Source organism: Giraffa tippelskirchi, chromosome 4 (assembly GCF_054371585.1).
Source record: "Giraffa tippelskirchi isolate mGirTip1 chromosome 4, T2T-mGirTip1v1.2.pri, whole genome shotgun sequence".
NCBI lineage: Eukaryota > Metazoa > Chordata > Mammalia > Artiodactyla > Giraffidae > Giraffa > Giraffa tippelskirchi.
The window spans coordinates 203,302,987-203,372,109 of record NC_137278.1 but is presented as its reverse complement, the minus strand read 5'-3'; the positions used below and the strand labels follow the sequence as shown (position 1 = coordinate 203,372,109).

The window sequence follows — 69,123 nt, the reverse complement described above, 5'->3', positions numbered from 1 at the left end:
CGGGGCTTGGGGTTAGGGGACAAGATGGGCACGACCTCCCTCCCCACCCCATAGCCACCCTAGAAGGCCAGTACTCACTTGGGGAGGGGGGTTGAAAAAGTTGGACCACCTGCCTTTCCTTCCCCCAGCCCCACCTGTTTTGAATGTAGAGACCGGTTGGTACTTTTGTTTTGCTGTGGGGTGGGGCAAAGGGCATGTTCTCGGCCCCTGTCACAGCCACCCCCCTGCTGATGCCACAGGCCACTCGAGGACCACCTCTGCTCTCAGGATGGTGGTCCCGTCGCCAGCTTCCTCTTTGGCTCCTACCCCGGGAGAGGGCGCTTTGCTGGTCTGGTGGTTTTTGCCTTTGCTTTATAACTGGCCCACCGGGTCTCCAGGGCTCAGCACAAGAACGCTTCCTTTGCACAGAATGAGCGTCGAGCTTTGTTCAGACTAAATGAATGTATTTGGGAGGGGTTGGGGGGCGTGAGTCGATTCCAAGCACATGCCTTTTCTGAGTGAGCGTGTGCGGGGAGAGCTGGAGCAGATGCAGAGCGTGGTTTTATTTTTCTACTGATGTTGGTAAGAGACTGTATAGCATCTATTTATTTAGATGATTTATCTGGTAAATGAGGCAAAAAAATTATTAAAACTACATTAAAGATGATTTTAGAAGAAAAGCTGTTGGACACCTGATCATTGCTTGCGATGGCGTCACAGCCATGCCGAGGGAAGAGCTGCAGCCCTGGGGTGAGCCCTCCAGACCTCTCAGATCCATCCCCACCCCAGATCCATCTTGGCATTACACTGGGCCGGCGCCAGGCGTCCGTGTCAGCTTGTTAATCTTGAGATCTGGAGGTGCTCTTGTATCCGTACATTCTCCCTGTCAGGTTAGTTTTCCCCTCTAAGTCTCAAACCCTCACATGCAGCCCCACACGTGGTCTCAGCACTCCTGCTCATGTGTGTCAGGGGTCCTTGCAGTTCTTCAGGAGGGTAAGTCATTTCCTCCTGGGAAGGAGCTGTCAGGACCTGGGAAGGTCAATGCTGGGACGAGGAGGGGAGATGAAGGTGAACTGAGAAAGAAAAGATTGATCTTGAGGGATATCTGCCTCAGGTGGGGCCCTCACATGGGCACCAGGTGGTCCATAGGCTAACGATGCCAGCCAGAGGGGTCAGGGGATTCTGGTGGGCAAGGTTCCTAGATCCTTTATTCCTGACGTTTTCATCCCAGGGCTTCGGGTTCTGATTCCTTCCTGTTGGCTCTCAGCATAAGAGGCCCGTGAGGCTGTTTGTTCAGTCTCCTTTGAGGCTCTACCTCTCTTACTACTAAATACTGGGCCCCACGGCCTGCAGGGTATGTCCCATGGCTGCAGGACGTCAGAGGCCCTTTAAACACTGTCATAAAATGCAAAAAAATATGATTCATTTACATACATGAGGAGCTTCCCAGGCAATGCTGGTGATAAATGCCGGAGACAAAAGAGATGTGGGTTCAGTCCCTAGGTTGGGAAGGTACCCTGGAGAAAGAAATGGCAACCCCTTCCAGTATTCTTGCCTGAAGAATCCCATGGACAGAGGAGCCTGGTGGACTACAGTTTACAGGGTTGCAAAGTCAGACATGACTGAAGCGACTGGGCACACACACCATGCACATACATCTATGAGAAATAACTATACTTTCCAAACAAAAAACATCTAGAAGAGGGACTTCTTTGGTGGTCCAGTGGTTAAGAATCTACCTTCCAGTGCTGGGGACGAGAGTCCGATACCTAATTTTGGAACTAATATCCCATATGCTGCGGGGCAACTACTGAGCCCAAGAATCACACCTAGAGAAGTCCAGGTTGTGCAACAAAGAGCCCGTGGGCCTCAACTAAGACCTGATGCAGCTAAATAAAAATTAAAAATAGAAAAAACCTAGAAAGCCCAAGTTGAGAGTGGGCTGACCTGGGTCTGCCAATTCTTGGTTCGAGCTTTCACACTGAGCCAACTCCACATTCAGGGCTACTGTCTTGTATCCAGTGCTTCATCTCTGCAGCCCGTCTCAGTGCACAGCACAGTCAGGAATTATCACAGAGGTCTGACTGTGGAGGACCTGTTTCCACGTCCCACCCTACAGACCTGTTTCTGAAACCCATGTCCATGACCCTCTCTTAGCTTCAGTTTCTGTTATGGGTGGAATTGTGTTTCCAGAACCAGCCCCACCCCCCTCACCTCCCTGAATCCATAGGTTGAAGTCCCAACCTCCAGGGCTTCAGGGTATGACTTTACTTGGAGATTGAGTCTTTACAGAGATAAACAAATGTAAATGATATCATTAGCCTGGACCCTAATCCAATTTGATGGTGGGAAATTTGGGCCGGAGACACAGAGGGGAGGTGATAAGAACAGACACAAGGAGAAGGTGGCCATCTACCAGCCGAGGAGAGAGGCCTGGAACATGTCCTTCCCTCACAGTCTCAGAAAGAACCAGCCCTGCCAGCACCTTGATCTCAGACTTCCAGCCTCCAAACTGTAACAATAAATTCCTGTTATTTAAGCCATCCAGTCTTACTTTGTTACAGCAGCTCCTGAAAACTGCTACCGTATGTATCTATGAGAACAGAGTCTGAGACTAGGCTTGGGTATAGGTCTGAGACTTCATTTTGGAGGTGGTCCCAGGGAGCAGGAGTAAGGACTAGGGAGACAAGGACGGGGAAGGAGGAAAAGCCAATAAGGCATGTCACTGAGGTTGATGCCATGGGCAAGAGGGGTTGATTCCACCTGGACTTTGTGTGAAGCATTCCAATGCCCCTCTCCAAATTGTCCCCCACCACCTGGAGGATTGGAGATGGGAATGTTTATCTGAAGCCTCCTGTCTGTCATTGGCAAGGGTGCTGGGACACTGACTCCCTTGTACCTAGGAGCTCTGTTCCTACAGAGGCCAAGAGTATCAGGGGAGTCCATGAGGCAGGAAGTGAAGATGGCCTGTCCCTCCTCCCGTGGCTAGAATCATTGGTGAGGATGAGAGGATAGGAGGCGAGCAGCCAGAAGGAAGACGATCCAGCCAGCTTTTCATTCTGAGTTTCAGGTGGCCGTGGGCACGTAAGTGGTAGATGTTGAGGCCCTGCCCCCAGGCCACAGAAGCAGGGTCCAGAACCAAGGACATCTCTGAAGCTGACTGAGCCCCTTTGTAACTGTTGCCCAAAACCCCCCATCATCACCAACAAGCTTCCTGACTCCCAATTAGGCAAAGATGCCCAACCCAGTAAACCGCCTGTAGCACCCCAACCCGTCATCTAACGCCAGCCCTCCAGCGGGAATTTTGTCTTGAGGCTATAAAAATTGGCTACTGACCAAGGTCAACTCTCCCTGGCCTGTCAGGAGTTGTCGGTCCCCCACGTTCGCAGTGCCCACTTTATCTCTGCTCTTTGTTCTTAATAAACTCACTCTTTTCTGCTGTACTCTGTGTCTAGAAATTCTTTTCCAACCCACGCTCAGATTGTCTCAACAGTAGATAAAGCCACAGGGGTGATGGAGAGGGAGCCAAGGTCAGGGTTGCTTTGGAGGAGGCGAGAAGGCAGCATGTGGGTGAGTTCCAGCTGCCTCTTAGTTCCTGACCTGGGGGAGTCTGGCCTCTGCCCTGGCAACTCCTTGAAAACTCCAGTTAGAGCGTAGGGGATTTAGCAAGCTCTGCCCTCAGCTCCGAGCCTTGACTCTGATTATGGGTCCCCAAGAAAAGTCACATAGGACTCTGGTATGAATTTGCAGCCTGACTCTCAGTTGTGTTACCTGAATACAACCTGCTGTGGTGGCATCATTACTGCGCTCATTTTCATGGGTGGGACAAACAGAGGCTGTGGTTAGCTATTCAGGTGCACCTAGCCAGGTCGTAGAGAGCTGTGTCTCACTACCAATGGGCTTCCCAGGTGGCGCTAGTGGTTAAGAACCCACCTGCCAATGAAGAAGAAGTAAGAGACTTGGGTTCGATCCCTGGGTCAGGAAGATCCCCTAGAGGAGGGCATGGAAACCCACTCCAGTATTCTTGCCTGGAGAATCCCATGGACAGGGGAGCCTGGTGGACTACCGTCCATGAGGTCACAAAGAGTAGGACACGAGTGAGTGACTTAGCACACTGCAGGGGGCATGAGTTAAATCCCTGGTTGGAGAAGTAGGATCCTGCATGCCTCAGCCAAAAAAAGAAACAGGTAAAAAGGAAAAGGAAAAGCTGAAGAACAAGAAAGAAGGCAAGTCGAGCAGGAAGACAAAACCTGGACAAGAGAGGAAGGATTTAAAGCAAGTGGGAGGAAAGGCAAGGGTCCAATGGAGCCCAGGAGCAGGAGGGGAGAAGACAGTGGAGGGAAGGAGGCCGCTGACCTTGAGAAGCCTCGTGGAGAACCACAGGGCCAGCTACCACAAAAAGGAAGAGAGAAGAGGACCCCCCAGAAGGTGAGCAGGGAGAGGGCCCTGGCCTGGGAACGGGCAACCAGCAGCTTTCCCGGCTTTCTGAAGGTCCCCAGCTGTCCTTGAAAGGGGAAGGAAATATCAGCTCCCAGCATTAGGGGCTTCAGTGTAGTCATGTACGGATGTGAGAGTTGGACCGTAAAGAAGGCTGATGGTTGAAGAATCGATGCTTTGGAACTGTGGTGCTGGAGAAGACTCTTGAGAGTCCCTTGGACAGCAAGGAGGTCAAACCAGTCAATCCTAAAGGAAATCAAGCATGAATATTCATTGGAAGGACTGATGCTGAAGCTGAAGCTCCAATCTTACTTCCCTCCCCCCGTACTTTGGCCACCTAATGCAAAGAGCTGACTCATTGGAAAAGACCCCGATGCTGGGAAAGATTGAAGGCAAAAGGAGAAGAGGGTGACAGAGGATGAGATGGGTGGCATCACTGATTCAGTGGACGTGAACTTGGGCAAACTCCGGGAGATAGTGAGGGACAGGGAGGCCTGCCATGCTGCAGTCTGTGGGGTCAAAAAGAGTTGGACACAACTTAGCTACTGAATAATAACAGCCATAAAGCCTCCCCAACCCCACCTTCTGTAGCTTCTGGAGCTTCTACCACTTTTTTTTTAAGTTAATTAATGGTTTTATTTATTGTCTGTGCTGGATCTTATGTTGCTGTGCGGGCTTCTCTCCAGTTTCGGTGCCTGAGTTTCTCATTGCGGTGGCTTCTCTTGTTGCGGAGCATGGGCTGTATCTAGGGTGCAAGGCCTTCAGTAGTTGCGGTTTCTAGGCTCTGCAGCACAGGCTCGAGTTGTGGCCCACGGGTTTAGTTACTCTTCGATACGTGGGATCTTCCTAAATCAAGGCTCGAACCTGTGTCTCCTGCATTGGCAGGCGGATTCTTTACCACTGAGCCACCAGGGAAGCCCTGCACCCACTTCTTGCTGAAGACAGGCCAGGCTGGGCTGAGTCTCTCAGGACCCTGCCCTCCACAACCTCACACTACACTGAAGCTGACACTCCTAGTCTCTGTATCAGCGTCCCAAGGCCACCAGAACAAAGGACCACAGGCGGGGGTGAGGTAGGGACTGAAGAGCAGGAACTTGTGTCCTCACACTTCTAGAGGCTAGGAGTTTAAGGTCGCGGAGTTGGAGGAGCTGTTTCTCCTGAGGCTTTTCTCTTTGGCTGGTAGACAGCCGTCTTCTCGCTGTGTTTTCATGCGGCCTTCCTTCTGCATGGGTCTGTCCCTTCTTAAAAGGACTCATACCAAATTAGAGTTTACCCCTATGACCTCACTTAACCTCCCCCTTAAAGGCTCTCACTCCAAATGAAGTCACATTCTGAGGTCCTGGGGTTAGATCTCCAACATGATTTTTTTTTTTTTGTATTTTATTTTTTTTAAAAAACTTTTTATTTTCTATTGGAGTATAGCTGATTAACAGTGTTGTGATAGTTTCAGGTGAACAACGAAGGAACTCAGCCATACATATCAGTTCAGTCTCTCAGCTGTGTCCGACTCTTTGTGACCCCATGGACTGCAGCACGCCAGGCCTCCCTGTCCATCACCAACTCCCGGAGCTTACTTAAACTCATGTCCATCGAGTCGGTGATGCTATCCAACCGTCTCATCCTCTGTCGTCCTCTTCTCCTGCCCTCAATCTTTCCCAGCATCAGGGTCTTTTCCAATGGGTCAGTTCTTTGTATCAGGTGGCCAAAGTATTGGAGTTTCAGCTTCAGCATCAGTCCTTCCAATGAATACTCAGGACTGATTTCCTTTAGGATAGACTGCTTGGATCTCCTTTCAGTCCAAGGGACTCTCAAGAGTCTTCTCCAACACCACACTTCAGAAGCATCAATTCTTTGGTGCTCAGCTTTCCTTATAGTCTCTCACACCCATACATGACTACTAGAAAAACCATAGCTTTGACTAGATGGACCTTTGTTGGCAAAGTAATGTCTCTGCTTTTTAATATGCTATCTAGGTTGGTCATAGCTTTTCTTCCAAGGAGCAAGCGTCTTTTAATTTCATGGCTGCAGTCACCATCTGCAGTGATTTTGGAACCCCCCAAAATAAAGTCTCTCAATGTTTCCAGTTTGCCCATCTATTTGCCATGAAGTGATGGGACCAGATGCCATGATCTTAGTTTTCTGAATGTTGAATTTTAAGCCAACTTTTTCACTCTCCTCTTTCACTTTCATCAAGAGGCTCTTTAGTTCTTCACTTTCTGCCATAAGGATGGTGTCATCTACATATCTGAGGTTATTGATATTTCTCCTGGCGATCTTGATTCCAGCTTGTGCTTCTTCCAGCCCAGCGTTTCTCATGATGTTCTCTGCATATAAGTTAAATAAGCAGGGTGACAATATACAATCTTGACATACTCCTTTTCCTATTTGGAACCAGTCTGTTGTTCCATGTCCAGTTCTAACTGTTGCTTCTTGACCTGCATGCAGAGTTCTCAGGAGGCAGGTAAGGTGGTCTAGTATTCCCATCTCTTTAAGAATTTCCCACGGTTTGTTGTGATGCACACAGTCAAAGGCTTTGGCATAGTCAATAAAGCAGAAGTAGATGTGTTTCTGGAACTCTCTTGCTTTTTCGATGATCCAAAGATGTTGGCAATTTGATCTCTGGTCCATACATATACATGTATCCATTCTCTCCCAAACTCCCCTCCCATCCAGGCTGCCACATAACATTGAGCAGAGTTCCATGTGGTATACAACAGGTCCTTGTTGGTTATCCATTTAAAATATGACAGTTCCAATGTGACTATTAAGGGGGGACATAAATCAGTTCATAACAGTTGCCTATGGACACCCAATTCATCTTCCTGCTAATAGAACCTTCATCATTTTGGATGAGAGGAAATGGCAATTATCCAAGAAAAGGTTCATTTCCCCAGTTCCCCTCTCCAGCTGCCCACCTCAAGGGGTGCTGCATGACCTAAGACAGGTAAGTGAGCGCTCTGGTGTGTCCCTGAATTTGGGCTCCTCTGATGTTTCCTTGGGGCTTCCCTGGTGACTCAACTGGTAAATAATCCACTTGCAATTCGGGAGACCAGGGTTCGATCCCTGGGTTGGGAAGATCCCTTGGAGAAGGGAAAGGCCACCCACTCCAGTATTCTGGCCTGGAGAATCCCATGGACTGTACAGTCCATGGGGTGGCAAAGAGTCGGACATGACTGAGCAACCTTCACACGTGTCTACGAAAATTCAGTTAACCCTCAAGTTGAGAAGGAAAGGAGGGAATTTTAATTGAGCCAAACTGAGGATTTTAACCCGGGGAGCAGAGTCTCAGAAAGCTCTTAGAATTGTTCTGCCTGTTAATTAGAAGTCAAGGGCAGAGTTGTATACATTTTTAAGACAAAGGATCCTACGTCAAAGTGACACACTGCTGTTTCACATAAAGGTCACCGAGGATACATAGTCCAGGTAAGCCCGGACAAAGTGAGCAGTGAGTCACCATGACCCCCTGCAGAGCCCGGAAAGAGTGCTGTTCTTTACGACGTTACATTGCCAGTGTCTGAAGAAAGGGAAAAAGTTGATCTTTATGGTTGAGCAGGCACTCCTTTCTTTGAGAAACTCTGGTTAATGTGTAGTGCAGATGCATATTGCAAGTTAGGGAGAGAGCGCGGAGGCCCAAACAAACACACACACAGAGAAAATTTTATGTTTAACTTTTCTTGTCCCGCCTTATAAATTTTATTTCATCAGGTTCAGGTCTTGCATCTACAGCAGGAACATCACAAAAGTAACACTGTGTTGTCACAGTACCCCATCCGGTGCCATTCCTCATGTTGTCCAGTTTATTTGATTACGAAGGCGCCTGCCAGGCTTCTCCCCTGTGAAGTGACTTCTTTTGCTTTGAAATTAATAACCATTTCTGGAAAAAGTTCATGCATGCCTTGGAGATATTACAGATTTGGTTCAGACTACCACAATAAAATGAATACTGAAATGAAGCAAGTTGCAAGAATATTTTTGTTTCCTAGCACATATAAAGGTTTTGTTTGCACTATCCTGTAGGCTACTAAGTGGGTGATAATATTATGTGTTTTAAGAATGTACATACCTTGGAAATTCCCTGGTGGTCAAGTGACTAAGACTGCACTTTCACTTGCAGGGGGCTCGGAGCTAAGATCCTGCAAGCTGCGTGGTGCTGCCAAAAAAAATTTTTTTAAGTACATACTTTAGCTTAAAAATACAAAACAAAAAAAAGCAAATTAAAATGGTAATGTCAAAGATCACTGATCAGAAACCAGTACAACATGGTAAAGCGATTATCCTCCAGTTAAAAATAGATTTTAAAAATAATAAGAAAAAAGATCACAGATCACCATAACAAACAAAATAATAATGAAAACCTTTGAAATATTGAAAGTATTGCTAACATGTGACACAGAGATACGAAGTGAGCAAATATTGTAAGAAAGACACTGCTAGTAGACTTAAACATACAGGTTTCCACAAACCTTCAGTTTGTAAAAAATGCAGTGCCTGTGAAACACAAAAAAGTGGAGCGCAATTAAACGAAGTCTGCCTATAGTTTGAAATTATGTAAAATCCAATTTCTCATCACACATTCAGTGTAGTTATTAATATTTATTTATATTAGTATGGACTCATGGTTCCCTATTTTATTCAGTGACTGTCATCCATTATTATCACGACTTGCTCGAAAGCTCAAAATGTATCAGTTTGGGCCAGTTTTAACCTAGTTGGCTACTATAGCTTTAGGGTATGTTTGACATTTAACATGTTCAAAGTTTTTAAATATCTGACAAGGCAATTCCCCTTTCCACAACATTGTTGTTCTTTTTCAGAATTATTTCAGAAATTTTTGCAGATTTTTCTCTTTCCATATTGAGTTTAGAATTGGATTTGTCAAATTATGTAAGAATTTCAAGTGAAATCTTTGTTAATACTCTTTCAAACTTGTGAAAGAGAAGGAAAAGTAAAATATTTTCTCTGGGAACATTAAATGTTTCTTCACTTCATGTAGCTCTATTTTATGTCCTTTATTATATTTTTGCAATTCTGTTCATAAAGTGTACATATTTCTTCTTGGGCTCCCCTGGTGGTTCAGCAGTAAAGAATCTAGTTGCAATGCAGAAGACGAGGGTTCCATCCCTGGGTTGGGAAGATCCCCTGGAGTAGGAAATGGCAACCCACTCAAGTCTTCTTGCCTGGGAAATCTCATGGACAGAGGAGCCTGGTGGGTTACAGTCCATGGAGTCACAAGAGTCAGACCCGACTTAGCAACTCAACCACCACATATTTCATCTTCGGGCTCATCCTAGGCGTTTCATAAATTTTATTACAGTTGTGAATAGTATCCCTCATACCAGACACACACAAATATTTTTAAATTAGTTATCACTAATTTGTGCCCACACCTTGATTCCAGACTTCTGCTCTCCAGAAGTGTAAGAGGATATATTTCTGTCACTCAAAGTCACCCCATTGGTGGTACTTTATTATGGCAGCCTTGGAAACCAGTCTGATGTAAGTATCTACAAATAGTGGTCTGATTAGCTAGTGATTGGGCTTCCCAGGTGGTGCAGTGGTAACGAATCCCATGAAGACACTAGGGAAGACTCCTTCCCATGTCTTCTCCAGGTGGGGCCTTTCCCTCGTGGTGTGCTGATCCCCCTTGGCATTCCTGGGCTTGTAGATCATTACCCCAGCCTCCACCTCTGTCCCCACATGAAATTCTCCATGCAAGTCTGTGTCTTTTCTCTTCTTAAAGGATTACCAGTCATGTTAGATGAAGGGTCCACCCTGCTTTGGTGTCATCTGACCATTCATAATTATCTCTGCAATGACTCTATTTCCAAATAAAGACAACATTCTGAGATCCTGGGAAGAATTAATTTGGGGGGATACTACTCAACTTGGTGCGTACATATTTCACATTTATTATTAAAAGCTCTCTCTCTCTCTTTTCTCTAAATTTTGGCTGTACTGGGTTTTTGTTGAGGCACCCAGGCTTCTCTTGTTGCAGTGCAAGGCCTTCTCTAGTTGTGGCGCACGGGTTGCACTGAATGCAGACTCACTGACTTCTCAAGTTGCTGTGCTGGCTTAGTTGCCCCAAGGCATGTAGGATCTTAGTTCCCTGACCAAGGATTGAACCCTGCATTGGAAGGCAGACTCTTGTTTGGGCTATTCAGAGTCTTTTGTATTTCCACACAAATTTTAAAATTATTCATTGTATTTCTGTAAAAAAAAAAAAAAATGCCCATAGTATTTTGATAGTGATTGCATTGAATCTGTAGGTTGCCTTGAGTAGTGTGGTCATCTTAACAACATTACCAGGAACACTGTGTATCTTTCCATCTGTGTCATCTTCAGTTTCTTTCATCAGTGTCTTCAGTTAAGTGCAGCTCAGTCGCTCAGTCGTGTCCGACTCTTTGTGACCCCATGGGCTGCAGCACGCCAGGCCTCCTTGTCCATCACCAACTCCCGGAGTTTACCCAAACTCATGTCCATTGAGTCGGTGATGCCATCCAGCCATCTCATCCTCTGTCGTCCCCTTCTCCTCCTGCCCTCAATCCTTCCCAGCATCAGGGTCTTTTCCAATGAGGCAGCTCTCTGCATCCAAAGGATTGGAGCTTCAGGTTCAGTCAGTGTCTTACAGTTTTCCAAGTACATGTCTTTTGCCTCCTTAGGTAGATTCATGCCGAAGTATTGTATTCCTTTTGCTGTGATGGCAAATGGGGTTGTTTCCTTAATTCTGTTTCTTTTTTTTTTTTAAATTATTTATTTGGCTGCATTGGGTCTTAGTTGCAGCACGTGGGATCTTTAGGTGCAGCCTGTGGGAACCAGTTCCCTGACCAGGGACCAAGACCCGGCCCCCTGCATTAGAAAATTCTGAAAGAGATGGGAATACCAGACCATCTGACCTGCCTCTTGAGAAACCTGTATGCAGGTCAGGAAGCAACAGTTAGAACTGGACATGGAACAGCAGACTGGTTTCAAATAGGAAAAGGAGTACATCAAGGCTGTATATTGTCACCCTGCTTATTTAACTTATATGCAGAGTACATCATGAGAAACACTGGGCTCAAAGAAGCACAAGCTGTAATCAAGATTACCAAGAGAAATATCAATAACCTCAGATATGCAGATGACACCATCCTTATGGCAGAAAGTGAAGAAGAACTAAAGAGCCTCTTGATGAAAGTGAAAGAGGAGAGTGAAAAAGTTGGATTAAAGCTCAACATTCAGAAAACTAAGATCATGACATCCAGTCCCATCACTTCATGGCAAATAGATGGGGAAACAGTGAGAGACTTTATTTTGGAGGGCTCCAAAATCACTGCAGATGGTGATTGCAGCCATGAAATTAAAAGACGCTTACTCCTTGGAAGGAAAGTTATGACCAACCTAGACACCATATTAAAAAGTAGAGACATTACTTTGTCAACAAAGGTCTGTCTAGTCAAGGCTATGGTTTTTCCAGTAGTCATGTATGGATGTGAGAGTTGGACTACAAAGAAAACTGAGGGCCAAAGAATTGATGCTTTTGAACCGTGGTTTTGGAGAAGACTCTTGAGAGTCCCTTGCACTGCAAGGAGATCCAACCAGTCCATCCTAAAGGAGATCAGTCCTGGATGTTCATTGGAAGGACTGATGTTGAAGCTGAAACTCCAATACTTTGGCCACCTGATGCGAAGAGCTGACTCATGTGAAAAGACCCTGATGCTGGGAGAGATTGAGGGCAGGAGGAGAAGGGGATGACAGAGGATGAGATGGTTGGATGGCATCATCGACTCAATGGACATGAGTTTGGGTAAACTCCGGGAGTTGGTGATGGACAGGGAGGCCTGGTATGCTGCGGTTCATGGGGCTGCAAAGAGTTGGACACGACTGAATGGCTGAACTGAACTGAACTGAACTGAGATGAGTGCAATTGTGTGGTAGTTTGAGCATTCTTTGGCATTGCCTTTCTTAGGGATTGGAATGAAAGCTGACCTTTTCCAGTCCTGTGGCCACTGCTGAGTTTTCCAAATTTGCTAGCCTCTTGAGTGCAGCACTTTCACAGCATCATCTTTTTTTTTTTTTTTTAATAAATTTATTTATTTTAGTTGGGGGCTAATTACTTTACAATATTGTAATAGTTTTTGCCATACATTGACATGAATCAGCCATGGGTTTACATGTGTTCCCCTTCCTGGACCCCCCACCCACCTCCCTCCCCATCCCATCCTTCTGGATCATCCCATTGCCCCGGCCCTTAGCCCTTGTCACATGCATTGAACATGGAATGGTGTTCTGTTTCACATATGATAATATACATGTTTCAATGCTATTCTCCCAGAACGTCCCACCCTCACCTTCTCCCTCAGAGTCCATAAAATTGTTCCATGCATCTGTGTCTCTTATTCTGTCTCGCATATAGGGTTATCGTTACCATCTTTCAAATTCCATATATATGCATTAGTATACTGTATTGTTGTTTTTCTTTCTGGCTTACTTCACTCTGTATAATGGGCTCCAGTTTCATCCATCTCAGTAGAACCGATTCAAATGTATTTTTTTTAATGGCTGAGTAATATTCCATTGTGTATATGTACCACAGCTTCCTTATCCATTCGTCTGCTGATGGACATCTAGGTTGCTTCCATGTCCTGGCTATTGTAAACAGTACAGCATCATCTTTTATGATTTAAAATAGCTCATCTGGAATTCCCTCATCTCCACTAGCTTTGTTTGTAGTGATGCTTCCTAAGGTCCACTTGACTTCGCATTCCAGGATGTCTGGCTCTAGGTGAGTGATTACACCATCATGATTATCTGGGTCATGAAGATCTTTTTTGTACAGTTCTTCTGTGTATTCTTGCCACCTCTTCTTAATATCTTCTGCTTCTGTTAGATCAGTACCATTTCTGTCCTTTATTGAGCCCATGTTTGCATGAAATGTTCCCTTGATATCTCTAATTTTCTTGAAGAGATCTCTAGTCTTTCTCATTCTATTGTTTTCCTCTATTTCTTTGCACTGATCACTGAGGAAGGCTTTCTTATCTCTCCTTGCTATTCTTTGGAACTCTGCTTTCAAATGGGTATATCTTTCCTTTTCTCCTTTGCTTTTGGCTTCTCTTCTTTTCACAGCTATTTGTAAGGCCTCCTCAGACAGCCATTTTGCCTTTTTGCATTTCTTTTTCTTGGAGATGATCTTGATCCCTGTCTCCTATACAATGTCATGAACCTCCATCCATATTCATCAGGCACTCTGTCTATCAGATCTAGCCCCTTAAATCTATTTCTCACTTCCACTGTATAATCATAAGGGATTTGATTTAGGTCACACTTGAATGGTCTAGTGGTTTTCCCTACTTTCTTCAATTTAAGTCTGAATTTGGCAATAAGGAGTTCATGATCTGAGCCACAGTCAGCTCCTGGTCTTGTTTTTGCTGACTGTATAGAGCTTCTCCATCTTTGGTTGCAAAGAATATAATCAATCTGATTTCAGTGTTGACCATCTGGTGATGTCCATGTGTAGAGTCTTCTCTTGTGTGGTTGGAAGAGGGTGTTTGCTACGACCAGTGCGTTCTCTTGGCAAAACTCTATTAGCCTTTGCCCTGCTTCATTCTGTACTCCAAGGCCAAATTTGCCTGTTACTCCAGGTGTTTCTTGACTTCCTACTGTTGCATTTCAGTCCCCTGTAAAGAAAAGGACGTCTTTTTGGGGTATTAATTCTAGAAGGTCTTATAGGTCTTCCTAGAACCTTTCAACTTCAGCTTCTTCAGCATTACTGGTCGGGGCATAGACTTGGATTACTGTGATATTGAATGGTTTGCCTTGGAAATGAACAGAGATCATTCTGTTGTTTTTGAGATTGCATCCAAGTACTGCATTTCGGACTCTTTTATGACTATGATGGCTACTCCATTTCTTCTAAGGGATTCTTGCCGACAGTAGTAGATATAATGGTCATCTTAGTTAAATTCACCCATTCCAGTCCATTTTAATTTGCTGATTCCTAAAATGTCAACCTTCACTCTTGCCGTCTCCTGTTTGACCACATTCAATTTGCCTTGATTCATGGACCTAACATTCCAGGTTCCTATACAATATTGCTCTTTACAGCATCAGACCTTGCTTCCATCACCAGTCACATTCACAACCTGGTGTCGTTTTTGCTTTGGCTCCATCTCTTTACTCTCTCTGGAGTTATTTCTCCCCTGACCTCCAGTAGCATATTGGGCACCTACCGACCTGGGGAGTTCATCTTTCAGTGTCCTATCTTTTTGCCTTTCCATACTGTTCATGGGGTTTCAAGGCAAGAATACTGAAGTGGTTTGCCATTCCTTTCTCCAGTGGACCACATTTTGTCAGACCTCTCCACCATGACCCGTCCATCTTGGGTGGCCCTCCATGGCATGGCTCATAGTTTCATTGAGTTAGACAAGGCTGTGGTCCATGTGATTAGATTGGTTAGTTTTCTGTGATTGTGGTTTTCAGTCTGTCTGCCCTCTGATGGAGAAGGATAAGAGGCTTATGGAAGCTTCTGGATGGGAGAGATTGACTAACGGGGAAACATCTGGAAGTTCATGATTCACGTACTGTTGAACAGACTTAGGCCAACCATGATTCATCCCCTGGGGTATAAGCATTGCCACTCCAACTCAACCAGGGCTTACAATCATTTTTCCTTTATGTAGTTGGCTGCTATGTTATTTGGTATGTACAAGGTTATAATTGTTAAATTTTATTCTTTAATTGTTCTTTTGTTACCGTATTTAATCCCTCTAACCAGCTGAGCATTATACTCCACCTAGTGTAATAGCGCCACTCTTGCTTTCCTTTAAAACTTAATTTGGGACTTTCCTAGAGGTCCAGAGGTTAAGAATCCACCTGCCAGTGCAGGGGACACGGGTTCAATCCCTGGTCCAGGAAGATCCCACTTACCTCGGAGCAACTAAGCCTGTGAGCTGCAATTACTGAAGCCTGTGCAACTATGCCTATGCTCTGCAACAGAAGAAATCACTGCAAAGAGAAACCTGTGTACCACAATGAAGAGTAGCATCCACTTGCTGCAACTACTAAAGAAAGCCCACCCGCAGCAATGAAGACCCAATGCAGCCAAAAATTAATTAATTAAAAATTTAAAAATTGGGGACTTCCTCAATCCAGCGGCTAAGACTCCACATTCCCAATGCAGGGGTCCGGGTTTGATCCTTGGTTGGGGAACTAGATCCCACATGCTGCAACCAAGAGTTCACATGCCGCAAATAAAAAGATTCCGCGTGTCACAACTAAGGACCAAAAACCAAACAAATTAATTTTTTTTAAAAAGTAAAGCCTGTACAACAGGGTTGGAGAACAGAGCTCTACACCAATTAATTTCTAATAAAGATTCAGTCGGTTCAGTCACTCAGTCGTGTCCAGCTCTTTTCGACCCCATGGACTGCAGCACGCCAGGCTTCCCTGTCCATCACCAACCCCTGGAGCTTACTCAAACTCATGTCCATCGCGTCGGTGATGCCATCCAACCATCTCATCATCTGTCGTCCCTTTCTCCTCCCGCCTTCAATCTTTCCCAGCATCAGGGTCTTTTCCAATGGGTCAGTTCTTTGCATCAGATGGCCAAAGTATTGGAGTTTCAGCATCAGTCCTTCCAATGAATATTCAGGACTGATTTCCTTTAGGATTGACTGATTGTATCTCCTTGCAGTGCAAGGGACTCTCAAGAGTCTTCCCCAGCACCACAGTTCAAAAACATCAGTTCTTCAGCACTCAGCTTTCTTTTTTAGCTGTTATTTAAAAAAATTTTAATTGTATAAAAAATTAAGTTGCCTGATATCTTTTTGTTCATCCCTTTATCTCTTTGTTCATCCCTTTATTTCCAAGCTCTATTACTTAAAGAGTATTTTTTTTTGTAATCAGCGTGGAAATATTTATTCTGTTCACATTTTGTGTTGTGTTAGTCACTCAGTCGTGTCCGATTCCTTGGGACCCCATGAACTGTAGCCCACCAGTCTCCTCTGTCCATGGAATTTTCCAGGCAAGAATACTGGAAGCAGGTTGCCATTCCCTTCTTCAGGGGACCTTCCCAACCCAGGAATCGAACCCAGGCCTCCCGCATTACGGGCAACTTCTTGACCGTCTGAGCCACCAGGGAAGCCCCTCTGTTCACATTCAGTGTAACACATTAGATTTTACTCTTTTCATCTTATGCTGTGTTCATTATTTATTGTAACTGTTTCCTGTCCCCTTTCCTCCATCCTGATGGGACTGTTGGCAGTGGGGGCAGTCAAAGCAGGGGTTCTTTGTTAGTATCCAGCTGCTGTGGGTGAAGCATTCCATCACCAGCAGTCCTGGTCACTAGACCAGCTAGCAGCAGTTTGGAGGCTTCCTGGCTGTGAAGCCTCCAAATCTAGTTCCTTGTCTTTCCTAGAGATTCCGTGAACCATCCAACATCTTTCTATTAAATTTTCTTTTTCTGTTTCAATTAGCCAGGAATGCCTGTTGCTTCAACCAAGAACACTGGAAAACACAGTTTCAAGTGTGTTCTTTCCCCAACAAAGTCTGTGGTCAACTTCACACGATAAAGTTTTACTTTACTTATTTACTTATTAAAAATATTGTATTTATTATTTTACTTGGCTGTGCCAGGTCATAGTTGTAACATGTGGGGTCTTTTGGTTTCAGCTTGCAGGATCTTTGGTTGTGACATGTAGGATCTCATCGTCCCCTGACCAGGGCTCAAACCCCGGCCCCTTGCATTGGGAGCAAGGAGTCTTAGCCACTGGACCACCAGTGAAGTCCTTATCTTATTTATTTAGACAAATGTTGGATACAGAGAACTAATAGAGAATAACTGAATTGCAAAATGATCCCACTATTCCAGACTCTGCTAGGAATTCTAAAGCAAATTTTTCCTTAGTGCTGTAGCACTTAAGTTCTTTGTACTAATCTTTTTATGAAGGAAAGTCTAATCCTAACCCAACCCTTTTAGAAAGTAACCCAAATTTTACAGACTTTCAAATTGTCTTTATTTGTTTTTCAATTAAAAAAGTATTTTCCCGCTTAGAAAACAGAAGAAAGGTCTCTGGACTTGGGCGAGGGGCAGGCATGCCCGTGGAGCTTGTTACTCGATCCTGAGAATCAGCATTGAGATGCCCCAGGAACTGTCATCTTGAGTCACTTCTTAATGACAAAGGGGATGAGAGTCTGATGCTCAAGCCTCTGAAGATCTTTTCTAAGTTGGGGCCTATTGAGAGAGGAATGAGAAAGCTTTTATGGGCAGGAAACTGTGAGGGAGGTAGGGGAGGAGGGGTGATACGGAAAATGCAGGGACTGGAAATGCAAAGGAAAAGAACTGAGTCAAGGTGGGCCATGGAGGCCTGGAGAGAATCAGAGGGCTAACAAGAATTTATTAAGGGACTTCCCTGGTGGTCCAGTGGTAAAGAGTCTGCCTTCCCATGTAGGGGACTCAAGTTCGAACCCTGGTAGAGGAACTAAGATCCCACATGTTGCAGGGCATCTAAGAGACTGCGTGCCACAAAGAAGAGTCAGTCACTCTGTCATGTCCGACTCTTTGTGGCCCCGTGGACTGTAGTCCATAGTAGCCTGCCAGGTTCCTCTGTCCATGGACTTCTCCAGGCAAGAACATGGGAGTGGCTAGCCATTCCCTTCTCCAGGGGATCTTCCTGAACCAGGGATCAAATCCAGATCTCCTGCACTGTAGGCAGATTCTTTACCATCTGAGCCACCAGGGAAGCCACAAAGAAGACCTGACGCAAACAAACAAAACAGAATCTATCAAGAGAGACACGGAAGGAACTGCAAATGCCTGGGAGAGGGGGCCAAAAGGAGGTGTCATGAGAAAAGAGAAAGGAGTAGGGGGTGGGAGACAGCAAGGAGAGGACAGATGACAGAAGTGGGGAGGCTGAAGCTGGGAAGGGAGTGGGGGAGAGGCCAGGGACCTGCCTCGGGGCCAGCTTCTCACCATCAGGATCCTCTCGAGCCTTCGTGTTATGCTCTCACTGTATTGCTCCAGCTTCTCCCAGGGCTGGAAGGGCCTCGATTGGTTGTCCACAAACTGTTCCCAGCAGTCTTCAAACTCTTGAGATGCGAGAGAGAAACGGAGTCAGGCTCTGAGGGTGGGGGAGCAGCAAGCAACCCAGGTTCCCTCCTTCCTTCCCCCTTCTTTCTCTTCCTCTCCCCAGAATTTCCCATTCCAGGTGGTATCACACCTTGCGTCCCAGCTGGGTCTCCATCCTTCCTGCCCAGCCTCCCCTCTTCCACCTCTCCCACTCAGTGGCTTTTGCTCTTGGAACTGGCAGACCCTCCGGGCCACCGACAGCTCTGTCTCTCTTCCTACCTGTGTGGGTCATGACAGTCACTGAGATCCCAGCTGCCTGCAGCCACTGCAGCCCCCTCTGATACACCTTGATCCAGTGGAAGTACAGGCGGGAGGCAAAGATCTGCAGGCTCAGGTGGGCATTACTGGTGATGAAACTGACCAGCTTACTGGCACAGTTCGGGCAAGGGCTCCATGTGATATAGCAGATGATTCTGTATCTCTGGTTCTGGCACAGATGCAGTGAGTTGATCTTGTTAATAAAGCGAATTTCTGCATGCTGCTGCTTCTGGAGAGGGTTCCAGACAGAGAGCAGGAAGGGCTGGTTAGAAGGCAGAGGCCAGAGGTCACACATGGAGGGTGAAGTTAAGGATTAGGGGCTCTATCCTGTGAACTTTCCAGTATGTGAGCTTGCCTATAGTGCAAGGAAAGAACCTCCTTTCGTTCATTATGTATTCCTTCACTCACTCACTCATCCATTAATTCCACACATCTGTATCTTGATCGGAATCTGATCAGGGTCCTTGTGACCAGAGGAGATGGATTGTAGACCAGATACCCCCAGGGCTTCATAGTTATTTAGTCACTAAGTCATGTCTAACTCTTTGCAACCCCATGGACTGTAGCCCACCAGTCGCCTCTCTCCATGGGATTTCCCAGGCAAGGATACTGGAGTGGGTTGCCATTCTCTTCTCCAGGGGATCTCACTGACCCAGGGATTGAACCCGTGTCTCCCGTATTGGCAGGCAGATTCTTTACCACTGAGCCACCAGGTAGAGTGTGACCTGGTGTTTGGACACAATCAGGAGGTTGTCTGGAGATGTTTGAACCTGAGGGTACCAAGGAGCAGGTCAGGAAGGGAAAGAGGAAGAACAGACAGGTAGAAAGATGAGCAGAAAGGCGAAAATGTGATGGACATCTTGCGGGTGAGGTTAGGTGCTCAGTCCTTGGAAGAGCGCTTGGCTTCCCAGAGTGATGACTGAGCTGAGACCTGGCGGATGAGAAAAATGAACTTCTCAAGGAGGAGCAGGAAGACTGCGCCGGAGGGAAGGGCTTCTGTGGCGGCCTGGGGATGGGGAAGAAGGTGGAGAGTTCCCAGGAAGCTGGGTTAACTCAGACTCTACTAAGCCTTGGGATTTCCCCTGCATGGATGGGGTTAGCCCCTGCCTGCCCTGCACCCAGAGGACCCATCTGGCACCTTGTTTCGGAAGCAGCCTCTGTCAAGCAGCAAGTCGTCAAGCTGCTTCAGCTGGTAGCACAGGTAGGTCTTCCTCCGGTAGTAAGGTGCCGGGACCCGGGGCTGGTTGCCAAACTGCTGCTTGAACAGAGTTTCTCCCAGCAGATTCATCGTGTTTCTGTGCAACAAGGAAGGAGAAAATCCAAGATGCAGAGAGTGTTCTTTCTCTGGTGTCACCCTAGACTCTGTTACATTCTGAACCCAATTCCTTGGGCTCTCCTGGACCCTTAAGGGGAGGTACGGGAGGGTCTCTTCCTTCTTGTTTGACCAGGGGGACGGGGGAGGGAGACGGAAGACTGTGAGTTCTCCCACCTCAGAGACCACCTCCCACCTCTGGCCTGAAAGAGACCCCACCAACTCCAGCCCACGCTAGAGGACATTGCAGGCAGGATGCCTGGGCCGAGGTGGGGCGGGGGCGCCCCGAGAACTGAACACAGCATGTCCTTCCTCTGCTCTCACATCTTTGTCCCGAGCCCCAGACCCCTCTGTGTAGGTCCCACAAGCACCTCAATCCTGTGTCTAATGTCAGAACCCCTTCTCTCTGGGGAGTGGGGGGGATGGAAGCTGGTGTTTTTCCTTTAACTCTCTGTGCTCCTGGCTGAGGTGTGTGTATCACACTTTTGTCTGTAGAAAGAGCACAGAGGCACATGACCAGGAAAAACTGCTGTCACCAAGGGTGGGTTGCAACAGACACTTTTGGTGGAAGCACTCACTTAGCTTTTTCTTCCCCCTGCCCATTATGCTTGTATTCTGCAAAGTATTTCGTTTTGTATCTTGCTTTCTTTCTTGTAATACATTGCAAAGTGGCCCAGCCCATGTGGGAATGCAGAACCACCAGGTTCTAGTATGTGAGCTTGCCTATAGCACAAGGAAAGAAGCTCCTTCTTTCCTTCATTAAGTATTCCTTCACTCCTTCACTCATCCATTAATTCCACACTCCTCAAGCATCTGTATCTTGATCAGAATCCAATTAGGGCCCCTGAGTCCAGAGGAGATGGGTTGTAGACCAGATAACCCCAGGGCTTCGTAGTTGTTTAGTCACTAAGTCATGTCTGACTCTTTGTGACCCCGTGGACTGTAGCCTGCCAGGCTCCTCTGTCCATGGGATTTCAATAAATCCCATTTCTTTTCCATAAATGCTGCTGGCTCTGCACAGATTGAAGCAGGTGGATACAACCAGGAGCCTTCCTGCCAGACCCCAGGGAGGTGCACGAAGGCACGCTCTGGCTGGAGCCCCACTGCACATGGACACTCAAGGCCAAGCAGATGCCAGTCTGAACAAAACTGGGAGGCTTGACGGCCCTAGACCACCGTCCTTCTGGACCCTCCACCCAAGGTAATGTCACTTGGCCTATCATCGCGTCAGACAAAAGTGACCTCAGGGCATCAGAACTGACATCTGGACACAGGAACCAAACCAAGGATGCCCTCATGGCCTGGACCCTGGGTTACAACACTGTTCCTACAAGGCCGGAAAAGCTTCGCCATATTTCCAGCTGACTCACTGAAATATCACCAGTTCCACCAATGAAAACCATTTCTGGTATCTGTTATGCTAATTAGCAAAGCCACAGATTTCACCAGTGGAAACCTATCTCATCAATGGAACCCTAACATCCCTCATGTTAATCAGTAAAACTTTAGATGGATTTGGAGAACAACTGCTAAAGAGACCATCTCTGGACTGTGACCTTTCGTTACCGGCCATTGACCTCCCCTGAAGTTCATACTCCCGGTGAGGGGAACTGGCAGCCAGATCAGAAGGGAAATCCCATTTGCAGCACATCTAAGACAACCGCCGCCCTGTCTGCCCTGAAGTCCCCATGTTCTGGGAAACTCCCCAGTCCTGGGGACACCCAGACAACTCAAGGCTGAGACCCTTCACATTTCAAGCAAGAGGACTTATCTTCATAGCACATGTGTTGCACCTTGACCTTGAATAGCTAAAACTGTAGGTGTGACAGAAACAGCCTTTAAGAAGTATTCAAAGACCAATTGAATTTTTCACACTTGGTAGTGTCTTCACGGGAAATGAGTTATCTTCTTATCTTGGAGAGTTTTCCCTCCACAGAGCAGAAATGAGAGTATTCTTTTGCAAAATTGTGCCTTTAAAATAAAATTTTACAAAAATGCTTTTGTAGCTGACTCCAGACATTGTTTCAATCATCCTTGAACCTAAAGTCCAGGATTGAGGGTGCACAGAAAGGGATTGAGGGATTCTTTCTGTGTGCCTTCAATCCTAGGGTGCCTCAGTCTGTGGCAGAGGCGGGGCTGGGAGGCCTGAGGCAAGAGGAGGAACAGAAGTGTAGCCCTGCAGGGAAGGAGCCAGAGAGAGAACCCAGGGCTGGGAGTGGACGGTGGCAGGGCCTGAGAATGAGAGAACTGGCATCAGTACCTGGTCCCTGCAGCCTGGCTCCAGCTCCCTTGGCAGACTCGTCTCGGCTTGCCCTGGCACTGGGTTCTCTGGCTTCACCTCCCTCTCAGCAGGCTGCCCTTGGCCTTGGGAGAGTCCCTTATGGGAGAATGTTCCCCCACAGCTTTCTGAGTGGCAGATGCCCTTCTGGCCTGGGGAGGCCGAGGCGGGAGGTCCTAGGGTGGTTTTCTTTTCCTCCATCCTCCTCCATCCTCCCGGGCTCTTGACTTACCTGGTCCTGGGAGTCCAAATGCAATCTCCTTGCCCAGGAAGGCCTGACCCAGCCCAGCGCTCTGTCATAGACACTCTGCCTCTCCCAGGACCCTTGCTTTTAGGACAGCCTCTGATCTGAAAGCAACCTCCCAGCCGTCTCAGCCAAGGCCCCGCACCCTTCCTGTTTTGGCACAGGGGTGGGAGGGCCCCGGGGTGCTTTGCTTCCTCCGACTCAGACCCATCTTCTCTGGGGCCCTCCCTCTTGGCAGAGCTTAGCCTCTGACAGAGGGGGAGGACCGACATTACTGCAAAGGGGAAAGAGAAAGTAAAGATGCCAGCGAGGGGGATGGGCCAGACCCTGGCTGTAGAGAGCAGGACAGAGGCTGCTCCCACTGGGGGAGGGCCAGGCTGGTGCTCTCTCCACCCCACCATGGCTTGGCACTTAGTTGTCATTCAGTACCCTGGCAAGACTCTGGGCAGGATGGAAAAGGAGAGCTGGGGGTCAGCACTCCAGATCTTCATCTCCAGCCCTGTGTTGGGCAGATCTGTGTACCATCAGTCACCCCAGCACCCCAACAGCATCGAGCAGGGAGGTTCGTTATCCGGAAACATTTTAGATGAGGTCCTAGCACAGAGAGGCTAAGACACTCTCTTGAGGTCACGCAGCAAATAAACGGAAGAACTGAAAAGCTGTCCAGGCAGCCTGGCCCGGTTCCCTCCCCCTGCTTCCCCATTGTTCCACGAAAAGGAGTGGGCGGAGGGTGGGTACAAAAGAAGAGGTAAGCTGCCTGTTTACCTTGTCATGTCAAGACCTTCAGATGAAAAAGTAGCTCTGGGGAAAGGGGAAACCTAGGGAGGAGGTCTTAGAGCAGTAACGGCCACCTCCAGTCCAGACTGCACACAGATGCGACTCCTAAGTCAGCTTTTCCCAGCTTGTTATCTCACTGCTCTCGGACTCTGCACACACCCCCTTCTGCCCCACAGGCCCTGGTGTGGCCTTGGGGGTAACAAGAGTTTGGGCAGGAAGTTAGAGGATCTATAAGAATGGTGTCCCCTTTACCTCCCTTTGTCCTAATGCCCAGGTTCACAGCCAATGGAAAATTCTAGAATGATCTGGGTCCTTCTGGGAAGACGGATCAGATCTGCACACTGAAGTGTTGGTCAGACTCAGAGAGCTAAGTCACCCCTGGCCTGAGAAGCAGGAAGGATGGACAAGAAGGCTGAAACCCTTTGCTGGCCTTTCCTAGTGACAGCAATCCTCCAGCCCTGGCCCTCGAGATCCCCGTGAGCTGCCTGAGATGGGCCAAGATGCAGGCGTGCTGGGAGAGGGACATTTTGAGCAGGCCACTGTGGCCCTTTTATGCTGGAGACAATCAGGAAGTGTGTCATCCACAGGTGTGTCTGTCTGGGCCTCCCTCCTTGAAGGAAACACCGACAGGGAGAGCATCGAGGCAGATGAGCTGAAGCAGCCAGGGACCCCTGGGACTCTGCTCAGGACCCCCAGGCAGCAGTGCAAACAGGAGGGGAGAGCAAACAGACAAGCGTCTGCTGCCACTGACAATTCACAGCCAGATGCCAAGAGGAGTGGGACCCTTGACCTTCTCCACGAGGACTTTATGACAGATTCCAAACTGACGGCTTCCCCCTTGCTGTTCCTTCTGTGCCTCTGGCGGCCCAGAATCCCAGCTTATCAGGAGCTTATTCCCTCTACCCCTCGCCACAGTTCCCGCCACCCTTTCTGGAATCTCCACCGAGTTCCTGCTCCTCAGTGCGTTTACGTGGCCGCTGGCTCCGCAATCACAGGGCCAGACACTCGCGTTCTGATCTACCTTGAGCAGCTGAGCTGTGATCTCTGACCTGACTCCTGGCGGCCCTTCCGCTTTCTGTTATGCTTTTAGGAAAATCTCTGATCATCTCAATTTGATCATCTCAATCCTCACGTGCCCAATCCTAAAGGCTTATTTAAATGTAAACTTAACCATTAACTTCCCCCCCTCCCCCGCTCACTCTCCATCACCATCCTCAGAGCTTCATCGATGGCAGCACCGTGGGAATGGGGCCAGGAATGAGCAGAGTGAGGTTTGGCTGTGATGATGTCAGAGGGAAGGTGGGGTGAGGGTGGGGTTGTGGGGGCACCAAGGTCTAGAATGGAAGCAGACGAGTCAGGGTCTAGGGGTGGGGGCATAACCTGGAGAGAGACACACAGGACCAGGATCCTGCCATCACTGTGCCCGCTCAGCTCAAAGATGCCCTTGGTCATTGTAGGGGCTGAACTGTGAGCCCTAGATCCATATTCTGAAGTCCCCACCTCCACTTCTTCAGAACATGACCCTAACTGAGATAGGACCTTGAAGGCAGTGATTGAATTAAGAACAAGCTCTTAAGGTGGGGGTCCCCAACCTCCGGGTCATGGACTGGTATCTGTCTGTGGTCTGTTAGCAACCGGGCTGCACAGCAGGAGGTAAGTGGTGGGCAAGCAAGCAAAGCTTTATCTGTATTTACAGCCGCTTCCCATCGCTCACATTACTGCCTGAGCTCCACCTCCTATCAGGTCAGGGGTGGCATTAGATCTCATAGAAGCACAAATAGGACTTCCCAGGTGGCATTAGTGGTAAAGAACCCGCCTGCCAATGCAGGAGCCAGAAGAGACTCGGGTTCAATCCCTGGCTTGGGAAGATCTCCTGCAGGAGGGATTGGCAATCCACTCCAGTATTTTTGCCTGGAGAATCCCATGGACAGAGGAGCCCGGTGGGCTACAGTCCATGGGGTGGCAAAGAGTTGGAAATAACTGAAGCAACTTAGCTCTCACATACAGGAGTGCAAACCCTACTGTGAACTGTGAAATCAAGGGACCTAGGTTGCATGTTCTTTATGAGAATCATCCCCAGATCATCCTCTTCTCAACCCTGCGGTCCATGGAAAACATCGTCTTCCATGAAACTGGTTCCTGGTGCCAAAAAGGTTGGGGACCACTGTCTTAGGGTGACTCTTAATCCAATCTGACTGATGTCTTTATGCGTGCTAAGTTACTTCAGTCATGTCCAACTGTTGACAACCATATGGTCTGTAGCCCGCCAGGCTTCTCTGGCTGTAGGATTCTTTAGGCAAGAATACTGGAATGGGTTGCTATGCCCTTCTCCAGGGGATCTTCCTGACCCAGGGATTGAACCTGCATCTCTAACGTCTCCTGCATTTGCAGGTGTGTTCTTTACCACTAGCGCAACATGGGAAGCCCCGACGTCCTTATAAGAAGAGGAGGCTGGACACACAGAGGGACACCAGGGGCTCCCCATGGGTCACACACAGAGGAAAGACCATCTGAGGACACAACGAGAAGGCAGCCGCCTGCAGCCAAGGAGAGAGGCCGCAGGAAAACCCAGCCTGCCATCACCTTGGTCTTGGACTTCTAGCCTCCATGACAGCAAGAAAAATAAATGCCTCTTGTTAAGTCACCCAGTCTGCGGAGTTTTGTTGCTGACACCTTAGTGAAGGCACTGGCAACCCACTCCAGTACTCTTGCCTGGAAAATCCCATGGACGGAAGAGCCTGATAGGCTGCAGTCCATGGGGTCGCTAAGAGTTGGACACGACTGAGAGACTTCACTTTCACTTTTCACTGTCATGCATTGGAGAAGGAAATGGCAACCCACTCCAGTGTTCTTGCCTGGAGAATCCCAGGGACGGGGGAGCCTGGTGGGCTGCCGTCTATGGGGTTGCACAGAGTCGGACACGACTAAAGTGACTTAGCAGCAGCAGCAGCAGCGAACGAATACAGTCACTCCCATCAGGAATCCTTGTTCTCTGATTAGTCAAGTCAGTCTTCGGGGTTGTTCTTTCAAATCTCATTTTCACACGTATACATGTTCATGCCCACTTATGTTCAGTTCAGTAACAAGGTTGGGTCAGCGCGCGCGATGGGAGGAGGCGGGGGCCCCCTTGCTGAGAGAGAGGGAGACGCTGGGGGAAGAAAGGAGAGAGGAACCGAGGAGAAGCAGGACGGTTCAAGGGCAGGGGCCCGGCAGGGCCAGGGGAAAAGAGGAGGCTGAGAAGGGAGGTGACGGTGGGCGGAGGTGAGGGGGAGGCCGCGGGTCGGGGTAGGGGGAGGCTAAGGAAGCCCTCACCCGAGAATGTCCTCAAGCTCTGCAACCAGCAGATAATAATTTCTGTCCAGTTTCTTCCAAGGCTTGAAGTACCTCTTCTGACTGTTTACGAACTTTTTCCAACAGTATTTGAATTCTGAGATAAAGGGGAAAGCAGAGCTGTCAGAGCTGGGCCTGTCCTCTGCTGAGCCTCTCCCTGTGCCCTGGGCCCTCCTCCCCGCTCCCCAGGCTCCCCTCCCACTCCCCCCTTCCTCAGGGGGTATTCTAGGTGCCCCCCCACACTCCCCCCGCCCAGCCCCCAAACCCCCTCTGCTCTCACCTTGGAAGGACATAATGTCCACACGGGCTCCCTGGTGGCTCAGCCCAAGCAGCCCCTGCCTGTACGCCATGTTCTGGAAGTGGTAGAGGCGGGCGGCAAAGATGCTCAGCGTCACATTCGGGTTCCTCTCCAGGAAGTCAGCCACCTGCTCCGCGCACTCCACGCAGGGGCTCCACGACATGAACCAGGTGATGTGGTAACGCTCGTCAGGGCGCAGCTTCTCATTGCAGAACCAAGACAGGAAGCGGAGTTCAGTGTGGAGGCGAGTCCAAGGATAGGTCTGGGAGAGATGGAGGAGGAAAGATGGGGGCGTTCTTGGCGGCAGAGCGGGCCATGTGGCCGGGGCGGGTGGCTGGGGGAGGAGGGGTCAGGGGCTGGTGTCCCAGAGGCAGGTGGCTTACTAGTTATCCCTTCTTTCCATCCATCCCCTCCCTTCTTTTCTGCCTTAGTTGTCCTTTCCCACGGTCATCCACTCATCCATTCATTCCAGCATCCATACTCTTAAGCATTCATTCTACAAGTATCCTGAGTGCTGGCTTTGGGCCAGGCCCTCTGGGGTCCAGGCTGGTTCCCTGGGTGCTGTCTGCTGGGAGGCTCACAGAGCTGCCCTGCACCTCGGGGAAGCCACCAGTCACACACCTCTACAGAGCACCTGACGTGTGGCTCGAGTGAAGGGAGATGTGCGGCAGGTGTGAAAATATACAATTCAGGGACTTCCCTGGTGGTCCAGTGGCTAAGACTCCATGCTCTCAATGCAGGGGTCCAGGGTTTGATCTCTGGTCAGGGAACTAGACCCCACAGGCCGCAACTAAAACAGATCCCGTATGCTGCAACTAAAAAGAACGTGCCACAACTAAGGCCTGGAGCAGCCAAATAAATAAATATTAAAAATAAAAAACACAGTTCATTTCAGTGACTTAGTATGAACCAAAAAAGAATGCAAACTATCTCATAAAGTTTTATATTACTTATGCATTAGAAAATACATATAAGTATATAGCTTAGATATACAGTTAATTCTCTATCTGAGGGCTGCTCATCTGTGGATTCAACCAACCACCTATCGAAATTATTCAGAGAAAGGAAATTCCAGAAAGTTTCAAAAGGCAAAACTTGAATTTGCCCGGCTGGCAACAATTTACATAACATCTTGTTCATTCGCTAAGTTGTATCTGACTCTTTATGACCCCATGGACTACAGCACTCCAGGCTTCCCTGTCCTTCACCATCTCCCAGAGTTTGTTCAGACTCATGTCCATTGTGTTGATGATGCCATCCAACCATCTCATCCTCTGTTGTCCCCTTCTCCTCCTGCCCTCAACCCTTCTCAGCATCAGGGTCTTTTCCAGTGAGTTGGCTCTCTGCATCAGATGGCCAAAGTATTGGAGCTTCAGCATCAGCCTCAGTCCTTCCAAAGATTGTTCAGGCTTGATTTCCTTTGGGATTGACTGGTTGGATCTCCTTGCTGTCCAAGGGACTCTCAAGAGTCTTCTCCAGCACAATTCGAAAGCATCAATTCTTTGGTGCTCAGCCTTCTTTATAGTCCAGCTCTCACATCCATACATGACTACTGGAAAAATAGCTTTGACTATACGGACCTTTGTTAGCAAAGTGTTGTCTGCTTTTTAATACACTGTCTAGGTTTGTCATATGCTTTCTTCCAAGCAGCAAGTATCTTTTAATTTCCTGGCTGCACTCACCATCCACACTGGTTTGGAAGCCCAGGAAAATAAAACCTGTCACTGTTTCCACTTTCTCCCCATCTATTTGCCATCAAGTGATGGGACTGGATGCCATGATCTTAGTTTTTTGAAAGTTGAGTTTTAAGCTAGCTTTTTCACTCTCCTCTTTCACCTACATCTACATTGTGTTTTATGTAGCGTTTACATTGTATCAGCTATCACAAGTAAGCTAGAGATGATCTAAAGTATATGGGAGAGTGTGGATAGGTTATATGCAAATGCTATGCCATCTTACATAAGGAATTCAGCATCTGCAGATTTTGGTGTTAGCGGGGGTCATGGAACCAACCTACTCCTCCATATAGAGGGATGACTGCATTGCCCAATACCTTATCAATATTACTTTCATCAGTTTCTCTTAACTTTTTGAATACTGGGTAGTAGAAAAAGTCAGATGACACAAGTGACTCAGATTGTATTTTGATGGGGTAATATTGCTACAGCGCACACTCCCACCCCACCCAGCCCATGACAGCTGCCTTCCCCAAGTAGGTTCTGAGAAGGCTGCAGGCAGGTGGGGGATATTTTGCAGGAGTGGTGAGAGGATGACACAGGAGCTGCAGGGCAGTGGACTTATTAGGCACTGCTGATGCTGCAGTGGTCATCCAGGAGATCTGGCCATGCGCTCAGAGCCAGTTGGGGGGGCAGGCAGGATGAAGGTTGTGGGTCTCCCCTGTGGGATCCCAAGCCCTAGGCACAGAAGAGGAAGGTGTGTAACAGGCGAGGACCCAACCAGCAGAGCAGTTACTAGGGTCTGATCAGCACTGGAACATAACAGACCAGACTTCCTAAACATGTCATTGTTGTTAAGTCACTAAGTCGTGTCCGACTCTTTTGTGACTCCATGGACTGTAGCCTACCAGGCTCCTCTGTCCACGGGATTTCCCAGGCAAGAATACTGGAGTGGGTTGCCATTCCCTTCTCCGGGGGATCTTCCTGACTCAGGGATGGAACCCATGTCTCTTGCATCTCCTCCACTGGTAGGCGGATTCTTTACCACCGAGCCACCAGGGAAGCCCATGTGCTTTCCTCCAAAGCTAAAGGCCAAGCTTGATGACAACTCAGAGACCCACTACCAGCAGACTCTCTAAACAAAGCCTGGTGGGATGTCAACTGCCATATTGTATGAGGTTCCAGGAGGGTCAAGTAGAGACTTCACAGGCCAAGGACTTAGGAAAATGTATGGGAAGACACAGAATTCCCTGAGAGCCCCCAAATGGTGTAGGACTGATTACAATCTTTCCCACATTATCAACTGGCTTATGTGAACCTTTGTAATACCTGTGACAGAGGGACACCATTTGGGGGCTAAATTTCTTCCCATTTTTGAAACAGGAACTAGATTTGAACTATGACCCTGGGCAAGGACATCGGACACTATCACGGCTACGTGTGTGTTCTTGTGCACTCAGTTGTGTCTGACTCTTTGCGATCCCAAGGACTGTAGCCCACCAGGCTCCTCTGTCCATGGAATTTTCCAGGCAAGAATACTGGAGTGGGTGCCCATTTCCTTCTCCAGGTGATCTTCCCGACCCAGGGAAAGAACCTGTGTGTCCTGCGTCTTCTGCATTGCAGGCAGATTCTTTACTGCTTGAGCCATCCAGGAAGCCCCATCACCGCTATATCTGCATCCTTTTATTCATCTAGACCCCACCAAGCTGCTTGTGGGATCTTAGTTTTCCATGCCCCCCTGAACTGGGAGCACTGAGTCTTAACCACTGGACCGCCAGGGAAGTCCCTATAACTGCATTTTTGATAAAAACTGGACGCATTGCAAAAGGAATTTTCCTAGTATCTGACATAACACAGTCTGAAAACCAATGAATGGCAGTTGTAATTATATCTCCCAGTCATAACTTTGGGAAAACGACTTGTGCAAGCATCCTAAAACCTTGTCAGTTGTTTTGGACCTTAAAACTTTGCCGATCCCCTCCCAGCTCCCGGGATTTTTTCCCCCTTGGTGGGACACAATGCCGGTGGCACCTGAATCTGTGCTGCCCGCACTGCAATTCTAAGGCACCAAATAAATGTGATGAGAGTTTCCTGGGGCCTGTACCTGGTTATGAAAGACCCCCCAGTAGAAGGAGGCACGTGAGCGGTGTCTCCTTATTTCCACCTGGTAGCAGATGTAGGAGCATTTCCGCCCGTTGGCATAGAGTAGGTTGTGAAACTGAAAGTAGAAGGTTTCAGGATTTAACTTCACCACGTGGTCCCTGGAGCAAAGAGAGAAAAGAGAAAATGCAGAGAGCGCCCCCCCCACCACCCGGCATTCCTCCCGCTGGTGTCTCCACCGCTCTTGGTGCTCTGCTTCCCAGCAACCCTCCTGGGCCTTGGGAATTTTCTGCTGCCTTTGCAGGCAGGAAGGAAGATTGGGGAAGAGGAGACAGTGCTGGGTCAGCAGGGCGGGTGACATCTCCCCCTGGGGCCCAGGCTCTGCTCCTTCCTATGGCACCCCAATCCCCACTCTGGTTTTCCTGTCTACTATTAGTAAAACATAAAAGAGTAATAAAAACCTCTCCACTACAAAATAATAGCCTTTGACATTTCAGTTCCATTCATTCCTGACTTTTCACTTGTGCGTTTGTTTGTTTGTATTAATTTTTATTGGAGTAAAGCTATTTTATAACTTTGTGTTACTTTCTACAGTCCAGCAAAGTGAATCAGCTATACACATACGTGTATCCCCTCTTTTTTGGATTTCCTCCCCATTTAGGTCATCACAGAGCACTGAGTAGAGTTCCCTGAGCTATATAGTAGGTTCTCATGAGTTATCTATTTTATACATAGTATCAATAGTTGTTTTAGTTTTTTAATGTGAAGTTAACACCTAAATTCCCCGGCTCAGGCTACTGTTTCAAGTGCTTTCTGTATTTGAATTCATTGACACCTCCCCCAAATCCCCCGGGAGCCAAGCCCATTTTATAGAGGAGGAAGCAGGGACACATAGTGGGCAAGTGGCCCACCCAAGTCACACAGCAGTAAGTGATAGAGCCGGGGCACCCCCGACCAGACCAGGCCATTTCCAGCTGTGCCATTCTGTGACCTTGCAGCCGTGTGAAGTCTTGGATGTGGCTTTCTTTCCTACTCACTTTTAAAATAGGAGAATTTCCCCTGATGTTTCCTCGATTCTAGGCTTGTGGTACAGTTATAAATGTGAAGCGTGGTCACCTAGGGTGTGGCCAGGTTGTAAACCATTTAATGGTTTTATTTAAAGCAAAGGTTGTAAATAAAACCATTTATTTTTCTGCTCAGAGCTGAGGTATCCTTGGAAGAGGGGATTTCTCTACTTGCCTCAGAGAAGTATTCTCACACTGTGCTTACAGTGGTCTAAATAGTAGAGAAAATGGGTCGGAGTGCTGTAAACAAAATCCATCAGCTGCTTCAGCCATCCTTTGGCCAAATTCTAAGTGTTCATAGAGGGTGCAGCCCAGCACAGGCAGGGAGGGGACTGGCCCGACAGCCTTTCAGACTGACAGCTGGGCCAGAGGACCCTCAGAAAGGCATGGAGGTGTGGGAGGGGCCAGTTTAGAAGCAAGAGTGGGCGCCCCCCTCCCTGGAACAGGGCAAAGACTCCAGGTGGGAGAGGGTCCTTTCAGAAAAGATGCCAGAGGGGGGAAAGAACGGGGGCTGGGGCTGCAGAGACTTCAGGGAGAAGGGGGCTGAGGGATGAGACACAGCCCTAGAGACCTCGGGAGAGGGGACCCAGTGGACAGAGCGGGCAGGCAGCGGTACCTGGTCCAGGACATCTGGCTGTAGCCTCGGTAGGCTGGTTGCAGCCCTGGCCTTTGTCTTGAGTGCGGGGGCTCCAGTTCCTCTCTCAGGACTCTCGGGTAGAAAAACCCCTTATCTGTGAGTGACCTCCCAGACCGGCTCTGCGGAAGCCCGCCCTCCTTCCTGCTTTGGCACCGGGGGTGGGAGGAGGGCCCCGGGTGGGAGGGCCCCGGGGTGCTTTTCTTCCTCAGGCTCAGACCCACCTTCCCCTGGGCCCTCCCTCTTGGCTGAGCTCAGCCTCTGCCAGGGCCAGGGCCCTCCGTGGGGTAGGACCTGATGTTCCTGCAAAGGGAAAGAGAAAGTAAAGATGCCCGAGAGGGGGATGGGCCAGACCCCGGCTGAAGAGAGCAGACCGCGGCCCGTTCCCACTGGGGGAGGGCAGGCTGGAGCCCTCTCCACCCTACCCCCTCACCCAGCCCAAATCTGCGCCCAGCTCTACACCCGCCTGTTGAATGAATGGACGCCATGAGGGAGTGTGGCCCTTATGAGATAGGAGACAGGTGGGCTCCAGGTTGGAAATTTACAATAAGCCACCCTTCTGCTTGCATTTCCTGAGATAAGAGATAGGTGGCCTCCAGTTAAGGAATTTACAGGGTCAATAGACAGTCTGTCTCTTACCTCAAGGGATTAATCATGGCAAGGACAGTGAAAGGAAAAAACCCTGTCTGACAGAGGAAACCAGACACATGCGCAGAAAGTCTCCTTAGAAAAGAAAGTAGAAAGTAGAAAGTAGTCTCCAAGAAAGAAAGTAGAAAAGTATTAGTCGCTCAGTTGTGCCTGACTCTTAGCGACCCCATGGACTGTAGCCTGCCAGGCTCCTCTGTCCATGGAATTCTGCAGACAGGAATACTGGAGTGGGTTGCCATTTCCTTCGCCGGGAGATCTTCCTGACCCAGGGCCACCGGGGAAGCCTTGGAATCAAAAGTCAGAGGATAATTCCAGGCCATAATGAGTCTTGCTCCTCCCAGAAGCCTTCACTTCAAGATCCAACTTGGCTAGGGTGGGTGTGCACACCCTAGGGGAGGGTCCCGAGATAAATTAACCAGGGAGGACAAAGGAAGGTGATTGGCTTGAGGGAAGACATACCCAGAAAACAGCCCTTTTATGAAGGATTTATCATAAGGGATTTAAACTTCCCAAAGGTACGACTTTCTCTCTCTCTGAGCTCTCCCCTGTGCCTTTCTGAATGTACTTTTTCTTCTCAATAAACTTTTTACTTTACTCTTTACCTGCCTCCTTGCCTGAATTCATTCTTGACTAGGCAGGCAAGACTAGGAACCTTAGCCTTACCTGCTGACTCCTGTGGTCCAGGGGTTAGGACTCCTGGTCTGGGAAACGAAGATCTTGCTTCCAGTTGCTGGTTGCTGCCATTTGCTCCTGACGGCATCCAAAATCACTCCCACCTTCAAGTTCCAGCCTGCCTGGGGTTCAGGCTGTAACAGAGAAAACAAATCTGACTCCATGTTGAATCTGTTCCGTTAGCTCTAACCGTTGTGCTCTGTGGCCTGTGCCCGGTCGCACTGGCTCTGCAGCCTTATAAAACAGTGTTGCTTGGAATTTCCCATGGATTCAGGTTCTGGGTCCCACTCTAAAGCAGGGATGGTAGACACTGGCCCCAGGCTAACCACATGATTTTTTGTAAATAACAGTTTATGGGCACTTTTAAAAAGGGGAAAATTAAGGAGTTCCCTGGTGGTCTCGTGGTTAGGATTTGACACTTTCACCACCGTGGTAGGGTTCAATCTGTGATCAGGAATCTAAGATCTTCACATGCCTTGCAGCACAGCCAAAACTAAAAAAAGGGAAAATCAATCAATAAAGATTACTTCAAACACACACACACACGCATGCACGCACACACGCACATATCAGAATGCTGCCTAGAGCCAGGAATAGATGTGACAGACGGTTCTCCAGCCAGCCTCTGACCTTTAAAGGCACTTTCCCATTCACATAGAGATTAAAAGTTGCAGAACAGAAAGAAACAGTTGTCTTATTGGAGCTTTACAGGAACATGGTGACCAGATTTACCTGGACAGCTGGAAGAACAAAGGACTTCCACAGCAACCAGCAACACCCCCTCCCCTTTTAGGATTAAAGAAGCCTGAATTCTAACTCGGATAAGGTGGTTCTTTGGGACACTAGTCCACCATGTTCTTGGTCTGCTGGCTTTCCTAATACAGTCACTATTCCTTGCCCTGACACCTCTTCTCTCAATTTATCGGCATGTATCGTGGAGAGCAGTATGAGTTTGGACTCCAAAACAGGGTTTCAATAAACTAATTTGCACACAGATGTTCACTGTGCACAAGTGACACAGACTTTTAGCCCAGACCAGCCTGTGATCCACAGGATTGCTTTGGTTGCCTCCTGGACAATAATGCTGTAATAATACGCTAGTTGCTGCTTTACACCCAGAGCTGAAACTGTGGTGCACCTGCCTTCCCAGCAGGTGTCTCATGCCAGCAGACACCTCCAGGAGAAACAAAAAAATGTTACCATTCTGAGAGAGGCAATTCCTAGGCAGATTGATAAGAAATCCAAGGTCCCCAGGGAGGAGAAAGGGGTCTGGAGCTCTTGAAGTGGAGATAGAGGGTCTGGAATTCTCAAGGAGGAGAAAAGGACAAACATTTTTTTTCCTCTACATTCCTTAGTCTTAGTCAATTACACAACTCAGTTTAAACTCTGTACTAGGGATTATACAACAACAATGGAGGACAGTTTCTCCTTCCTGAAAACCTTCTGACTAATCCTGATATTTTAGAATGTAGACTATGGGAGTGGGTCTGGAGGATCTTTCTATTGTTAAATTCTAATCTTGTTATCCTAAATGTAAATTGTGGGAGTAGGTCTGGTAAAATTTTCACAAACTTGAGACATTCTTTTGATTCATCGTAACAACTAATTAGAAGGTATATACCTCTATTGCTAACATTAGCAAGGAGGTACTCTTTCTGCCACCTTCTGATGTCTATGTCAGAAGCTTTCTCTATCCCTTTCATACTTTGATAAAACTCTATTGCACAAAAGCTCTGAGCCTCGTCTCTGGCCCCAGATTGAATTCTTCTCTTCCAGAGGCCAAGAATCCCGGTGTCTTTTTGTGGGTCGGCAACAACCTTTCAATTCCCCGTATTTTCACCAATACTGGTGTTATGAGACCTCTCATTTCCCTAACCTGATGGAATGTGAAAAGCTATCTCACTGAGGTTTTATTTTATATTTTCCAGATTTCTAGGGAGGCCAAGCATCTTTTCATAATTTTCTGCCCCTTTCTAGAATTGTTGGCTGCATTCTTTGTCTGTTTTCTAGTAGGAAGTTTGTCTTTCCTTATTGCATTATAAGAATTTTTTCATATTCTGCATAGTAATCCTTTGTCAGTTATACACATTGCAGATACTCTCTTCCAATCTGTGACTAGGCTCTTAGTTCACGAAGTCTTTCCATAGGTAGATGTTTTAATTTTTAATGTTTTCAAATGTATCAGTTTTTCCATGCATGTGTATGATATAAGGCAGATACCTAATAATTAGAAAAAACTTTTCATTTCCTGGCCATGCTGCATGGCGTGCAGGATCTTAATTCCCTAACCAGGGATCAAACCTGTGCCCCACGCAATGGAAGCTCAGAGTTTTAACCACTGGACTGCCAGAGAAGTCCCAAGAAAATTCTTCTAAGATAGGGAAATAAATATTACACATCCTGTATTCTTTATTTGGGGCTGTGCTGGTTCTTCACTGATGCACGGGCTTTTTTCTAGTGGTAGGGGGTAGGGGCTACTTTCCCACTGCATTGCAAGGGCTTCTCATTGTGGTGGTTTCTCTGGTTGCAGAGCACAGGCTCTAAGGCACGCAGGCTTCAGCAGTTGCAGCATGTGGGCTCAGTATTGCAACTCCCAGACTTGAGAGCACAGGCTCAATCAAGAGTTGTGGCATGTGGGCTTAGTTGCTCTGAGGCATGTGGTATCTTTCCGGATCAGAGATCGAATCTGTGTCCCCTCCATTGTCAGGCAGATTCTTAACCACTGAGCCACCAGGGAAGTCCATAAGTCCTATATTCTTTAAGTCTTCCTTGGCGTGAATATTTGTTAACAATTTAATTATGACTTTTCACATCTATGTTTCTAAATAAATATGGTTATGGCTTTTCTTTCTCACATTCTTCTTCCTCAGTTTTAAAATCAAGATTATTGTAACTGCTCAAAATTAATTGGGGGAGGTTTAACTTTTTTTTCTTACTTCTTAAGAAAATTTAGTTCTGATATTTACAGGGTTGATTGAACTCAGCATAAAACTTTCTGGGCTGGTAACATGATATGATTGCTTTTGTGACCTTTTTAACTAATAATTGCATTTCTTTAAATGGTTTAGGGTTAACTCATGTGTTCTTTTTCTTTTGGCATAATTTCTATCTTTTTTTTCTAGAAAGTTGTTCATTCTGCCTCATTTTTCAGATCTATTGATGTGTATTCATAGTATTCTCTTCTGACTTTTTATACTTCTATAAAAGGTACAGAGACTTTTTATGGTGTCTATAACTATGACTCCATTTTACTCATAATGTAGTTTATTTTTGCTTTCTCTCTTTTTTGAAGAGATTTTTCAGCTTTGTCTGCTTCAGTGTACTAGGTTTTGATGTTAACCCTTTTGCTATTCCTTTTCTTGAACTGATCACTTAAGCTTCAAAAATCAATTTTTTTCTTTTTTAATACATGCATATTATGAGATAAATTTTATCTTAAGTACTGTTCAATTATATTCCACAAATTTGCTCTTTATTGTTTTAAATGATCGATGAGTTCTAAATATGTCTTTAACACATGAATTATTTAGCAAGGTGCTGGTTTAGGTGAAAGCAGAGATCCAATTCAGATCCTGATGCCCTAGCTTGAACCCACTGGAAATCAATATCCAACTGTCCATTAGTACCAGGGACACTCAGGGCTCAGCCTTCATCACATCCCTCAAGAAGCAAATACATCTCACACAAAATAGAACGAGCATTCAAATTTTACTAATGTTCTTGGATAGTTGATGGAGGGGGGTAACATTTCAGGGATGCATTCACTAGTCAAGTTTCAACCAAGAGTCAGAACATCTGTGATATATATATTTCATATAAGGGCTTCTCTTTTTTTCCAGCTTTATTGAGGTATAATTGACAAATACAATTGTATGTATTTAGAATATACAGCATGATGATTTGATACACATATTTGTTGTGAAATGATGACCACATTCAAGTTAACACATCCAGAGTCACCTTTTGTATGGTGAGAACTCTTAAGATCTACTTCTAGCAAATTACAAGTTTCCAATACAGGATTATTAACTATAGTCACCATTCTGTATATTAGATCCTCAGAACTTACTCATAACTGAAAATTTGTACCCGATGACCAGCATCTCCCCATTTCCTCCACCTCCCCTGGCAACCACCATTATACTGTCTGTCTCTATGAGTCTGACTTTTAAAAAGTTTCACATATAGATGATAACATACTTTGTTTTGTCTTTCTCTGGCTTATTTCATGTAGTATAATGTCATCCAGTTTCACCCACATTGTCACAAATGGCAGGATTTTCTTCTTTTTATGACTGAATAATATCTCACGATATGTGTGTGTGTGTTTGCAGTATCTCCTTATCCACTCACCCATTGATGGGGACTTTGGTTGTTTCCTTGTCTTGGCAATGGTGCAGTAAACATGGAATGCCTCACAAAGCTATCTCTCTGACACACTGATTTCATTTCCTTCCAATGTATACCCAGAGGTGGGACTCCTGGATCACATGGCACATATAAGGGTTTCCTACAGAACTCCCACTTTCTGGAATTGTGGGGGCTGGTTAAATAGTCTTTGTAAGATGCTGTCTTCATGTCTGATGCTGAAGTCTGCAAGAAAGCAGCTGGCAAGGGAAGATGGATGTTAGGTGTGGGTGAATGAGAACAAGCTGGGACCCTCGGTATGAGCCGTGGAGCACATGAGGGTGAACAGAAACCCCTACAATCATTCTTGCCTCTGACTTTAGTGGTCTGGGTGACCTGCTGGGGCCCTTCTTCAGCAAGATAAAGATGCCACCAGGGGGATGTGGGAAAGTCCTGGCAGCTGCAGGCACAGTTACTGCTTCACACCAGGGTGCTGAGTCTGGTCAGCTCATCAACACGTGAGCACCTAGAAGAGGTGCTACTTCACGTCCTCCCTCGAAATCAGCCAGGATAGTCCTCTCAGGGCCTGGTCCAAAACTACTGGGAATGGAACTCTGGGAAATGTGATTTGGCCTGGCCAAGCCCACACATTGCAAAGCTACCACAAGGGGGCAGGATTGGGATTGCATGGAACCTATAGGGTTGACACTAGTGAACAATAGTGAACCCTCTCATCCACAAACATGGTACCTCTCTCTATGTATTTAGGTCTCCTTTACCTTCTCTGGGGCTTCCCTGGTGGCTCAGACAGTAAAGAACCCACCTACAATGCAGGAGACCTGGGTTTGACCCCTGGGTTGGGAAGATCCCCTGGAGAAGGGAAAGGCTACCCACTCCAGTATTCTGGCCTGGAGAATTCCATGGACTGTATAGTCCACGGGGTCGCAAAGAGTCAGACACAACTGAGCAACTTTCACTGACCCTCTCTTGGGGCTTCCCAGGTGGTTCTAGTGGTAAAGAATCTGCTTGCCAATGTAGGAGACACAAGAGACTCGGTTCGATCCCTGGGTCAGGAGGATATCCCGGAGTAGGAAATGGCAACCTGCTCCAGTATTCTTGCCTGGAAAATTCCACAGACAGAGGAGCCTGTCAGGCTACAGTCCAAGGGGCTGCAAAGAGTCAAACACACACACATATCTTCTCTTAGACATCGGTGTATGGGTCTTACACAACATTTTCATGACAATGTTTAATGCTCTGTTTTCAGAGACAGATTTCTAGTAATAGATAACAGCAAACACATGTATACTGCTTACACTGGGTCAGGCACTCTTCATAATACATGTAGCTATAAATATAAACAAAGGCATTTAAGCCTCACAACCACCTGTGAGGAAGTTCTATTACTGTCTCCATTTTACAAGATAGGACTGAAGCACAGAGGGGACCCTTCTCCAGCGGATCTTAGGACCCAGAAATCTCCTGCATTGCAGGCGGGTTCTTTACCAGCTGAGCTACCAGGGAAGCAAGTAACTTGCCAAGAGTTATAATCCAGCAGGTGGTGGAGATGGGATTGGAACCCAGGCAGCTGACTCCAGCTACTCCCAATATTACCCTATTCTGCTTGGTAGTAGCTACCAGCGTTCACACAAGAGTCCAACAGCCCCGAAATCAACACTGACACTCTGTGAATATAAGATTCCATCTTATGTCCAGAGTCATTGAACTGGTGCTTTGAACTACTTCTATGACACAGCAAGATCTCTCATAACTGCTGTGGGGCGAGGGGACACTCATCTCTGTCTTACATTATTCTGTGTTTATGAAGATTAGCAAATATTTTTGAGCAAGTCCATGGAACTTCATCTGTAATAAGAAAGCTAGTAGCAGGCTGGTCAAGTCAAATTTTACAGGAAGAAAGCGAGTGAGAGGGATAGGATTTCCCTTCAAGAGAGTAAACAAACACACCATTTTCATCTTGTCCTTAGTGTAACCAAGCAGGGTGCCCCAGCCCCCACCCAGTGTCTTCCACCCACCTCTTTCTTGTCTGTAGAAAACCTTTAGCCTCCTAGGTCTTCCCTGAGTTCCAAAGAATAAATTTAACTGGAGAAATGAGAAAATTCAGAAACAAAGGACAACAGTCAAGCAAGACAAAATAATATAATAGTTTAGCCATTAAACAAAATCAAGGGCATTTAGAGTCTCCCCAAGGGCTATGGATAATATTCTGAGCCATGTCCTCTGAGCTGTTTTGCAGATACTGAAACCCCCAGTAAGTGGAAGAAGTTAACTGTATGTTGCCCATGAGCACGTAGACCCCAGATCAACTGGAACCAGAAGGTTGATGATGTTGATTCCCAGTTACTTCACCACCCACCATTCAGAAGAATGTCCATGAGCTGATCACACACTTCATGACCCCCTCCCTCACCCTGTCTCTAAAAAATTTTTCTTTGAAGGTCATCGGAGAGTTGGAGTGTTTTGAGCACTGGCTGTCTGGACTCCTTGCTTGGCATCTGCAATAAACGCTGCTCTTTCCTTCATCACAAACTGGTGTCAGTAGATTGGCTTCACTGAGTGTGGGTTCGTGGACCCAAGTTTGCTTCAGTAACATCAGGAAAGTACAAATTAGAACCAATATGAGAGCTTATCCCCACATAGGATTGGAAAGGATTGATGGGATTGGTTGTAGAGACACGTGAGCAATGTTCTGGGGGGAAAGAACACAGTTCTGATGAATCTGGGCTCGGGCATTCTCTGTTCCCCTCGGGCTCCTCATGGCCTCCTAAGCTCTTCCACAGTCACTGTGCCCCTAGCCAATGTCCGTCAACCGCGAAGATGATGAAGAACCTGGTGGAATTCTCTCCAGCGATGAGAACTGATGGTAAGCAGAATGGATGAACCTCAAACATAATTGAGTGACAGAAGCCAGACTCCAAAGGTTCTGGGGGGAGTGTGTTTATACCAAGCCCAGAAAGAAGACGAACTAGATAGTGAAGGACAGGGAAGCCTGGTGTGCTGCTGTCCATGGGGGTCGCCAAGAGTCGGACGTGACTCAGCGACTGCATAACGCCAACAGATGGCGCTGTGAGCGGCGCGGAGCTTGCAGGCCGGGGTCTGCAGCCTTGGCGCCATCTCTGCACCCAAAGCGCCCAGCCGGCCGGCCGTGGCCCTGGGGGCGACGGGCGGCCGTCATGAGGCCCTTCTCTGCTGTTGGATGTGTAAATTCACAGACAAGCATGAATAGGTAACAACTGAAAACGGTGTTGAAACAGGAGGAATCAGCAATTTTGCACAGGAAGCTTTGAGAGACGTTTTTGTGTGTTTTTTTTTTAAACTGTAGTCTGCTTGAAGTTGGGACCAAATTGGAATTGGACAAGCAAGAGGAATTCGGTGCTTTGGCAAGTGTGAAAGCTGCTAGTGAACTCTGTTCTCCTCTTGCAGGAGAAGTAACTGAAATGAATGAAACTCTAGCAGAAAATCCAGGACTTGTCGACAGATCTTGGTATGAAGATGGTTGGCTGATCAAGATGACGCTCAATAACCCTTCAGAGCTAGATGAAATAATGAGTGAAGAAGCATATGGGAAATACATAAAATCTATTGAGGAGTGAAAGTGGAACTCTTAAACTAGTTTGGAACAAAAACAAACAGACAGCAAGAAAAGATGATGTAACTTGTGTTAGAAATCAGGAGAATGGTTATCCTCGTGGAGACAAGGAGAGGGAGTAAGATGGGACAGAGGGGGGCCCCCGAGGCAGCTGGACTTTTCTTTTATTATCTACCTGGGGCATTCATTTGGGGAAACTGTCTGTCACACCATAATTAGAAATTTCCTTATAATCCCACATTTCAGAAATAATGCATAGTATTATAGCACAATCCATCACATACTGATTGGTTCAAGACTGAGAAAGGAGTACGACAGGGCTGTCTGCTGTCACCTTCTTTGTTTCATCTACAGAGCACGTCATGAGAAATGCTGGGCTGGATGAGTTACAAGCCAGAATCAAGATAGGCAGGAGAAACATCAACAGCCTCAAATATGTGGATGACACCACTCTAATGGCAGAAAGCGAAGAGGAACTAAAGAGCCTCTTGTTGAGGGTGAAGGAGGAGAGTCAAAGAGCCAGCGTAAGATTAAACATTAAAAAAGCTAAGATCATGGCATCTGGCCACATTACTTCATGGCAAATAGAAAGGGAAAAGATGGAAATAGTAAGAAATTTTTTTTCTTGGGCTCCAAAAATCACTGCAGACAGTGACTGCAGCCATGAAATCAGAAGACGATTTGCTTCTTGGAAGGAAAGCTATGACAAACCTAGATAGTGTGCTGAAAAGCAGAGACATTACTCTGCTGACAAAGGTCCGTGTAGTCAAGGCTATGGTCTTCCCAGTGGTTATGTACGGTTGTGAGAGATGGACCATAAAGAAAGCAGAACGCCAAAGAATTGGTGCCTTTGGACTGTGGTGCTGGAGAAGACTCCTAAAAGTCCCTTGGACAGCAAGGAGATCAAACCAGTCGATCTTAAGGGAGATCAACCCTGATTATTCACTGGAAGGACTGATGCTGAAACTGAAGCTCCAGTATTTTGGTCATCTGATGTGAACAGATGACACATTGGAAAGGTCCCTGATGCTGGGAAATATTGAGGGCAGAAGGAGAAGAGGACATCAGAGGATGAGATGGCTGGGTGACATCACTGATGCAATGAACATAAGCCTGGGCAAACTCCAGGAGATGGGAGGGACAGGGAGGCCTGGCATAGGCCTGCAGTCCATAGTGTCGAAAAGAGTCAGACATCACTGGGCAATTGAATAACAGCAACATTATAACATGGTAGATGCATGCAGAACACCACTATAGATGTGTTTGCATGCACATCTGTCCTTAGTTCATGGAGAAAGTTCTGGACAGGCACACTTAGACGTACCAGAGCATGTGTCTGGAGATGTTGGGTAGGGTAGGCACAGGGAATGGAGGAAGAGGAGATTTTCTTTCTAATTCTCTCAATCATAAGTTGTTTGAAGGAGTTCCCTTGTGGTCCAGTGGCTGAGACTCTGTGCTCCCAATGCAAGGGGTCTGGGGTTCAATCCCTGATAAGGGAACTAGATCCCACATGCTGCAACTAAGACCAAGCACAGCCAAGTAAATAAATAAATAAAAATAAATATAAAAAATAAGTACTTGAGTGTTTTACCAGAAACCTATAATTTGGTTTATCTGTATAAAGTATTTTTTTTAATACACAAGAATTGTTGTTGTTGTTCAGTCGTTAAGTCGTTTCCAACTCTTTGCAACCCTATGGGTTGGGATGATCCCCTGGAGGAGGGCATGGCAACCTATTCCAGTATTCTTGCCTGGAGAATCCCATGGACAGAGGAACCTGGCAGGCTACAGTCCATGGTGTCACAAACAGCCGGACATGACTGAGCAACTATACGACAAAAACATGAGACCACATTTCATCCTTTGCTATATGTCATTGGGGTCATGGTCACCCCAGAGACCCAGGGCTGCCTCTCTGTGTGATGGTCTCTCCCACTGACTCTCTGGCCTCCTGTTCACTGGGTTTCTCCCCCTGCCCACCCTACAGGCACCTCTGTCCCTACAAGTCCCCTGGACCTCTCCTTTTTTAGAGGGCAGTGGTCAGCCAACATGGGGCTCTAACTGGGTGAATGCGGAGCCCAGGTGTGCAAGGTCTAGTCTTTATTCAGAGTGATAGAATCACAGTAACACTGGGACTTTGTTCCAGGATCGTGGCTGGGACCTGGTTTGAGGCTGAGCTCCTCTCAGCCTGTGGGTTGACTCCTATTCTTCACCTGACCAGGGACAACCCCAGATGCAAAGGAGCCAGGGCCCTCTTATGCTTTCCTGCTGGGAGAGGAGCTCCAAGAAGATTTTCATAGGAAAGTGTGTCTAAATGTACCAAAAGCTCGGTGTCCAGCTCTAAGGAAATTTCCTAGCCCCAATTGTCCAAAATGCCAGAGATTTTTAAACTCAGTGTTGCTGCTTTATTGACAATACTGAAAATTTGGAAACTACCTAAATGCACTCCACTGGGGGGTTGATTGTATCAAATAAATCAGGAAATACTCAGACATAGAACAACATACGGCCTTTTGAGTAATGATGCATTCATTTCTGTATTTTATTGTTATGCGTGTATGATGAATCTTGATGACTTGAGGAAGTGTTTATGATGTGCTATGAAGGAAAAGCAGGACTGCAACTTGAAGGCGCTGTATGGTGTCCAGTGCAACGCGGTTCATGACCTGGAGGCCTGCCCTGTTCTCGGGGCTGTGTCTGTCCTCATCCATTTAATCCTTTTTCTACCCTGCACTTAACTGCGGAGGCACAAAAAGGATTAGTCACTCAGCTGAGGTTACACAGGTCGGAGGAAGAGTTGCCAGGAATTGAAACCCAGAAATCTATACCCACAGATCATGGCTACAGTCTGTCTTCTTTGTTGTGAACATATTGGGCAGAAAAATAAAATCAAGCAGAAGAAACATGAGGCTCTTCCTAGACTTACTTCTGAGCTAGAAGTCAAGCTTGATTATTTTTCCTGAATCTTAAGAGTTGAAGGGAGGTGGGGGTGGAGGAGAGCCCTGATGTGCTGTTTCCTGTCTGTTTCTTAAGCTGGGGAGTGAAGCGAATACTTGGTGTTCACAGTATCCTATTTAAGTCTTACAAAGAAAAGAGCATCTGTATTGAATATGTAATTAAACTTATTTAAAATATTGAGACTTCCCTGGTTAAGACTCTGCCGTCCAATGCAGGGGGTGCGGGTTCGATCCCTGGTCTGGGAGCTAAGATCCCACATGCCTCAGGGCCAAAGAAACAAAACATAAAATGGAAGCAAAATTGTAACAAATTCAATAAAGACTTTAAAATAATGATCCACATCAAAAAAAAAAAAAAAATCTCTAACAACAACCAACCGAAAAAAAAAAATTTAGTGGTGCACTTATACTTTGTAACAGGAGTGATTTTGGTTGTAGATCTGGGAACATTTTCTCTGTGATATTAACACACAAGTTGACTTCCTTTCTGAAATGTAATAGTTTCCTGATAGGAAACTGCAAAACCACTTCTTCCTCTACCAGGAAGCTTTTTTTTTTTTTTTTTTTAATTGTATCTAGATTAGGAGTTTGCTTATAAAATTGTGTAAACCTTTACATTAAAATAAAAATCTTGGCTATTAATTTCAGACCTTCTTCAATCATCCCAGGCAAAGGATTCAAGGACCACGTGGATGAGAGGTGCTGACTGGTTCAGACTAGCTCTGCTTTGCGACCTCTGACCTCGAGAGCCTCAGTTTCCTCACCTGTGCAGTGAAGCTAAGGGAGGGATCCTCACTGCTGGGCTGGGCGGGGGTTTGAGTGAGCCACTCACTCTCGTTCAGATATGAGGACAAGAATGTGGTGGACATTCAACACTCAGTAAATGTTACTTATTTTCACGTATTTTTGCTTCAGTTTAAGTCCTTAGTTTACAGCACAAGAGTGTTGTGAGGACCAGGGGTCACTTCCCAGGATGTATGGTTGCTCACAGTCAAGGGCCAACAGCACCAAAGACAAAAACCAAGGGCAGAATATGGAGGGGACAAGAGAGTCAAGGGTGACCGCAGGGTCCAGCCCAAGGGACTGCAGGCGTCTAGCTGAACTGGGTCATCATATAGCAGGAGAAAGAAAACCCGAGGACCCAGGTGACACCTCTCAGGTATGGCTACTTTGACACCGTTCTTCCTTTTTTTCCCTTTAATTTGAAATTTAGTTTTAATAATATAAATGAGATTATATCTAATGATATTGATGAAAATGACAGTTAAAAATCACACAACAGTCTGGTGTATACATAGACCCGGTAACATCTGAATATATGTGTGAGTCACACCTGTTTCCTGCACATGGAGCCCTGTTGACCAAGGTAGGGGCACAACTGCTGGGGGTCTGGGACCCCCATCTAGAGCTCCAGACTCACAAATATTCGGGCACATTTGAAAAATTGAAAATCAAATTAAAAAATAGCAGAGAGCCATCTAATTTGACCAAATAAGACATTCAAGGGACATTATTCAGAGATGAGAAATGAAAGTGTACTCTTGAGTAAATTTTATATGTGTATTATACTACAATTTTAAAAAGTATATTCTTTTTTTAAATATAGTTCTCTGTGCTATAGAGTAAGATCTTGTTTGTCTATTTTAGATGCAGTAGTTTGTATCTGCTAATCCCAAACTCTTTATTTATTCCTCCCTCCCCCTTTCCCCCTTTGGTAATCATAAGTTTCTTTTCTGTGTCAGTGAGTCTGTTTCTATTTTGAAAATTAGTTCATTTGTATCTTATTTTATATTTCATATGTAAGTGATCTCTCATGCTATTTGTCTTTCTCTGTCTGACTTACTTCACTTAGTATGATAATCTATAGGTCCATCCATGTTGCTGCAAGTGGTATTATATCATTTCTTTTTATGACTGAGTAGTATTCCATTGTGTGTGTGTGTATTATCCTTTTAGCTGTCCATTTAGGTCGTTTCCATGCCTTGGCTCTTGGAAATGGTACATTTAGGCTGTTTCCACTCTTTGGCTGTTGTAAGTAGTGCTGCTATGAACACTGGGGTGTGGGTATCTAATCTGAGTTAGAGTTTTCTCCAGATATATGCCCAGGAGTGGGGTTGCTGGATCACATGGCGGATCGTATAGCTTTTTAAGGAATCTCCACAGTAGCTGCACCAATTTACATTCCCACCAACAGCGTAGGAGGGCTCCCTTTTCTCCACACTCTCTCCAGTATTTATTGTTTCTATTTTTTTTAATGATGGCCATTCTGACTGGTGTGAAGTGATACCCTATTGTAGTTTTGGTTTGCATTTCTCTGATAATTAGCAATGTTGAGCATCTTTTCATGTTCCTTTTGGCCATCTGTGTGTCTTCTTTGGAGAAATGTCTATTTAGGTCTTCTGCCCATTTTTTACTGGGTTGTTTGGGGTTTTTGTTGTTGTTATAGAGTTGTATGAGCTGTTTGTATGTTTCAAAAATTAAGCCTTTGTTGGTCCCCTCATTTGCAAATATTTTCTCACAGTCTGTAGGTTGTCTTTTTATTTTGTTTATTATCTTCTATTCTGTGCAAGAGTTTATAAGTTTGATGAGGTCTCATTTGCTTACTTTTGCAAAAGCAAAAACTTCTATTGTCTTGGGAGACTAACCTAAGAAAACATTGATACGATTTATGTTAGAGAATGTCTTGCTTATGTTCTTTTCTAGAATTTCTGTTTCATATCTTATAGTTAAGCTTTTACGCCATTTTAAATTTCCTGTGTGTGGAGTGTGAGTGTTCTAACTTCAGTGATGTACATGCCACTGTCCAGCTTTCCCAACACCACTTGCTGAAGAGACTTTTTCTCCATTGTTTATTCTTGCCTCTTTTGTCAAAGATTAATTGACCATAGGTGTGTGGGTTTATTTCTGGCTCTCTATTCTGTTCCATAGATCTATATGTCTGTTTTTGTGCCAGTACCATGCTGTTTTGATTCCTGTAGCTTTGTAGTCTTATCTGAAGTCTAGGAGAGTTATGCCTCCAGTTTTGTTCTTTTTCTTCTGGATTCCTTTGGCAATTCTGGGTCTTTTGTGATTCCATATACATCTTAGGATTATTTATTCTAGTTCTGTGAAGAATTTCATCAGTAATTTGAAAGGGATCACAAAAGTATATTCGTCAAATGATATACAGTGTGCCTAGTGTCAGTCAAACAGCTGACTGTCCAGACAGTGTAGGGAGAGCATGCTGGACATCTAATAATACAGAAGAAAAATGTTTTAGCTACAAATGAATGAGAGCTAAGTACCCTCTAAGAACTGGCAGTTCTCAGTTGGCCATCAGGTACAGTACATATTTCCCATCAGTATCCATGCAAATGCTTGGCATTAATGAGGTTGGTGTGGGATTCACATCCAGCTTGGAATTCACTTTCCTTTGCACCAACAACCCAAGATGAACTTTACAGACACACTAATTCTTCTTTTTTTTTTTTAATAACAATGTCTATTTTTTCAAAGATTTATTTGTTTATTTTATTTATTTATTTATGGCTGCACTGGGTCTTGATTATTGTGCATGGACCTTCTCCAGTTGCAGCGAGCAGGGGCTACTCTCTGTTTGTGGTGCACAGGCTTCTCATTATGGTGGCTTCTCTTGCTGCGGAGCAAGGGCTCTAGGGCGTTCAGGCTTCAGTAGTTGTGGCACACAGGCTTAGTTGTCCTGCAGCATATGGGATCTTTGGGGTCGAACGTATGTCCCCTGCATTGGCAGGTGGCTTCTTTACCACTGAGCCACCAGGGAAGCCCCAAGACATGCAAATTCTTAAGCTGAGCCTCTTGCAGACCAGGAGAAAGGCCAGGAGCTAGATTATTTCAGCCATGGTTCCTTGGGGCTTTCTGATCGCCTGTTTCACCCAGAGCATGGGGAGGGACATCTCCCTGTCACGGGGTGATGTCCAAGTTCAAGCTCCTTCCCAGTGGTCTCATGGTTGGACCCCTGCTGTGCTTTTGGGCCCATGAGGCCCATGAGATTTTTGGCTGTATCACCCTCCATCACATGCTTTCTAAATCTAACTTCTTTCTTTTACTATTTTTACCTAAGTAGTAGATTTTCAAGTCCAAAAAGAGGCAAAAGTAATATTGTGTTTTCCTATGGACTTCTATTAAATTTACTTATTACTTTAGTCTTATTCATTTCTTATTAAATTCATTACAAAGCATTTTCTACAGGTTTTGTCCCTGCTGCGAATGAAATTAGAAGATATTCATGTAAGGACACACACCATGACAAAATCAAAATGACAAGGAAACACCAAACCAAAAGCAAAGTTGTGTCATCATTCTTGTCGACTCCAGGCCTGCCAGACACCATGGCTTTTAACCACCTCTCTAACTTCCACCATCATTTCCTTACGATTACATGTTGTGCTTGTGCTTCTGGGTCTTGATTCATCATCTTTCGACGTCACTTCTGATTGGGGAGAATATACACGGCTCCATCTTCCCATCACTCTTCATTGCCTTGGAAGTGATATCACTGTTCTCAGACCCTCAACTCATCCCCACCTTCAGCTTTAACTCCCTTTTTCATTCTGCCAACCATGACTATCACTCTTGGCTCCCATGTTTATAAAAGGAGGACTCAGCCTCCCCCATGTTTCTCCCCGCTGGACCACTTGCCCTGAAGCTCCAGATTTTTATTTTACATTTCAGAGCAAATATTCTGCTGTTTAAACACCCACCACTTTCTGCAGTATACAGTGGAATATCACTCAGCCATAAAAAGGAATGAAATTGTATTATTTACAGTGATGTGGAAGGACCTAGAGTCTGTTATACAGAGTGAAGTAAGTCAGAAAGAGAAAAACAAATATTGTATGTTAACTCATACAGAATCTAGAAAAAGGGTAGAAGTGAACCTGTTTGCGGGACAGGAATAGAGACGCAGATGTAGAGAATGGACACGTGGACACAGTGGGGAAGGGGGGGTGGGGGAAGCTGGGAGAGTAACACTGACATATATGACATCTGTGTGTATAATAGATAGCTGGTGGAAAACAGCTGTGTAGCATAGGGAGCTCAGTGCTGTGCTCTCTGATAACCTAGATGGGTGGGATGGGGGTGGGTGGGTGAGAGGGAGGCTCAAGAGGAAAGGGATATATGTATACATATGTCTGATTCACTTTGTTACACAGCAGAAACTAGCACAACTTTATAAAGCAATTATACTCCAGTAGTAACATTTAAAAAAAAAATGGTATGCAAATATCTGTCGCTGAACAAGCAGTTATCCTTCCCCATAGTGTTGCAATGTTGCTAGTGAAATGACGCTTGTGCATTTCAAAGGAAAGTCTCTTAGTGTCACGTTCAAAGGATTTCCCCCTTTTGGTATTCCACAACCAGGCAGGAAGCATGCCCTTGTTAGCTGGCATCTTGTTTGGAGCCTGTCAGCAACCATCGTGGGGGAAGGGTGGGATGCCCGAGGGAGCTCATGGGAGGGAAGATTGGAGCCAAAGGACCCCCAGCGAGGGTGCAGGACCCACTCAGCTCAAGCGGGGCTGCGACCAGAATGGGAGTTCCTGTAAACGTCTCCTGCATGAAAAGAGCAGCCAGGGCTTCCCTGGGGGCTCAGTGGTAAAGAATCCACCCACCGATGAAGGAGACTCAAGTCCGATCTCTAGTCCAGGAAGATCCCACATGCCGCAGAGCCACTAAGACCGGGCACCACAACTACTGAGCCCATGAGCTGCAACTACTAAAACCCAAGCACCCTAGAGCCTGTGCTCCTCAATAAGAAAAGCCACCGTAATGAGAAGTCCACACGCCACAACTAGAGAGTAGCCCCACTTGCTGCAACTAGAGGAAAAGCCCTCGCAGCAATGGAGACCCAGCACAGCCAAAAATAAACAGAGCAGCCAGATTTAGCAAACAAAAATATAGGACCCCAGTTAAATGTGAATACATTTTTGGTTAAGTAAATTCCAAATTATTTATTGTTCATCTGAAATTCAAAGTAAACCAGGTGTGCAGTCAGCCACTGGCAGTCCTCTGATACAGTGCTGTGTCTGGACCCTCGGACACAGCACAGAGCCTCACACCTTCACGGGGCTCCAGGGTGATGAAGAGACCACCCCTCCAGCTCCCTAGGTGACAAATGGTCCTGTCCCCTCACTCCGGGCCTCCTCCAGGCCTCAGCCCTGCCCCTCCTCCGCCCTCTCCCCAGGTCTCCCCAGGGATCGGGTCCTGTCTCCCTCCGTCCCCTGTGCTCTGCAGTCTCCCATGTGTGCTCTTGGGTCTGACCAGGTCAACTCCAGACTCCGGCCCTGGAAAGCCCGCCTTTGCTTGCAGCCCTCTTCAGCCTCTCTGTGTGTATCCTGATATAACTCACAATCCTTAGGAAGGTCTCTCAGGGTTGGCTGGGGATTGGCAGGGACCCAGGTGTGCATGTGGCCTCTACCTACCTGTGAGACCTTGGGAAGAGGGAAAGAGGACTTTGCTTCAGAGCAAAGTGGTGCTAAGCAGTAATTCCCTGAGATTTGGTAAAGCCAGGATGAGCTTGGGTGTGAAAAGGGCTCAGTCAAAGCTGGGAGACATGGTGAGTTTGCAACCAAAGGTGGGCATTGAAGACAAGTGAAAGGGGTCCCCTCTTGGTCCGTCTTCCCTCCCGAGGGCATGAGTCCATCGTCTCTGGGGACTTACAGACTCCCTGACACACCTGCAGCGGGAGGGGGAGGGGACACAGAAATGAAGGCATCAGTGGAAAGCATGGTTGGGGCCCATGGGAAGAGGCCAGGCCCAGGGTCAGGCATGCAGGAGGAGCCCCCAGGGGTCAGAGAAGGAGCCTCCAGGAGGAAGGAGGTGAGGCCCCATCAGCAACGCTGAGAGGAGGGGAACAGGCCTGGCCTGGGTCTGGGCCGTAATGACTCTGCTGCCAAAGCCCCAGATGCTGCTCATTGCCCGTGTTTTCCCTGACACCTGGCTGTACGTGATGTGAGCCAGAGTGAGCTGGAGGGCTAATGGTTTATTATAGATTGAGTGATTTATTAAGTGGATGATTTCTCCCCCTTTTTAAATAGTAACATCATCATCTGTTGAAGAATAACTATGTCAACATCGTCCTAAGTACTTGACGTTTAACTGCCCAACGGCCCTCAATCAGTCACTATTATTCTCCATATATTACAGGTGAGGAGCTCAAGAGCCAATCTTGTTCCCTCTGCGGCCCAAACCGGGTCAAGTGAAACACCAACAGAGTTTTTCCCACCAGCCCCCTCTCAATGGTAAGACACTGCTAGTGTCCATTAAAAGAACATATGGGCTCTGAAGTTCTGGGGTTTGTCCTATCGTCTTTCTTCCCCTCTGGAATGAGGTGTGATGTCTGGAGTTAGGCAGCCATTCAAGACCCTGAGGAGACAAGTACTGAGAGCTGAGCTGAAGGAACAGCAATAGTGGGCCATGTCTTGATAGCATCACTGAGCAACCAAGCCGGGCCTGGACCAACCTACTCGGCCCACATGGTTTATTTTATGAAACGAGCCCTACTTTCAGCTTTTCCAGACAGTTCTGTCCCTGTCCACCCTCCTTCATCCCAGCATCCTTTCCTTAGGCCCCTTGTCTTCCCATTGTTGGGTCTCATCCCTGCTCCTCTTCTCTCCTCTCCTCACCTCTCCCCTCCACTTTCCCTCCCAGGTTACCTTCTTCTACCTGTCCTTCCTTCCCTCAGATGCACCAGCCCTCCCTGATTTAGTCCCTTCCTCCCTTCTCAACCATCATCATCATCTGTCCCTCATTTTCTATTGCTTCAGGTCTCACACCCAATGTTTCTGCTCCCAGCTTCTTAGAGCCACATGTTTGTGTGAGGTTGTGACACATTTGGGGCCCGTGACACATGAGCAGAAGTCTGAGAGGAGAGACCTGGGGAGACTTTGCTGTCTGGACGCCTTGTGCAAGGGCTGGCTCAGCTCAATTCAGTCTCCACAGAGTCAGTGGCAGGAGAGAAATCTAGTGCCTGAGACTGGTCCTGCTTGGGTCCACATACTGTGCAGGAGACAGTTCATCATCTATGCACAACAGCCCCTCCCTCTGGCTTCCTCTCCAGGGCAGTAGAAGTAGCAGTGGTGGGGACTGGAGTAATTCCACAGTTATCTAGCTGCAGATTTGAAAATTCTCTTTCAATATTGAGACTCATTCTTTCTCTTCTCTTATCGCATGGTCTGTCATTTCAAAAACAGTAGTGCTAGCAGTGTGATAGGTTGTCGATGGCTGCAGATTTTTGAATCTTAGGTTTCCCTCCTACAAGGGTTAGCTGATTTTCACTCATACCAGCAGGAATTAGTATGACTTATACCTCCACCCCACCACGAATCAGATCCACTACAAAAGGAAAAGGCATCTACATCTTTGTAACTTTTAATAAACTATTTATAGTTCATGATACATTTACTAAGGGAGAAAACCAAATGAGAGATTCTTAATATTTCATTTTATTGCTTTGCATTTAAAATCAATTAAAATATTCATTTATCTAAAAATCGGAAACTATTCTGATAGCACTGAATAGAATCTTACTGATGTAGATTTGAAACACAACATAGGTTTGAATGAAAAGTAAATCTACCCAGATTTTTATTTTTAAAAAAACTATTTCTTTTGAGCCATTTGCTTTTTGCTGGTCTATCTGGATCAGTCTGGAGACGGTAGCAAATGGCATGTTTACATTTCTTGAAAGAAGGTGTTTTGTTCTGCTGTTCAATAGAGGTCTCCTGCCTTCTTTAGAAAGGCTGATGTCCATCCTTCAGTTTTGCTGAGTCTAGGACGAAGCAGGGAATGAGACTCTTGGAAGATGAAACAAAACCAAAGAGGAGGTCTGGGGAGTGTCACAAAGATGGGGAAGGAAGGAGGGACACAAGCATGTGAGGAAGTAGAGGGACCCCTCGGGAAAGGAAAGAAGGGATGGAGCCGGTGTCCCAGGAGGGAACAGATCACCCCAGGGGAGGCTCTAAAAAGAGGGGAAAGGCCCAGGCAGGGACTCCCCTGGTGGTTTAAGAAACTGCCTCCCAAGGCAGGGGACACAGGTCCCACCCCTGGTCTGGGACTGAAGATCCCATGGGCATGAGGGCAGTTAAGCCCACGCCACAACCAGAGAAGTGCGCAGCCCGCCCTGGAGCCCTTGCTCTGCAATGAGAAGCCTGTGCACAGAAACTAGAGAGAAGCCCCTGCACGGAAACTAGAGAGAAGCCCCTGCATGCTGCAAGGAAGACCTCCTGTGGCCCAAACATAGATAAAGGCCCAGGGAGAGAAGAGGAGAGGAGGGGGGAGGTCCAGGGAAGCAGCCGGGAGGAACCCTCACCTGGAGGATGGCCTGCAGTTGCTTATGGAGCTTCTGACTCTTTACCTCCAGCCCCCCCCAGGGCTGAAAGGGATTTCCCTGGTGATCCACGAAGGTTTCCCAGCAGCGTTTAAAGTCTGAAATGAGACCGGGGAGAGAAAGGTGAGCTCCAGTCTGGGGGTGGACTTTCCCCATCATCATTTTGCTGCCTCCTCTCTCTTTCCTTTCAGGGACTTAGCTTACCCCTCAAATTCTTTCTTCTTTAAAATGTATTTTATTTTATTTTTAATTGAAGGGTAATTGCCTTTACAATGTTGTGATGGTTTCTGCCGTACAGCAACATGAATCAGCCGTAGGTATACACACGCACCCTCCCTCTTGCTTTCCTCCCATCTCCCTCCCCAATCCCACCCTCCTCAGCAGTCACAGAGTCCTGGCTTTGGGTCCCTTGCGTCACACAGCAAATTCCCGGGGGCTACCTACTTTCCATACGGTAATGTACATGTTTCAGTGCTACTCTCCCAAATCATCCCACCCTCTCCTTCCTCCTCTGTGTCCAAAATTCTGTGCTTTACGTCTGCGTCTCCTTTGCTGCCGTGCGAACAGGTTCATCAGTACCATCTTTCTAGATTCCGTATATGTGCGTTAATATATGATATCTGTCTTTCTCTTTCTGCCTTACTTCACTCTGTATAATAGGTTCTAGAACTGAGTCAGCACGTTCCTTTTTTCAGCTGAGGAAAGTATGGAACGCTCCACGAGTCTGTGTGCCTTCCTTGCCCAGGGGCCATGCTCATCTTCTCTGTATCATTCCAGTGTGAGTATATGTGCTGCTGAAGCAAGCCCTCAGACTCTTTCTTGCTACTGGAATCTGAGCCGGCCGTTCTCCTTCTTTCTGGAAGCCCCCTAGTCCATGCATATCCACCCACCCACCCTCCCCTCCTGAACCACCTCTGCCCCTCCGAACTCTCTCTTCCCATAGGCTCTTTCCAGAGTCTAGCCTCCCTTCTCAGGCAGCACACAAAGGCCTCTGCACCAGGGATTCCCACCCTGCCCACCTCTTTCTAGCAACTTCCCACAGGCCTCTCCCTGCCACTGCCCCAACCCCAGGAGACCCCTGCTGACCCTCAAATCTCATGATGGTGATTAGGGCCCCAGCCGCTTGCAGTGCACGCAGGCCTCTCTGATGGCACCGCAAATGGTTGAGGTAGTTGGGGGAGCCGCTCTGACAGTGCTGCAAACAGTCGCGGGTATAGATGCGGGAGGCCAAGATGTGCAATCTTATGTGGTGGTTCTTCTCCAGGAATGTAGTCAGGTTCCCGGCACAAGTGTAACAGGGGCTCCAGGAGATGAAACAGGTGAGCTTGTACTTCTGATTCTGGTCCAGATTCCAAGAACGGATCTGTTCCAGGAAGTAGAACTCCGCATGGTGGGGTCCCTGCAATTGATTAAAACCCTACAGAGAAGAGGAAGACAAGCGTCCTGTCCTTTGCTGTGTACGGGCTAGTGCGGAGGGAAAGACCAGAGAAGGAAGGCGGGTGAGGCGCTGGCCCCCAGCACGAAGTTAGAGTGGGGGCAAGCCTCAGCACCCAGTGAAATGCTATTTCAATGCAGGATTTACACGATCCAAAGGAATGCCAAACCCCTTGAGAGACACAGTATCCCTATGGCTCTGCACAGCTCTGAAACTGATCAGTCTTCAGGCAGACGTTGCCGTTTCCTGCGTCACAGAATTGCGTTAATTCTGATTTTTAAACTATTGAGTTTAAGTATGACTCATCTTGATTTCTGAGTTTGCTGGAGTCCCTCTTATCTTGTGCCCGTGATAGGGCCTTCAGGTGCCTCACCTAGTCCAGCTGTGCCGGGAAGGAGGAGGCCAAGGGAGCTCCGACACTGGCCTCCTGCCATGGAAGTGGGCATTTCCTCCCTGAAGCGATTCACTCTGCTCTCCAGCTCCTCTGCACCCCTACCCCACTAACCCACGTGTGTGCCAAAACTTTTACAAGCTTCTACTCTGGGTATCACCCTGTGCTGAGCCCAATGCATCCCTGGACCAAATACAGCTGGAAGCGGCAGGGTTGTGGGGATCAGTACCTTTGCCAGAATCTCTCAAGCAGTGGGCGGATGTCTTGCCTGGCTGCCCAAGCTCATGGTGATTGAGAGAGGATCGGGCTCTCTGGAAAGAGCCTGCCCTGGGCAGAGTCCAGGGAGGAACCCGGCCCCTTGTCCACATGCATCACCCTCCGTCCCAACCCCTCCCCAGAGGCGGAGAAGGAGAGGAATAACCAAATCATGAAACTCCGGGGTGACACTGGACTGGAGGCGCCAGGCCCTGGGTGGCTGTGACTGGCTTCTGACATGTGGCTCAAAGCTGTCAATCACACAGAAAGGGTCCCCGCCTGATTCCTGGCAGAGCAGCGGCAGCGGCTGCAGGGACCTTGTGACAGAGCTCGTGGGGCACCCCGTGTGCAGCTGACAACCTTCTACGCTGAATGTCCCACCACGGGGAGGCCCGCCTGCTGCGGGTGGGCTGGGTCGGTTACCTCATTGTGCACAAAGCCCTTGTACTTGTCCAGAGGGATCGCAGCGTCACCATCCAGCTTCTCCACCTGGTAGCACAGGTAGGTCTTGGAAGGCCATTTTTGATTGTTGAAGTTCTCATTGAAGGTCTGTTCATCCATCAGGTGTCTGGGGATAAAAGTGGGAAAGGCCAGAAGCACGGGGCTCCTTCTGGGACCGCCCAGGGTTCCCCTCTCTGCCACATCCCTTCCTCCTGCACCCCACATCTCTGCTGGAGACACCAGACCTCCCTCTCTGACCCCTGCTGGGGGCTCCCAGGGAAGTCAGGTTCTCCCCGCAGGAGCAATGAAGGGTGCTCAGGGCCTCAATGAGGACCCATCCGTCTGCCTGGAGTCCGACTGGTCACGGCCTCTCTCTGCCACTCTGCCCCTGTCCTGGGTCCCCTGTCGTGTGGTATCCGGCCCCACTCTGCTAGGCCCCATGAATCAACTTCTTTACCGTCTCTGGCTCTAAGTCCTCTGATTCTATGCTCAGTCACAGCCTGTGGCCTCCTCCTTGAAGTTGTTCAAGCACCAGGAGCCTTATATACCATCAGAGCGCCTGGAAGCTGTTGTGTCAGCAGAGTTGAGCCTCACCCCTTCCTGAACTTGGGCCACTCATGCCACCCATGAACTTCCCCACCCAAATGTCACACCCTCGTGGACAGCTTTCGTTTCCATTTCTCTGTTCTGACAAAGGCCCTACCTGGATGCCACCAGGACTGACCATGGACCAGCACGGTCTGGGAAGGTGTCTGGAAGATCATCCGGGAAGCAGCAGCCAATCAGGCAGGCAGTGAGGAGACATTTCTGAGTAGGAGATGGCATCTGTACGAGGACTTGGGTTGCAGAGACCAGGCTGGGTCCCCAAGAATCTCCCCACCACCATGCCCCAGTTCTTGCCTTCCAAGGATGGAAGATGTCGTGATTCAAACCAAGCCCTGCTCTCGCATCCCCATTGTCTCCTCCCATCACTCAACCCACTAAGTGCCCCTGGTTCCTGCACCTTCACCCCCATAGGGTGGGTTTCTGGTGCCTGAAACCCAATGCTGGGGGCAGAGGGTGACCTGAGGAGTCTGGGGCTCCTGTTGCTAAGTCCCTATGCCCTGGAGGACCCTCAGAGGACTGAGCCCCCAAATCTGCCCCACCCCTTCCTAGGTGGCTCCAGCAGCCAGAGCGCCAGAATCTCTCTGAGCTCAGCCCAGCATCAATTGCCCCTCAAGGCTGGGCGGGAGCATCTTGTGGGGAGACCAAGGCAGGGGTCCATCGCAGGGAGGACATCTGGCTCCCACATCCCCAGGGGAGGTCTCCCAGCCAGTGTAGCTCCTCATCCAGTAGCTCTGAGGTCTCTTCTTCTAGAATGTTCTCCAACACCGCCTCCTTCCTCACCTTGCATACCCCAGCCTGGCCAGGCACCCCTGGACCTTCTGTTCCCTGCTGAGGCCTGGCTGCCGCTCTCCAATGCAGACAAGCTAACCTAGCTTGTTTCCACATCTGGGGGGTGGGGGGAGAGGGGTCCGTGTGCCAGTGACTGACCAGCACACAGCACAGGCAGCCAAGAGAATCCATGTTTGGTGAAGGTTGGAGGGATATCAGAGGTGGCAGTGTTTGACCTTCTCACCAACGTTTTAAGTCTTGAGTCACAGAGAGACGGGATAAGAGGATGAGGAGCTATCAACTCAGATCTGGGTGAGCCTCACCCCTCCCTTCTCCCCCAGCACCCTCCCACATGCTCTCCCTGGGGCTCAAGGCCCTCGGGGCAGCAGGAGCCCCAGGACCAGCGCACCCCCTCGCCATCTCGCTGAGGCCAGGGAAATGCTGGTTTGGTAAAGGCCTTAGTAGAACCTAGTGACAAACATCCAGGCCCAAAAGTAGCACCCGACACCAGTGATGTGATGATGAGATGAAAGTGTGCAGCTCACCTCCCTGAGGTGAGAAGAGGGAAGAAAAGACGTCCTATCCTTTCTGGGGCATGACAGCCCCTCCTCTATGTCTGCCTCTGTCACAGAGAGTGGAAATGTGGGAACATTCCTCCGCGCTGCTGGAGATCTCCACCCAAGTGTTGGGGAGGTCCCAGAAGGGAAGGCAGGACCTCGGTCCCCCTGGAAAGGGGAGGGTGCGTGTGAGGAGCATGAGCCCCCTAGCAGGCAAAGGTTTTGTCCGGTTCCACCACCAAGGAAACTGGGAACAGGTCCAGATGCCCTGGGGGAGCCCAGATTGGGGTCAGAGAGACAGACTGGGCCAAAGGACCCCAGGGAGGGGCCAGGGTCACTCAGCCCAAGTGCCTTGGGACTGGGGTGGATGATCCTGGCAGTGCCAGCCAGGCTGCCCTGTGCAAGTTCCCAGCTCTGGCCTCCTGTGGGTACCCTTCACTCCCTAGAGCTGCCTCTAGGATGGGCTGCCAGTGCCCGAGTCTCAGCAGGGTTCTCAAATACCTCCAGGGTCCCTGTGTCATGGGCGAAACCCTGAGACTAGAGCCTGGGGAGATGGGCCCCTGGAGTGGGGGCCCTGGAGAGACGGGGGAGGGTCTGTCTGGAACCCTCCCTTTCACAGCACAGGGTGGGGGCCCTTCTCCTAGTGTTAGCCCACCTGTGCACCTTGGTTCCCCCTTTGCCCCAAGGGACTACACCCCTGGATTTGGGGGTCACTTCTAAGAATGGAGGGGGCGGCTGTCGTCAGAGCCCAGGAACCAAAACCAAAGGAGGGGACTGACGAGCAGTTTCCCTCTGCCAACCACCCTTGGGCAATATCGACATTCTCTGATCTTGGTCAGAGCTGGGGAAAACTGAACAGGGTTTCCTTTTTGTCAAGTCACTCTGTGTGTGTTTAGATTTCGCTTTTGAGTCAGGGCCATGGCTGGGCTGTTTGCTCAGGCACAGTGGTGAGCCAGACCTGATCTTTATCATATACGCAGTTCCTGGGGTCCCACAGCACACCCTAAGGTGGGCCATCAGCTGTAGTCAAGCAAATGGCTACATGTCCCCGATGGCTCAGATGGTAAAGCATCTGCCTGCGGTACAGGAGACACGGGTTCAATCCCTGCGTCAGGAAGATCCCCTGCAGAAGGAAATGGCAACCCGATCCAGTATTGTTGCCTGGAAAATCCCATGGACGGAGGAATTTGGCAGGCTACAGTCCATGGGGTTGCTAAGAGTCGCACACGACTGAGTGACTTCACTTCCAGGCAGGAAGCAATGCAGAAGGCCCCGGGGCAGACACAGCTGAGCCAGACCAGATGCCTCTGGCCCCAGCACTGTGGTCCACGTCTGCTCCCTGAGCCTTCTGCTCCAGGGCTCTCCCCTGGGCGGAGGCAGGGGGAGGACTCCGTCTCTCGATGGCTGCTCCTCTTCCCTGGCCCCTCTCTCTGGGCATAGCCTTGGACACCTGTCCCTTCCCCAGCTCCTTCCCCAGGAACTGGCCCTGTCCTGAGTCTCAGCCCAACCCCTCTGCTGAGGTCCCCTGTACACCCACCTCCCCTGGTGTCCCCCTGCATGTGGTATGAGCCAGAATGTAGGAGTTCAGGTAGATTATTTGTGGTTTGAGTGATATATTGGAGGAGGGCACGCCCCACCTTTTAAAAAAAAGCAATAACATCACTTGTTGAGGAACAGCTCTCTCAGACAACGTCCTAATGTGTCCATTCACATATCTAACTGTCACAATAACTCTCATGGTTGGTCACTGTCCTTGTCTCTGTTTCAGGGAAGGATCTCAAGGGCTGGAGGTGAAGTCCCATCCAAGGTCCCTGAGCATGAAGGGGGCCAGACCCAGAGTCAAGTTTTTCTGACTCTGAAGCATCCCCATAGAAAACTGACGCAGCTGCTCAGACACCGAGGGAGCAGGAAGAGGAGACCCTGGGAAGGAGGGTCTTCCCAGGAGTCTGCGAGGGGCTGCAGGTGAGGGATGTGGCCAGAGCAGGACCAGACCTAACAGGAGGATCAGCCTGGGGGCCAGTGCTGGGGACGCCCAGAGGGAGGGGCAGGCAGGCTGGTGGGCCTGAGGGAGAAGGACAAGTGGGGTCTCAAAATGAATGTTGTTGCTGTTCAGTCGCTCAGTCGTGTCCGACTCTTTGCGACCCCCGTGGACTGCAGCAACCAGTCCTCCTGTCCTTCCCCATCTCCTGGAGTTTGCTCAGGCTCATGTCCATCGAGTCGGTGATGCCATCCAACCATCTCATCCTCTGTCATCCCCTTCTCCTCCTGCCTTCAATCTTTCCCAGCATCAGGGTCTTTTCCAATGAGGAGGCTCTTGGCATCAGGTGGCCAAAGTATTGGAGCTTCAGCTTCAGCATCAGACATTCCAATGAATATTCGGGGTTGATTTCCTTTAGGATTGACTGGTTTGATCTCCTTGTTGTCCAAGGTACTCTCAAGAGTCCTTCTCTAGCACCACAATTTGAAAGCATCAATTCTTCAGTGCTCAACCTTCTTTATGGTCCAACTCTCACATCAGTTCATGACTACTGGAAAAACCATAGCTTTAACTATATGTACCTTTGCTGGTAAAGTGTAGTCTCCACTTTTTAATACACTGTCTAGGTTTGTCATAGCTTTTCTTCCAAGAAGCAAGTATCTTTTTATTTCATGGTGGCAGTCACCATCCACAGTGATTTTGGAGCCCCCCCAAAATAAAATCTGTCACTGTTTCCCCTTTTATCTGCCATGAAGTTATGGGACCGCATGCCATGATCTTAGTTTTCTGTGTGTTGAGTGTTAAGCCACCTTTTTCATTCTCCTCTTTCACTTTCATCAGGAAGCTCTTCAGTTCCTCTTTACCTTCTGTTATTAGGGAGGTGTCATTTGCATATCTGAGGTTTGTGATTCTCCCAGCCTGGCATTTCACATGATATACTCTGCATATAAGTTAAATAAAGAGGGTGACAATGTACAGCCTTGAAGTACTCTTTTCCCAATTTTGAACCAGTATGTTGTTCCATGTCCGGTTCTAACTATTGTATCTTGACCCACAGACAGGTTTCTCAGGAGACAACTAAGGTGGTCTGGTATTCACATCTCTTTAAGAATTTTCCACAGTTTGTTGTGATCCACACAGTCAAAGTCTTTAGCGCAGTCAGTGAAATGGAAGCAGATATTTTTCTGGAATTCCCCTGCTTTCTCCATGATCCAACAAAATGTTGACAATTTGATCTCTGGTTCCTCTACCTTTTCTAAACCCAGCTTGAACATCTGGAAGTTCTTGGTTCACATACTACTGAAGCCTAGCTTGAACGATTTTGTGCATAACCTTATTAGCATGTGAAATGAGCGCAGTTGTCCAGAGTTTGAACATTCTTTGGCACTACCCTTCTTTGGGATTGTAATGAAAACTGACCTTTTCCAATCCTGTGGCCACTGCTCTGTTTTCCAAATTTGCTGTCATATTGAGTGCAGAACTTTAACAGCATCATCTTTTTAGGATTTTAAATAATTCAGCTGGAATTCCATCACTTCTATTAGCTTTGCTTGTAGTAATGCTTCCTAAGGCCCACTTAACTTCACACTCCAGGATATCTGGCTCTAGTTATGACCACACCATCATGGTTATGCTGGTCATTAAGACCTTTTTTGTGTAGTTCTTCTGTGAATTCTTGCCACTTTTTCTTTTTTTTTTAGTTAATTAATTTATTTTAATTGGAGGCTAATTAATTTATGATTTTGTAGTGGCTTTTGCCATACATTGACACGAATCAGCCACAGGTGTACACGTGTCCCCATCCTGAACCCGTTTACCACCTCTTCTTAATCTCTTCTGCCTCCGTTAGGTCCTTGCCATTTCTGTCCTTTATTGAGCCCATTTTTACACGAAATGTTCCCTTGATATCTCTAATTTTCTTAAACAGATCTCTGCTGCTGCTGCTGCTGCTAAGTCGCTTCAGTCCTGTCTGACTCTGTGCGACCCCATAGACGGAAGCCCACCAGGCTCCCCCGTCCCTGGGATTCTCCAGGCAAGAACACTGAAGTGGGTTGCCATTTCCTTCTTCAATGCATGAAAGTGAAAAGTGAAAGTCAAGTCGCTCAGTCGTGTCTGACTCTTAGCAACCCCATGGACGGAAAATCCTCCTTCCATGGGATTTTCCAGGCAAGAGTACTGGAGTGGGGTGCCATATTGTTTTCCTCTACTTCTTTGCATTGTCCATTGAAGAAGGCCTTCTCATCTCTCCTTGCTAGTCTCTGGAACTCTGCATTCAGTTGAGTGTATCTTTCCCTTTCTCCCTTGCTTTTCACTTCTCTTCTTTCCTTAGCTATTTGTAAAGCCTCCTCAGACAGCCACTTTGCCTTCTTGCATTTCTATTTCTTTGGGACAGTTTTGGTCACTGCCTTTTGTTAAATGTTACAAACCTCCATCCATAGTTCTTCAGGCACTCTACTGAATCTAATCCCTTGAATCTACTTGTTACCTCCCCTATATAATCATAAGAGATTTGATTTAGGTCGTACCAGAATGGTCTAGTGGTTTCCCCTACTTTCTTCAATTTAAGTCTGAATTTTGCAATAAGGAGTTCATGATCTGAGTCATAGTCAGCTCCAGGTCTTGTTTTTGCTGACCGTATAGAGCTTCTCCATCTTCAGCTGTAAAAAATATAGTCAATTTGATTTCAGTATTGACTATCTAGTGATGTCCATGTGTAGAGTCATCTCTTGTGTTGCTGGAAATGGGTGTTTGCAATGACCAATGTGTTCTCTTGACAGAACTCTTGTTAACCTTTGCCCTGTTTCATTTTGTACTCCAAGGCCAAACTTGCCTGTTCCTCCAGGTATCTCTTGACTTCCTACTTTTGCATTCCAATCCCCTATGATTGAAAGGTTGTCTTATTTTGTTGTTAGATCTAGAAGGTCCTATAGGTCTTCAAGGTCAAAAGCTTCAAGACAACTTCAGCTTCTTCAGCATCAGTGGTTGGGGCATAGGTTTGGATTACTGTGATGTTGAATGGTTTACATTGGAAACGAACCGAGATTATTCTGTCATTTTTGAGACTCCACCCAAGTACTGCATTTTGGACTCTTCTGTTGACTGTGAGGACTACTCCATTTCTTCTAAGGAATTCTTGCCCACAGTAGTCAATATAATGATCATCTGAATTAAATTCGCCCATTCCCGTTCACTTTAGTTCACTGATTGCTAAAATGTCAATGTTCATTCTTGCCATCTCCTGCTTGACCACGTCAAATTTACCTTGATTCATGGACCTCACATTCCAGGTTCCTATGCAATATTGTTCTTTATAGTGTCTGATTTTACTTTCATCACCAGACACATCCACAACTGAGTGCTGTTTCCACTTTGGCCCAGCCACTTCATTCTTTCTGGAGCTATTAGTAATTACCTTTCACTCTTTCCCAGTAGCATATTGGACATCTTCCCATCTGGGGGTTTCATCTTTCAGTGTCATGTCTTTTTGCCTTATCATATTCTTCATGGGGTTCTTGTGGCAAGAATATTGGAGTGGGTTGCCATTGCCTTCTCCAGTGGACCCCATTTCGTCAGAACTCTCCACTGTGACCCATCCATCTTGGGTGGCCTTGCATGGCATGTCTCATAGTTTCGTTGAGTTGCACAAGCCCCTGCACTGTGACAAGGCTGTGATCCATGAAGGGGTCAAAATGAATAGAAACCGTAAATCAATGGGTTTCCCATCAGCTGCCTCACAGTAGATAAGGACACTTACCCATCAGAAGGATAGACAGGTGCCAAGGTCCGGGGTTTACTCCGGGGTGAGACTGACACCAGGAGGTGGGCAGTCGTCTGGAAGCCTGAGGGCCCCAGCGGGAGGAGTTAAGCTTGGGGATCTGACTGGGGGAGCAGGTGAGGACACCTGAATACCAACAGTATGGCGTGCTGCTGTGTGGGCTTAGTCGCTCACTCGTCTCCGACTCTTTGCGACCCCCTGGACTATAGCCCACCAGGCTCCTCTGTCCATGGGATTTCCTAGGCAAGAATACTGGAGTGGGTTCCCATTTCCTCCTCCAGGGGACCTTTCTGATCCAGGGATCGAACCCCTTTGCCTTCTGCACTGACAGGCAGAATCTTTACCACTGGAAGACCTGGAAATCTCAGCAGCATTGCTGACTGTATGAAATGAACATTTCTGGGCACAAAGAAGAGAAGCTGAGAGAGAATGTTCGCCGGGCACAGAGTGAATGGGCAGTACACTCACGCTGCCATGATCGGCAGACAACCGTCTCCTTCCCAGAGCCTGGGATGGAAGCCAATTCCTGCTTTCCAACCCTGACCCGTATATCACCCCTCAAAGCCTTTGCAAGGTGTTGAATTTGCACACACGCTGAGCACCTGCTGTATGCACAGCAGAGGGAGCTGCGGTGGATCCAAAAATTGATCCAGGAGTTCACGGACCTGAGACCTTGGTCTCTACCCCCAGAGGTGGTGCTCACCCTCCCAGATCCAGGGCCCAGTGATGGGGGCCAGCCACAGCTGTCCAGAACAGCATCAGGTTGTCTGAGCCTGAGGAAAAGAAACAGCCTCTGGGTGCTTTCCTCAGAGGACTCAGGTAGGCATCGGGGGCGGGGGGCGCCTACGTGGAGTGTGTGTGGTCAGACTCCTCTGAGAAGCAAAGGAAGCCAGGTGTGCTGGGTGGATCCACAGGTTTCTCTCTCCCTGACCCCTTGTGTCTCTCTGGAGCAGGTGAACACCGGCAAAGTGAATAAGGTCAATAATATAGGCCATTTGTCAAGTGTTTGCTTGGTGCTGAAAGTCACCTGCTGGTACGTGGCAGAGTCACGGGGCGTCTGGAAGACTCACTGGTGGGGGGCCAAGAGGGGGGTCCTGAGGAGGGAGAATGCCAGTGCAGAAAAGAGAGTGGGACCTTGGCATGTACTCTGTCTCAGCCGACAGCCTTTCCTCCTAGCTGCCTCAAGGCTGGACACCTTGCCTCCATCTCTGGGCCGTGATCCCTGGGGGCAACATCTCATGGCCCACCCCCCGCCATGATGTCTTGGAACACCAGAAACCAGACAATGACAAAAAAGAAAAGAAAAAAGAAAAACAGGTCTTGCACATAGTTTGCCAGGGCAAAGAGACAGCCACGCCTGGCTCAGACACACAGCACCCATAATCCCTTACTCACGGAATTGACAAATAAAAACATCCTGGGGTTCCCCAGACACACCCAGACTATCTCCTCTCTGAGCCGCCTCAGAGGATTGTGACACATCGCATGCATGTTTGGTGGGAGAACTTCGTCACTGATATCTCCTTTGGTTTCAATTCCTGGACTCTTGACATCAGCCCTCCTCCCTTCCTCGAAGCAAGTGACCAAAACAATCCACAAGGTGTAGTTCTTCTGGGCAAAGAGGGCCACAAAGATGGAGAATAGGTGGGCTTACACTGGGAGAAGGGCCCCCACCCTGGGCTGTGAGAGCGCAGGTCCCAGGCAGACCTATCTGCATCTCCCCAGGGTCCCCGTTCCCAGGGTCCTGTCCTCCCAGGTCCTGGTCTCAGAACTTGTTAGACCACCTTGTCCTAATAAGCAATTCTCAGGGACCCAGCCTGGTCTCTGCCACCCAGGTCCTCATAGAGATGCCATCTCCTACTCAGAAGGGCTGGAGGCGCTGGGTGCGCAGGGTCTGCTCAGTGTGCAGACTGTAACCCAGGAAGTGTGGACGCTGCTCAGGACACCCCACTCCCCAGGTCCGTTCTCACCCAGAAACCACCCACTACAAAAATGGAGGCTGAGCCACCACCCAGAGGACCACGTCTGTTCTCCAGGGGACCAGGTCTAGAGGACAGAGGGGACGGAGCGGCCTCAGCCCAGGGGTGGGGGTGGGGGTGGTGATGGAGGGCACCCTCCTGGAGGAGCAGCACCCACCCAAGAAGGAGGGCAACCCTGCGCTGAGTGTCCGCCCCGAGTATGTGGGTGAGTAGCGTTGTTCTCAGGGCAGGCGGCCAGGCTGGGATTCGGGAGGCAACCAGTTCCCTGAGAGGGAACGCTGGGCCAGGAAGGGGGGGTCTATGGGACAAAAGGGCAGCCCCAAGGGGATGAACAGGGCCAGCTAGGGGCTGGAATACACAGTCCCCACATTCCTCAGGTCTGGAAGGGGCGGAAAGAGCATAGTTGGCTGGGCCTCTGAGGCAGATATATGTCCCACAGCCAGCTGTCCCTGTGCCATCCTGTCCAAGCCCAGTCCCTTCGGGGGCCTTTCTCCTCTCCTCTGTGTACTGGCAGGGCGGGGGGCGGTGCGTGGAAACCTCCGTGTCCCAGCTGCTGACCTTGCATGGGGGCACTCCTAAGGAGATCTGAGCCCATGGTTGTCCTTTCTCCTCTCTTCCCCAAGGATGAAGGCGGCTGCCTGCCTATAGGACCAGCTTCTCTCCTCCCCACCGTGCATCTCCCAGGCCCCCCAGCCCAGTGGGCCCCGGGGAGCCTGGGCCGGGCCATGGCCCATGCTGGCTGCTGCAGGAGGCTCAGTGATGGGTTTTCATGAAGCTTGTCTTCCAGGATACAGACCTTGTCCTTTGGCCTGTCCCCTCACTGCCTGCCTGGCTGGTCCCTGCTGCCCCGATGACCACACTGTCCCAGACCTCACTGGTCCGTGGTCAGCCTGGTGGCATCCAGGTAGGGTCTTTGTCAGAACAGGGAGGTGGAAATCTCTTCATATGAGAATCGGCCAAACTGAAGGGCAGCAGGGATCCATGGCTGATGTGGGAAAGAGGCAGGTGGAGCTGGTGGCTGTTGTCTCGTGGGTGGATGGACGGCTGCCTGAGGGGGAACAGGTTGTGGAAGGTGGTTTCCTCACTTCTCACAGCAGCAACAGCCTTCAGGGAGCATCAGATGAGCCCCCCAATTTAATACGGAATGAAAGATGTCACGAATAAAGGCGTTCATACTGATGCCATCTATATGAAGTTCAAAACCAGACAAAGTCAATCTATGATCATAGATAGTTGTAATATGGGTTCCCTCTGGATGGAGCTCAGCTGGGAGGGGACTCAAGGGGTCCCCCATTTGGGATTCTGGAAACAGCCTCACCTCAGTCTGGTTGGTGGTTACACTGCCTAGAAACCTAAGATTTTGCCCCTAAATGTAAGTTATACTCCAAGTTTTTAAAAATGGAAAAAAATTCACAAAACCTACATTTTTAGCAAGGAAAAAGCTTTACTAAAAAACTCAGATATAATATCCCAAATAAACTGATACACAGGCATGCAAAACAAATTCAAACGGAATCACCGCGATAGCCCTTAGGGTATTTTTTTTTAATGAGAAAAGAAGTGGGCGGGCTGTTTCTCTCTAAAAGACAGACTAACTGTGGTTGAAAATGAAGAAGTGAGAGAGAAATGGGGAAGTGGTATGAGGTAATCCTTATAATATCCTAAAAAACTGAAAAGCTAGAAAGCCTCTGTAATCAAAAGCGTGTGAATGTGAGCCAGGACCAGAAATGGAGAGCAGGAAAATACCACAAAGGAGTATGTTTGGGAACCTAGTTGATGACAGAAGTGGAGTGGCAATTCACCAAGGGCAAGGCGGGCATCATTCATTTGACGTCGTCAACTGGACGAGAAATAAATTCTTATGGTGTCTCCACTGTGACGCGAGACTGACCCCTCTCCTACGCCATTGCTCCGCTTCGACTCTGTCAGCCCCCTACCCTCCCCATTCCAACCTTCCCTGAGCCAACAGAAGCAGAAAGCCCCCTCCCCACTTCCCCACCTGCCTCCCTCAGTACCCTCATTCATTCAGCCAACACCAATTTTATTGAGCACCTGCCAGCGCCATGTACTATTCTAGGGGATGGGTGTTTGTTGAGAAAAAGAGACAAGATTCCTGGCTCCGTGGTCGGCCACAGTCTGTCTCCCCGTCCAAAGTCCAACCTTCCATCTGTGCTCCAGGGCTCACGCCTTCCCTTTTCCAGTGGATTTCTCTCCTGTGGTTTTCGGCATCGTGCCCTGCACCGCTGGATTATTCCCATCAGCAAACCGCAAGCTCAGATATCTCCCACCTTGAAAAACAAAACATCTCCTTTGAGTCACATCTCCCTGCATTCTCTTCATTGCTTCGTGGAGAAAAATAGCTGTAAATAAACACATGTCTATCAAAAAGTGTTCTGCATGTTCTGTTCTGTATACTCTGCTTCCCGCCACCTGTCTGCTTTCCTCCAACAACAGCCCTGTCCCCTATCATTTCAGGGAAACTGCTCTCGACAAGGTCACCCATGAGCCCCATGTTGCCAGAAGAAAAAGATATTCCAGGACTTCCTTGGTGGCCCAGTGGCTAAGACTCTGTGCTTCCACTGCAAGGGACGCAGGTTTGATCCCTGGTCAGGGAACTGAGATCCCGCATACTGCATGGCACGGCCAAAAGAGGAAGAAAGGGGCTATTTCTCACTGCCCAGCAGTACGTGACACAGCTGAACACACCACCTTCTTGAGACTGTCTCCTTGCCCGCTGTGGTGACAATCTTGTCCCATGGTGTTCCTCCTCCTTCTACTTCCCAGCTCCTCTCTTCTCCTGGATGATCTGGGTTCCCCTCCCTCCATCCTCCGTGCATCCCACCGTCTTTCTGGGAGACACAGCCTGCACTCAG

At 47.9% G+C, this 69,123-nt stretch overlaps 2 protein-coding genes, 1 non-coding gene and 1 pseudogene across 6 annotated transcripts; 1 reads left to right on the top strand and 3 right to left on the bottom strand.

Moving 5' to 3' along the window:
- Positions 1 to 17,381: 17,381 nt before the first annotated feature.
- Positions 17,382 to 22,738, bottom strand: LOC145545508 (DNA dC->dU-editing enzyme APOBEC-3H-like). 4 transcript variants are annotated; one of them, XM_081590169.1, is made up of 5 exons: positions 22,348 to 22,738; positions 19,914 to 20,070; positions 18,737 to 19,037; positions 18,362 to 18,477; positions 17,382 to 17,623 (listed from the first exon to the last, which is right to left on the bottom strand). In XM_081590169.1, exons 2-5 carry the CDS (start codon positions 20,061 to 20,063, stop codon positions 17,612 to 17,614), a joined length of 579 nt encoding a protein of 192 aa, XP_081446295.1. In that variant the 5' UTR covers positions 20,064 to 20,070; positions 22,348 to 22,738; the 3' UTR covers positions 17,382 to 17,611. The 4 variants fall into 4 exon arrangements, with proteins under 4 accessions (XP_081446295.1, XP_081446296.1, XP_081446294.1 ...); XM_081590170.1 differs by having other exon boundaries at positions 18,737 to 19,004; XM_081590168.1 differs by having other exon boundaries at positions 22,598 to 22,738.
- A 3,956-nt stretch (positions 22,739 to 26,694) lies between these two features.
- On the bottom strand, positions 26,695 to 56,707 carry LOC145545734 (DNA dC->dU-editing enzyme APOBEC-3F-like). The gene is made up of 7 exons (XM_081590531.1): positions 56,570 to 56,707; positions 55,152 to 55,482; positions 54,048 to 54,163; positions 32,471 to 32,718; positions 30,795 to 30,951; positions 26,997 to 27,276; positions 26,695 to 26,813 (listed from the first exon to the last, which is right to left on the bottom strand). Exons 1-7 carry the CDS (start codon positions 56,705 to 56,707, stop codon positions 26,695 to 26,697), a joined length of 1,389 nt encoding a protein of 462 aa, XP_081446657.1.
- On the top strand, positions 41,235 to 41,769 carry LOC145545509 (glycine cleavage system H protein, mitochondrial pseudogene; annotated as a pseudogene).
- On the bottom strand, positions 54,766 to 54,868 carry LOC145504036 (U6 spliceosomal RNA). Its single transcript, XR_014052028.1, has one exon. It is a non-coding gene; the product is annotated as a U6 spliceosomal RNA (small nuclear RNA).
- Positions 56,708 to 69,123: the final 12,416 nt, after the last annotated feature.

Coding starts and splice junctions, on each gene's coding strand:
- LOC145545734 (XM_081590531.1), bottom strand. CDS start 56,707: ATGGATGAACAGACCTTCAATGAGAACTTCAACAATCAAAAATGGCCT. Junction 55,483..56,569: donor AGGGCTTTGTGCACAATGAG/GTAACCGACCCA, acceptor TCTTCTCTGTAG/GGTTTTAATCAATTGCAGGG. Junction 32,719..54,047: donor AACTGCAGGCCATCCTCCAG/GTGAGGGTTCCT, acceptor GGGAGGGCCCAG/GGGAAGGTGGGTCTGAGCCT.
- LOC145545508 (XM_081590168.1), bottom strand. CDS start 22,665: ATGACAGAGCGCTGGGCTGGGTCAGGCCTTCCTGGGCAAGGAGATTGC. Junction 20,071..22,597: donor ATTTGGACTCCCAGGACCAG/GTAAGTCAAGAG, acceptor CTTGTTGCACAG/AAACACGATGAATCTGCTGG. Junction 19,038..19,913: donor GAGGCTGCTTCCGAAACAAG/GTGCCAGATGGG, acceptor CCTTCTAACCAG/CCCTTCCTGCTCTCTGTCTG.